This window comes from Myxocyprinus asiaticus, chromosome 5 (genome assembly GCF_019703515.2).
Source record: "Myxocyprinus asiaticus isolate MX2 ecotype Aquarium Trade chromosome 5, UBuf_Myxa_2, whole genome shotgun sequence".
Classification (NCBI taxonomy): Eukaryota; Metazoa; Chordata; class Actinopteri; order Cypriniformes; family Catostomidae; genus Myxocyprinus; species Myxocyprinus asiaticus.
The window spans coordinates 54,944,219-55,016,307 of NC_059348.1; the positions used below are offsets into that span (position 1 = coordinate 54,944,219).

The 72,089-nt window shown below is 37.1% G+C and overlaps 3 protein-coding genes and 1 non-coding gene across 5 annotated transcripts in view; 1 reads left to right on the plus strand and 3 right to left on the minus strand.

Annotated features, from left to right (window-relative positions):
- Window positions 1–1,717: 1,717 nt before the first annotated feature.
- On the minus strand, window positions 1,718–18,159 carry map2k2b (mitogen-activated protein kinase kinase 2b). Of its 2 annotated transcripts, none has more exons than XM_051698672.1 (11): window positions 17,466–18,159; window positions 17,123–17,333; window positions 12,519–12,665; window positions 12,331–12,408; window positions 11,181–11,232; window positions 10,401–10,525; window positions 8,348–8,561; window positions 4,863–4,915; window positions 4,655–4,716; window positions 4,397–4,442; window positions 1,718–2,128 (listed from the first exon to the last, which is right to left on the minus strand). In XM_051698672.1, the coding sequence occupies exons 1-11, from the start codon at window positions 17,552–17,554 to the stop codon at window positions 2,018–2,020; spliced, it is 1,188 nt and encodes a 395-aa protein (XP_051554632.1). In that variant the 5' UTR covers window positions 17,555–18,159; the 3' UTR covers window positions 1,718–2,017. The 2 variants fall into 2 exon arrangements, with proteins under 2 accessions (XP_051554632.1, XP_051554631.1); XM_051698671.1 differs by having other exon boundaries at window positions 4,863–4,993.
- Window positions 18,160–19,952: 1,793 nt separating this feature from the next.
- pias4b (protein inhibitor of activated STAT, 4b) lies at window positions 19,953–36,431 on the minus strand. Its single transcript, XM_051698668.1, has 11 exons — window positions 36,284–36,431; window positions 34,093–34,462; window positions 33,854–33,941; window positions 32,788–32,829; window positions 30,880–30,970; window positions 30,627–30,752; window positions 29,517–29,622; window positions 27,447–27,520; window positions 24,656–24,816; window positions 24,287–24,423; window positions 19,953–20,314 (listed from the first exon to the last, which is right to left on the minus strand). Exons 1-11 carry the CDS (start codon window positions 36,308–36,310, stop codon window positions 20,133–20,135), a joined length of 1,404 nt encoding a protein of 467 aa, XP_051554628.1. The 5' UTR covers window positions 36,311–36,431; the 3' UTR covers window positions 19,953–20,132.
- Window positions 23,686–23,789, minus strand: LOC127441723 (U6 spliceosomal RNA). The gene has a single exon (XR_007897385.1). It is a non-coding gene; the product is annotated as a U6 spliceosomal RNA (small nuclear RNA).
- A 20,668-nt stretch (window positions 36,432–57,099) lies between the features above and the next one.
- Window positions 57,100–72,089, plus strand: part of LOC127441349 (hepatocyte nuclear factor 6-like) — a 30,416-nt gene continuing 15,426 nt past the window's right edge. The window contains exon 1 of the mRNA XM_051698669.1: window positions 57,100–58,129. Coding sequence (XP_051554629.1) covers window positions 57,100–58,129 — 1,030 coding nt within the window. The remainder of the gene's footprint in view (window positions 58,130–72,089) is intronic.

Below are 72,089 nucleotides of genomic sequence, written 5' to 3' on the forward strand. Positions count from 1 at the left end.
AAAAAAAAGGTTCAAAAGTTAGTTTTTTAAAAACATTGCGTTGACGCTTAACACACATTCAGGCTGTTTTTTTTATCATATGGTGGAGACTGTGGTTAATTACTGCAAATATCCCTCTTATACCACAGAATTTTACTTTCAAGTGAAAATAAAATGTTAAAATAAGGCCTACATGAGCTGAGCATTTTCCATCTAAATAAAATAAGCATGTTATTAATTGGAGGTATCTGGTGGTCAGATTTCTTGTTTAATTTGGACATTTATCATCACACACTTGATATTGTGATGAGTTGATCTGATGCTGTTATTGTGAGATATCTATACCTACTGTTGTCTGTACAAAGACACTGCACACCTCACCGGAGCACATATACAATAAGTGCAAAAGTAGTAGGCTATCCAGCTATTTTATGCATTTAGAAAATTTGAATACTGTGCACAAGGTACATACTGCAGAAATAATATGAATAGCACAGTAGTATGCTATTCAATACCTTGCATTACTTTATAGGAACATTATAGATGAGCAAACAACAGAAAAGCAGCATTGATTTTATTTTGATTTTTAGTTCAAGTCTGTCCTGCGTCTTAAATTTCCTCTGAAAACGAAAGGAAGTCTTAAAGCAACAACTGTCTGTAGTTGATGTTTGTAGCAAATGTAAGACTTAACATACAGAGACTGTTGCATGCATGAACTCCACTATACATGATCAAGGACCAAATGATATCCAACATGTGTCTGGATGTGCATGATGGTGAATCTCATGCAGATATGTCCAGGTCACATTTCTGTCCAGTATCAATAATATTTTGCATTAAGAAAATTAAGCCAGTCCAGAAAATGTCCTGGTCATATTTAACCCCAAACCAAAAATAAAATAATAATATGACACATTTTTTTTTTTGCATGAAGAAAACGAAGCCTACATTATGATTTTCCGCATTTTGACATTATTTTCAGGACACTTCTCCCCATTTTGCATTACCGTAACACACTGGAACATTTTCGAGCATTATTTTCATTACCGCAACAGTAATTATTTTTGCTGTATTACAGTAACAAAAAGGAGCTGTCCAATTATTTTTTCAATACAAATGAGCAAAAAACAAAACAAAAAACAGTACCAAGGGAGTACTTCTATGTATACATCCTTTACCATTTAAACAATATATTTATTTTGTGCATTGCAGTAATGAAAATGGGGTGTGAATGTGAATAACTGTCATGAAAATAATGCCAACATGTGGCTTAATTTTCTCATTTTTTTTTATTTGTATTGTTTCTTTTGATTTAGTAGTAAAATAGGACCAGGAAATTTTTCTTGACAGGTTTTGTGAGCATCACCTCATTCATTTTTGTTTTTGTTTTCTGACAATGTAGTGCGGAGGAGGGCGGGGCCGGGCCGGAATGCCGCATGCTTGGACCCCAATCACCCTGATGAGGCGAGTGAGGGATAAAGGCAACCGGAGACGACAGTTTGAGAGAGAGAGCTTCAGGGTGAGCATCATTCCGGCCCGGCCCCGCCCTCCTCCGCGCTACAGACAACTAAGTGCATTTACCTCCAAAAGTCTCATGATGCTTTCCTTTCCACCACAAAGCCATTCTAACAAATTCTACAATAGAGTATAAATATTTTACCATTTAAATAATATACTGTGTCATTATATTTGCATAATGGAAATGAAGATTTGGGGAGAAAAAATGAAGAAACCTCAATGGTGCTAAAATCGGCTTTATTTTCTTATCATTTGTCATTTACTTCTTGAAAAATATCATTTGATTTTGGAGTGAAATATCAGATGTTCTAGACAGGTTTTGTGAGATTCACTCATGTTATGTGAAAGAAGAAGTGTTAAATAATCAGCTGTGCATGTGTTCCTTGAGCACATTCTGTAATGTTGCACGCTCGTGTTCACATTAGACTGCGCATATGCCTTCATAACACAATTTGATCACATATGGTTGCAAATGTTTATATTATGTACTGGGAAGCATGTCAGGTTTCTGGTGTGTGTGTCATTCAGCTGTTCGTGTGGGTGTGCTGGGTTGACTGAGTCCCAGAGTTTTACACAACCATCCAGCGAAGTCCACTTCCTCCACTTCTGAGCGCTTTATAAACGTGTGATTCTGTGAAACAGACCGCATGTGTGCTGTTACTGTGAGAAAGTGAATATGTTTTAAATATCTTTAAAATAATGTGCACTGATGAATTGGTTCACAATATGCATACAGTGCTGTGAAAAAGTATTTGCCCCCATCCTGATTTCTTCTGTTTTTGTGTGTAATCTCATACTAAATTGTTTCAAAGATTCTAACAAAATGTAACATAAAACAAAGGCAATCTGAGTAAACACAAAATACAGTTTTTCAATGATAATGTTATTTATCGAAGCAAAAACGTTATCCAGTACCAACTGGGCCTGTGTGAAAAAGTATTTAGTAACTAAATCCCCAAATCTATGAAACTGCATTCATAATGGGGTTCAGCTGGACTGGACACACCCACCTGATTACTGTCAGCCCTGTTCAATCAAATCAACACCTAAATAGAACTTTTACAGCAGCATGAAGTTGGCTAAAAGGTCTCACCCAGTAGCACACGATGCCAAGGTCGAAAGAAATTCCAGAAATGATGAAGAAAAAGGTGATTGAAATACATCAGTCTGGGAAGGGTTACAAAGCTATTTCAAAGGCTCTGAGACTCCAAAGAACCAGAGTGAGAGCCATTATCTCCAAATGGAGAACAATTGACACAGTAGTGAACCTTCCCAGAAGTGGCCGACCTTCCAAAATTCCTCCAAGAGCACAGCGTCGACTCATTCAGGAAGTCACACAAAAGCCAAGGACAACATCCAAGGAACTGCAGGCCTCTCTCGCATCACTAAAGGTCACTGCTCATGACTCCACTATCAGAAAGACACTGGCCAAAAATGCCATCCATGGAAGAGTGGCGAGGCGAAGATCACTGCTGACCCAGAAGAACATTAAAGCTCATATGAATTTTGCCAAAACACACCTTGATGATCCTCAAACCTTTTGGGAGAATGTTCTGTGGACTGATGAGTCGAAAGTGGAACTGTTTGGAAGACAGGGGTCCCGTTACATCTGGTGTAAATCAAACACACTCATACCTACGGTCAAGCATGGTGGTGGTAGTGTGATGATGTGGGGATGCTTTGCTGCTTCAGGACGACTTGCAATAATTGATGGAAACATGAATTCTGCTCTCTACCAGAAAATCCTAAAGGAGAACGTCCGGTCATCAGTCCGTTGAGTTGAAGCTCAAGCGCAACTGGATTATGCAGCAAGACAATGATCCAAAGTATAGGAGTAAGTCCACCTCTGAATGACTCAAAAGAAGAAAAATTAAAGTTTTGGAGCGGCCTAGACAATGTCCTGACTTGAACCTGATTAAGATGCTGTGGCAGGACCTTAAACGGGCAGTTCATGCTCGTAAACCCTCCAGTGTGTCTGAACTAAAGCAGTTCTGTAATGAAGAGTGGGACAAAATTCCCCCACAGCGTTGTGAAAGACTGATCTCCAGTTATCAGAAGCGTTTGGTTGCAGTTGTTGCTGCTAAAGGTGGCACAACCAGCTATTAAGTTTAAGGGGGCAGTTAGTTTTTCACATGGGTGATATAGGTGTTGGATAACCTTTTTAGCTTACATTTTTTTTTTTTATTTGAAAACTATTTTGTGTTTACTCAGGCTGTCTTTGTTTTATGTTATATCATGTTAAAAATTAAAATAGTAATAGGTCAATTTTAATTTCATGTTGCCTTGAGACTTAAATGGACAGTTCACCCAAAAATTTAAATTCTCTCATCATTTACTCACCCTCATGCCATCCCAGATGTGTATGACTTTCTTTCTTCTGCAGAACACAAATGAAGATTTTTAGAAGAATATTTCAGCTCTGTAGGTCCATACAAAGAAACAGATCAACAGATCAATATTTAAGTCATTTTTTACTATAAATCTCCACATTTACTTTCACATTCTTCTTTTGTTTTAGGCGATTCGCATTCTTTGTGCATATCACACCCTACTGGGCAGGGAGAATTTATACAGTAAAAAAGGACTTAAATATTGATCTATTTCTCACCCACACCTATCATATCACTTCTGATGACATGGATTAAACCACTGGGGTCTTATGGATCACTTTTATGCTGTCTTTGTGTGCTTTTTGGAGCTTCAAAGTTCTGGTCATCATTCACTTGCATTGTATGGACCTACAGAGCTGAAATATTCTTCTAAAAATCTTCATTTGTGTTCAGCAGAAGAAAGAAAGTCATACACATCTGGGATGGCATGAGGGTGAGTAAATGATGAGAGAATTTTCATTTTTGGGCGAACTGTTCCTTTAAAGGTATGTAAACAAATAAGAACTCACCATGAGCATCTTGAGGTCCGCTCTGTCTGCAGGGTTCTTAATGAGACTAAAACCCCAAAAAACATCAACTGGTCATTTATGATCATCAACAACAAAACAAAATATATATATATATACAAATTGTGATTTAGGCACTTAATGCTACATTTCACACAAATACCATAACACAAAGTCTAAAAAATCTAGTATTTCTGAAAATACTCCAGTGTTCCAGCATGTTTCGCACGAACGATTCCCATACTGAGCAACAGCACTCACCATTTGGTCACAAAGTCGTGGAAATCTGCAGTGAAGACGCCATGAGGGAGTTTAGGGGGCGGCTGAGGGTGAAAAGATGCTGAATGTATTTATTTACATCCATGTATTGCTAATTACAGCATCAGTTCTCATATTCACAAAGAGAAACTAAACAGCCGTGGACCAGAATGCAGTGTTTTACACACCCTCATGAAAACTAAATTCTTACCTCATTGACTATATAATCCAGCAGCTCAAATATGGCCATTACTGGACCGTGACCTGTATGAGAACGAGAACCTCTGTAAATCATACTGTGTCCGTACATGGATGTTTCTTCAACTTCGGGAACTTTTAGCACTGTGCATTTCAAGAAATTACAATCAGTTTCACTCTCACTAGTTGATTTAATTTTTCTACTAACAATGTCCAACAGTGTGTGTAGAGGAGATTTATATCATTCAAGTCATTTTTCAAAATAAAATGACTGACCCTTTTGTCTGGCTAAGGCTAATTTCAAAGCTAACATTTTATGTGTCCTAAATACACACAATTAACACCTGTAGGCATTTTTGAAAGATTTTGCTTATAGAGGCAAACAGAAAATAAATGCTTATAACTTTAAGAAAAAAAGTGGGTTTAATTGCATGGATTTATCTGATAGAAAAACCCTTATATATATATATATAAACAAAAAACATTTGAAACAATTCAGAGATGTTAAGTTTTAGACACTGCTGAGAAAACCCTCCAAATATTAATTGTCCAAAGTAGAATTTTCTGTTGTTTTTATTTTTTGACCTGATTTATCATAGGATGCAAATAAGAGTGGTCAGCAAAAAAAACATGACATGTTCTCCAACATGTCATGTGTATCTGCCAACATTTTTGCAATGATACTAGAAAGGAATCAAAAGTTACAGCATTTGGAAAGCTGGCAGACTTCCTTTACTTGAAGTGTTCAAAAACCTCTCCAAGCAATTATTCAGGTGTTTTATTAAACATTAAAACGGAATAACTGAAAACTATGAAAAGCAAACATCTCAGCAATATAAAAACACAAACTTATATCAACTAAGAACCCAATCACATGGGCGCCTCATTCCATCACTCCAAAAAATGTGCATTGAGCACCCTCTTATGCGCAGTCTGTGTATGTGCGCTCTGGCTCTGGTCACGTGGGATCATGCCTCTTTTCATGATCTACCACATCTATGTTTCAGTGAACACTAATATTCACTTTTATGTGGATGACACTATTTTATACTATGCTTCCGTCTTCAAGATAGCTTTCAGAGCATTCAGTAGGCCTTCTCTGATTTGAATCTCGTTTTGAATAGCTCAAAAACAAAAGTAATGTGGTTTGGAAGGAATAAATGAGGTTCAAGCAATATTACTACTAATACTGGAATGAAACTGGAGCCTGTTCCTTCTTACAAGTATCTCAGGATTTGGCTTGATAGTTCTTTGTCCTTCTCTGCTCAGTTTTGATTAGTTTTTTATATCGTAATAGATCTGCTTTTACTACCTCTGCTAAAAAACATCTTGTTCAGACAACTATTTTCTCCTTATTCGACTATGGAGATGCAGTGTACAGGTGTGCACACAAAGGTGCTCTTGAATGTTTGGATGTTTTATATCATGCTGCAATTAGGTTTATTACTAATACCCCCTATTTTTAATTTAAGCAATATGACACGAGCAAGAGTGCGATATGGCCCTATATCAGCACTGCTGTGATTCGGCCGTAGGTGTGTGAGAGGGAGAGAGAGAGATGGAGCATGTGCGATCGCATGTGCGAATAGCTGTCCAAGCAGGGGTATTCCTCCCTATTTCGCGTTAGCCGGTGCACAAGAGTCTTTCACTACAGAAACCGCCATCTCCTCCGCCATTTTGAACAGTACGTCCTCTCCAATGTGGAAACTCTGGTAAGAGGTAAGAGCCTTGAGTTTGTCTTATTAATCAGTCTGTTGTATCTCTCCGCTGTGATAAGCCTTAATGCTGTTTAAAGCCGTTTAAAGCTATTTCCCAGCTTTAGTAGTGTAGTAGTAATCCTAGCGATCACGTAGTGCTGATGAATGAAAACACTGACTGACGCTGACTCACTTCACGTCACCAACTGGCTCATATTACACACAAAAATTGTCTTTTGCCGCCACCTGCTGGCTAAAATATGTAATGTCACAAAATTAAATGTAAAGAGACAGATATAGCTCTTAACACATATGCACTGCTCTTACACTTTAGTTTAGAGCGGCACGAACACAAGCGGAGTGATACACACAGTGAAGCGTCCGATTCATAGAACGTCTCTTGTCCAATCAGATTCAAGGACCGGAACTAACTGTTGTATATTCCACTATAAACTGGTCTTTATTACACACTAGGCGGAACTCCATTGGTATATGTTTATTTACAGAACTTTGTTTTTACTAGTTCTAAATATGATCGTTGTAATCACAAATTTGATTTCTGTAATGAAAATGGAACAGTTTTAATTTATCAGGAAATTTAAAAGCAGTATTTTAGACTTGATCAGATCAGCTATATTCATTGTGAAGTCTGCACACACATTTTGTGCAGCTCAAGCAAGTGGTTATTGAATTTGCATAATTTGCCAAACCCTAATATTCCGCTCACATGTAATATTTATCTTCAAACATCACTTGTCTCATATTTCATCTCATGCACACTCTTTATTGACACTTTTGTCCACCTGGTTAACAAGTACACTAACTTTTGACAAAACTTGTTTGGTGTGGTGGAAATGATGCCACAACTGTGGGACAGTCGCTGTTTTTGACAAATTGCTAGAAATCATTTTCGCACAATAAACATAGTAATGGTTTCTGTTTATGTCACTCTTTGTTTAGATGATTATAGTTTCAAACATGTAATCATTTATATTTTTATAATGGATTTTCATAGTTTAATATTGAAAGTCTGGGTCAAGGCCAAAACTAAGACATTTGAAAAGTACCAAGAATAAACGATGAAGGCCTGGTGAAAAGTTTCCAATTCAGTTTTAATAAAACACCTTCATTTTACAAAAAGAAAAAGTTGCAATCTGTTTGTCTGAATAAAAATCAACCCCTGGGATATGAAAGTGCCCAAAGTTTAAGAAAATATATGGCCGTTTCCTTTTTTCTCCCAATTTGGAATGCCCAATTCCCACTACTTAGTAGGTCCTCGTGGTGGCGCGGTTACTCACCTCAATCCGGGTGGCGGAGGACGAATCTCAGTTGCCTCCGCTTCTGAGACCGTCAATCTGCGCATCTTATCATGTGACTCGTTGTGCATGACACCGCGGAGACTCACAGCATGTGGAGGCTCATGCTACTCTCCGTGATCCACGCACAACTTACCACACGCCCCATTGAGAGGTCGAGAACCACTAATCGTGACCACGAGGAGGTTACCCCATGTGACTCTACCCTCCCTAGCAACCGGGCCAATTTGGTTGCTTAGGAGATCTGGCTGGAGTCACTCAGCACACCCTGGATTTGAACTCGCGACTGTGGTAGTCAGCGTCAATACTCAGAGATACCCAGACCCCCTTTGGGTGTTTCTTGAAGAAGAGCAGAATGTTTTCAGGGGAAATTTATTTTCCGACTAATAAAGATTCACACATATAAAGACATAAAAACAAATAATAAATGTCTCTCACTAGTCACAAAATCACATGTCGCCAGTGGAGGATAAATCATATCTTACCGCTGACGGGACGGCCCGGGGGTCTGGGTCGTGGAGAGGTGCTGTACGTCTCTGACTCGCTGATATCAATCATAGCTCTGCCGAAGATCCCCTCCAGCTCTTTAGCATCAGGTGGTGGGATGGGGTACCGGCCGATGGCTAACTCCACCAGAGACAGACCCATACTCCACACATCAGACTGTACGGAGTAATGAGTGCCCTGCAATCTCTCCGGCTGAGCCGCCAAAAACAAACACACACACACATGCACGTGCACCCACACACAGACACCTTAACTTAAATTCAGTCAAATGTAAGGTATTTAAAAGTCAACAAACACGATTTTTTTTTGCTTTAGAATAACACAATTATTTTCATATTTTTAAATATGGATTTGTATTTATTTTTACATATTTTTATAGTATTTTATCCAATATTGTTTTTTAGATATTTATATTTTTCATATATATATTTTTAAACACGTTTAAAAAAAAATCTTTAGAATATCATGCACTTAGTGTTGTCAAAAGTATCGGTACTTCGGTACCAAGTTGGTACTAAAATAAAAAAGATGTAACGACACCAGTGATTCCACAGTACCGGTAGTACCGAGCACTTAATTCTTAATTCGATACGCGCACACTGTCTGACTGACACACGACCGCTTTCAAATGTTCACACGCTTGATCGTGTGCTCTGTTACTCCTTTTACACTGAAATGCACAACTAATCAATTTAAAATCGTGATATGTCCTAGTGTGATTATTAAAGCACGAAATGCTGCAATCTTAGTCTATATGAGCTGCATGAGCTTTAAATGAATGTCTGAAGCCTATCGCTCATACACTGGAAACTCCACTGACTATGAGAATCATTCGCAATTTATGAGATGACAAAGCAGAGCACTAATCCACTGTGAAGCGCACAGCACATGTAGAATATATAATTAAATCACAGCATTTGCTCTCTTTTATCCAGAGAAGTCAAACTTACGTCAAAAATAAAAGCATGATTCATAATAAAAGCTAGATGCCTGAAACTGAAGTTGCAACAGAAATATATTATAATCGTATAGTAATATGTAATTCTCACTGCTGTAAAAATTATTTTTTTTTTCTCCCCTTTTCTTCCCAATTTGGAATGCCCAATTCCCAATGCGCTCTAAGTCCTCGTGGTGGTGTAGTGACTCGCCTCAATCCGGGTGGCGGAGGACGAATCTCAGTTGCTTCCGCGTCTGAGACCATCAATCCGTGCATCTTATCACGTGTCTTGTTGAGCGCGTTACCGCGGAGACCGAGCACGTGTGGAGGCTTCACGCTATTCTCCGCGGCATCCACGTACAACTCACCACGCGCTCCACCAAGAGCGAGAACCACATTATAGCGACCACAAGAAGGTTACCCCATGTGACTCGCAATTAAACTTGCATGGATTAATTTTTCATCAGGGTTACAGTCAGGAACTTGAATTAAGAAAATAAATAGGGTCGGGGGCCTGGGTAGCTCAGTGGTAAAGACGCTGGCTACTACCCCTGGAGTTCGCTAGTTCGCTAGGTCGAATCCCAGGGCGTGCTGAGTGACTCCAGCCAGGTCTCCTAAGCAACCAAATTGGCCCAGTTGCTAGGGAGGGTAGAGTCACACGGGGTAACCTCCTCGTGGTTGCTATAATGTGATTCGTTCTCGGTGGGGCGCGTGATGAGTTGAGTGTGGATGCCGCGGTGGGTGGTGTGAAGCCTCCACATGCGCTATGTCTCCATGGCAACGCGCTCAACAAGACACATGATAAGATGCACGGGTTGGTGGTCCCAGACGCGGAGGCAACTGAGATTCATCCTCCGCCACCCGGATTGAGGCGAGTCACTACGCGACCACGAGGACTTAAAAGCACCCTGGGATTAGGCATTCCAAATTGGGAGAAAAAGGGGAAAAAAATAAAAGAAAAAAATAAATAGGGTCAATACTGATTTAATGTTGACTTCAATAGATATCTTGAGAGTTTTTAAAAACTAATTGGGAAGTCTTATATATGTCATATAATAAGTAACTTGGTTATAGGAATGTGGATAAACACGTACCGACATGTACGACCGTGTGCCCACAAAAGAGTTGGCCATGGAGTCGATGAGCTGGCCGCTCACTCCAAAGTCACACAGTTTGATCTCCCCACGAGAATTCACCAGAATATTTGAGGGTTTCACATCTGCGGAGAACAGGAAAACTTATGAGATACAATCACACTGCTACCACATATTATTACACAGCTCTCTGGAATACTCAATTCTGATTGCTCAATGGCGCCATCTAGCGGTCTGATATTTCTGAGTAACAACCGCACATCCAGGTGTTAAGTCATTTCAGACCGGATATCCAGGTATTGTGCATCATCTTTCCTACTTCTCAGATCACTGTGTGATCTCTACAAGTAAGCTAATAAAATGATTTCAACTCAAATCAATATTTCATGCACATTTATTTATTTATTTGTCAAGTAGTCTTGTAATAAGCCGGATAATGAGCAGTCAGATTGTCATTACTTACAAAATGAATCACCAACAGAACTCATAATTCAGCTGTTCAGTGATTGCTTCTCACATAATTACATAATTTCAATGCAAATAAATATTTTGTCCATTTACATATTTATTTGGTTAGTTTGCGCTTCTTGTTGGGGTCCTGATCACCCTGTCGTGTTTATTTTGCGATAAACAACAAGCTGACTTTACATTATCCCTTACTCATTTTAGAGTTACTCCATTTTCTTATTTCAAAATTATAATTTATAATTATTATTATTCTGCAAGCAGCTCACAAACTGCTTACAGTTTAGCTCTTTGTAAACCCACGTGTTTCTGTACCTCTGTGAATAATTTGGTGCTTTTCTCGAAGGTAAGCGAGACCCCTTAATACCTGTTGGGAAACAAAATATGTAATTTTTCAGATTTAAAACAAGTGAACAAAATACAACTAGATGCATGAAGTATATGTGAGTGGTGTTTGCCAATGCAAAACTCACCAATACATTTCTAGGGCTTTCTGGGTGGTTGCTAGGTGGCCGTTTAAAGAGTCCTGCACCCTCAAGTCTATATGGGCCTATTTACACTTGGTCACTCAATGCAATCCAATTGTATAAGCTCATTCCATTTACACATGACCGCATAAATGTGTCTCTGCCAAATGGATATAAATCTGATCTTCAATTCCCATGCTATATGCAAATAAATCAGAGTTTACTTCCATGATTATGCTAATTCCGGGCAGCGATTTTAAAAGATGGCTTCCATGTGACTTTGAACAGGGCGCGTGTGTTTCTGTTTGTGCACGCACATTATTTCCCCCCCTTGAGGCTTCTCGTAGGTAAGACGCATCATGCGGGTCAGCTGCTCTCATGTCAGTGTTTAGTTTCAGTTTCATCAGTGTTCTGCATCAAATAAATGAGGAACAAATATGCAAATACTCAGTGGCAGCTGTTATGTTTTGCGTTTTCCCTATGCTGATGCAGCACTGTTTGGGCGAAGCGAAGTTTACATATGTGACTTGAACAGCCAGATGCATTTACACTTGCCCAGTTACATCTGGAATGCATCTCAAACCACCTCCTGAGGATTGCAATCTGTCTCGAATGCATTTACACCTAGTCTTTTCATGATCGGATAGCTAAGTGGCCAAGTGTAAACAGGTCTTTTGATACTCTGGTCTAGTCTCTAGTTACGTCTTGAGATTTTTTTCAGGTGAAAATAATAAGTCTGAACTCTTAGTAAAGTAAGAGCACACCTCTCTCCAACAACACATATGATTTGAGGTTTCATTCATGTCTGTAGCACAAACACTGCAGGACAATTACACAATGACCATTTAATACTAGCCGTTAAATGTTTGTTCAAATCACTAACCCTAAATGTGGGCAACAGTAATGGTGAAGTACACAAGGAACCTTCCGAAGCTGCTGTTTGTAACTGGAATTTGTAGAGCTTTACAGAACATTAGATTAGGCAGATGAACACTCACAGCTATGCTGACTTTCCCCAAGATCTCCTCAGGAATTCTGCATGCCTCTTTCAAGACCTGATCCAAAGAACCTCTGTCCTGTTGACAGACAGACACACACACATTACCGAACACTCTCACTACTCAGAATTAAAGATGATACAATACTTGCATTCCTCTTATTTCATTACATTATACCACAGCCGTACCATGTGCTCCATACAGATGCTGATCTCCCCGTCACTGTAAAACGCCCCGTAGAAACCCACGATATACGGAGAGTTACACTCATGCAGAACCTGCAGCTCTCGGATGATCTGATGTCTGATCGCTGGCTTGATCTCCAGATGAATTAACTATAGAAACAAAGAAAAATCTTCAAAACAAAATATTGACCATAATGTTTTGGACAGTTTGGAGACAACCAATGGGAAATGAGTTTACAGTAATACACTTACAATGGAAGTCTATAGCCGCTTTTCCACTATCAGGCCAAGCAGTTCTCGTCACAAAACCATACCGTGCCGATCCATGCCAGCTGGCGCAGTTAAGGTTTCTTTTTCCAACGTGGTACATAACAGATCCGTCTTTTATTTCACGACGCTGTGAGTGGTAAACATTGGAGCGAGTGCGCCGCGCTATGGAGGATGATCCCATATTCCAGATTTTAGGACTGCTTTTTCCCCAGGTCTTACTCTGCTAACAAACAGCAAAGACACGGACCATGTCGCAAAAAAGAAAAGGAAAGAGAAAAAGGTGTGCAGTTTACCACCGGACATGGACATGCAGAAAGGAAAAAGTTCCCAGTCTTGCTAACAAGGACATTTATTGACAAAATACTATATAAGTATTATATGAAAACAGTATATGAGAATATATAGTTTAAATGTAGTCTACAATACTAATTAAACCATCATGGAGATACGCTAAACGAGTCGCCACGTACTAAAGCCATTCCACCAGCATGGTTGAGTACGGTTAGCTAACCGTGCTGAGAATGGTTTATAATTGTGCCGTGCCGAACCGTGCTCAAATGGAAATGCTACTTAACCGTGCTCAGAATCATTTGGCCCGATGGTGGAAAAGTGGTTTAAAGGCAAAAATGTGAAGCTTGAATCTTCATTAAAGCATTTACATATTTTTCAGTAAAAAAAAGTTTGTTATATGAGCTGTAAAGTGTTGTCATGAGGTGGAGAACATTTTCTAGGTGGATGCGTTATTTTTGTAATTCCTGTAGGCGGAGTTTGCTGCTTGTAAACAATGCTTTACAGATACTGTTACATCCCTTCCAAGTGTCCTTGCATGAATAACAAGCAGTGTTAATTTTCACACTTTTTTATTTTAGTCATCATTTTTGTCTTTTGATGAAAAACTCTTTCAAATGGAGTCAATATTTTATCATGTCACATCCATTCATTTTAGTCATATTTTTAGTCTTGACAAAAATAGTGTATCATTTCACCTGACAAAATTAAAATATTTTAGTTGACAAAAATGTGCAAAGACAAAGATGTAGTATTTATTTATTTTTTATCCCCTTTTCTCCCAATGTGGAATGCCCAATTCCCACTACTTAGTAGGTCCTTGTGGTGGCGCGGTTACTCACCTCAATCCGGGTGGTGGAGGACAAGTCTCAGTTGCCTCCGCTTCTGAGACCGTCAATCCGCGCATCTTATCACGTGACTCGTTGTGCATGACACCGCGGAGACTCACAGCATGTGGAGACTCATGCTACTCTCCACGATCCACGCACAACTTACCACACACCCCATTGAGAGCGAGAACCACTAATCGCGACCACGAGGAGGTTACCCCATGTGACTCTACCCTCCCTAGCAACCGGGCCAATTTGGTTGCTTAGGAGACCTGGCTGGAGTCACTTAGTATGAAATTTTGTGGACGGACGTTGAGCGTGTGTGAAACCAGCAAAAATATAATTGTCAAGCAGCCACATTTTACTGCTGCACTTTATACTCTGTGAGACTTAAGTTAAAAAGAAACTCTCGCCACTAGAATGATATCCATGTCCATTGTGAATATTCAGTGTAGTTGTGTACGAAGCACCGCCCAAATGGAGGTCATTGCCAAACTAAGCAACCTCCGATTGGTCAACGCGGTGAATTCGTCTGTCAAAGTTCACCAAACTTCAACACCACGAGAAATTCTTCGCCACTGGAAGTCATCGCACACAGGTATGTGTGACCGCACCTTAAGGTGGCGCAAAAGGACGATAACCGAATCGAAATCGATTTCTAGAATGATAAAAAAGTCTTTCTTTACTATGAAGGGCATAGACATTGAGGCTCTAAAACGAATAAAATCCCAAAAGCAGTTTATTGCGCAACTAAAATCCCAGTAATATCAAGAAAAATTAAGATTCGGTGTATAACTTATGTGAGAATGCTGTTTGCATTCAACACCATAGTGCCCTCCAAGCTTAATGAGAAACTCCGGGCTCTGGGCTTAAACAGCTCGCTGTGCAGCTGGATCCTGGACTTCCTGTCAAGCAGACGCCAGGTGGTTAGAATAGGCAGCAACATCTCCTCATCACTGACCCTCAACACTGGAGCCCCATAGGGCTGTGTTCTCAGCCCACTCCTGTATTCCTTGTACACACATGACTATGTGGCAACCAATGCCATCATTAAGTTTGCTGATGATATGACGGTGGTAGGTCTGATCACTGACAATGATGAAACAGCCTACAGAGAGGAGGTGCACACTCTGACACACTGGTGTCAGGAGCACAACCTCTCCCTCAACATCAGTAAGACAAAGGAGCTTGTGGTGGACTTCAGAAGAAAAGACAGAGAACACAGTCCCATCACCATCAATGGAGCACCAGTGGAGAGAGTCAGCAGCTTCAAGTTCCTGGGTATCCACATCACTGAGGAACTCACATGGTCCATCCACACTGAAGTCGTTGTGAAGAAGGTTCTTCAGCGCCTCTGCTATGTTGCTCGGAACTGTATCTATGACTTTCACCCACTGTTGCACTTGTGTATATGGTTGTGTGACAATAAAAGTGATTTGATTCGATTTGATAACGCAGGATTTTTAACTATGAACAAGACCGAAATACGCAAGGGGACTCTTATTTTGAAATGACGGAGACTTGCCTCCATTACAATGCTCTATATGTAAGAATATATCAAATTAAGCTTTTTATATCCTATATACTCACCAGATGAGGTTTATAAAAAAAAAAACACAATTTTTGCAGATAATCGATAGTTCAAAAAAAGCAACTCTCGGCACTGATTAATCTGTAGAACCGATATATACAGTTGAAGTCAGAAGTTTACATACACTTAGGTTGAAGTCATTAAAACTAATTTTTTAACCACTCCACAGATTTCACATTAGCAAACTATACATCTGCTTTGTGCATGACATGAGTAATTTTTACAACAATTGTTTACAGACAGATTGTTTCACTTTTAATTGACTATATCACAATTCCAGTGGGTCAGAAGTTTACATACACTAAGTTAACTGTGCCTTTAAGCAGCTTGGAAAATTCCAGAAAATTATGTCAAGCCTTTAGACAATTAGCCAATTAGCTTCTGATAGGAGGTGTACTGAATTGAAGGTGTACCTGTGGATGTATTTCAAGGTCTACCTTCAAACTCAGTGCCTCTTTGCTTGACATCATGGGAAAATCAAAAGAAATCAGCCAAGACCTCAGAAAAAAGATTATGGACCTCCACAAGTCTGGTTCACCCTTGGGAGCAATTTCAAAATGCCTGAAGGTACCACATTCATCTGTACAAACAATAGTACGCAAGTATAAACACCATGGGACCACGTAGCCATCATACCGCTCAGGAAGGAGACGCATTCTGTCTCCTAGAGATGAACGTAGTTTGGTGCGAAAAGTGCAAATCAATCCCAGAACAACAGCAAAGGACCTTGTGAAGATGCAGGAGGAAACAGGTAGAGAAGTATCTATATCCACAGTAAAACGAGTCCTATATCGACATAACCTGAAAGACTGCTCAGCAAGGAAGAAGCCACTGCTCCAAAACTGCCATAAAAAAGCCAGATTACAGTTTGCAAGTGCACATGGGGACAAAGATCTTACTTTTTGGAGAAATGTCCTCTGGTCTGATGAAATAATAATTGAACAGTTTGGCCATAATGACCATCATTATGTTTGGAGGAAAAAGGGTGAAGCTTGCAAGCCGAAGAACATCATCCCAACCGTGAAGCATGGGGGTGGCAGCATCATGTTGTGGGGGTGCTTTGCTGCAGGAGGGACTGGTGCACTTCACAAAATAGATGGCATCATGAGGAAGGAAAATGATGTGGATATATTGAAGCAACATCTCAAGACATCAGCCAGGAAGTTAAAGCTTGATCGCAAATGGGTCTTCCAAATGGACAATGACCCCAAGCATACCTCCAAAGTTGTGGCAAAATGGCTTAAGGACAACAAAGTCAAGGTACTGGAGTGTCCATCACAAAGCCCTGACCTCAATCCGATAGAACATTTGTGGGCAGAACTGAAAAAGCATGTGCGAGCAAGGACAGGGAATGTTTTCACCAGAGATACCAAGCGCAAGTAACCAAGTTTATTTTTTAAGCATGACACTAGTCGAAAGACTGGATTCAACTACACACAGACAGGGTTAGTATTTCTTTCACACCAGTCTCATTCTAACACGCATCATGGTCACGTGTTATGGTTACACTTTCAAATCAGTGTGAAAGATGCATGTTTTTAAGCCGTTTGCTTGACTTCCATTGTAAGTGCATTCCCTTTAACAAGCTTTACAAACAGCTTCATGCTGAATGCATGTTGGAGACTCACCTTCCGGGCCATTATGAGTCCAGAAGGTTTGTGGGACACTTTATGAACCACACCTCCATTTCCTGCGCCCAGTTCACAGATATGTTGGAAGTCATCGTCCTTCAGTTCACCCAGATTGGCTTTCCGTGTGAGGAAAGCCTCCAGACGCTTCTTCTGTTGCTCATCCAAATCCAGCTCCTCCAACTTCTTCTGAAGCGCCTCGAGATTTGCTCTGAGATTTAAGAACCGGAAGCAATCATTTATCAGATGCTTTGCACACTCATTACAGAGAGTATATTGCCAGATAATCGTGATGTAAATAAAATAATCATCAGGCAGGACTGGATGCATCTCTATAGCTTACACTGATGCAGCATCTATGGACGTGGAGGTTGTCTGTGCTTCTCCGGCTCCAGTTATGACTATCGGCTCTGGTCTCTTTTTGGGAGCCATGCTCAATTTAAAAAGCCTGATGAGACCTTTAACCTCTGGTGTAGTGAAATGCAAGCTCAGACTGAGCTTTAGTCAACAATGCATGTAATATAAAGCTTGTCATCAAGCTTAACAAGTTCCTAAATCAGTCTGAATACTTAGTCAGTTTAAAAAACTCTCAAACTACCTGTAGATCCAAACACAATCTGATTAACACGTGCACTATCTAGATCATATACTCATTATGAAAAATCACATTTAAAACCAACTTAGGATCAAAAGTGCATGAAGGTCCCTATTAAGTGACCATAATAACAAGCAGCAGCCTTTCACATAGCTTCAGCTGGATACTAATATAATTATCATTGATATATGACTATATGATATTACTTTAATATTATTTATATAACATATATGTAAGTCACATGGTGTTGTTAGCCATTTAGCACCAGTCTGTGTGTCTGCGGAGCTTTTTAAAGCGTCTGTGAGCTCTCAATGTCTCTCATGTGAACGGACAACGAGTTCGGGAACACGGTGGAGAGCAGAACCGGTCCCGGTGAGCGGGATATCCCGGTAGAAGATGCTCAAGGTGCGGTGTTGATTTTCGACCCAGAAAAACATCCGAAAGCAGATCTCGCGATGACTCTCGCGAGACTCCACACTATCTACTTAAAGGTGCACTCAGTAATTTTTTCCCCATTAAAAAGGATTTTCTCCTAAAGACATGAATTGTACTTTTGAAACATATGTATAAAATCATGAGCACTCACATGAGATGAAGACTCTAGTCATATCAGTAACCATATAAAAGCTTTTTTATTCTACATGGGGCAGGGGCGCCCTCATGGGGGCTGCCATTTTCGAATCACATGACCAGCTGAATACTACTCACTTATCAGTCCCTCCGGGATTAAATCAACCAATCTCCACATTATTTGCGGCATCTGGCAATTGTTATAATTTCTGAAAATTTTCCAAAAAAACAAACAAAAAACAAACAAACAAAAAAAAAAAAAACAACGTAAATCTGAGGAAATCCCATCGCTTTTCTTCATGATTGACAGCGGCAAAATACATGTTTGAAAAGCTTACCGCAGTCGCAACATATCCAAATGCACAGCTGCTATCATCTCCATAGTAACCGTGTAAAAGCGTCTCCGTCTCGTCTCCTTCACGTTGTGCCTTCACTATCAAAATCCTTGTCTAAACTTTCGCGGGACCGCAGATAGCACACATGCCACATACATCACAGCTAGTGTTTAATCTTCACCCTGCATGCTACGAATCTGAAAATAAACGAAAGACATACAATACAGTTTAATGTAGCTAGCACAGAGTTGGATAACCATCTAATGTCCCGCTAAATAAACCATACGTTTATTAATAAGGCACTTGCATAATGACTGTTACTTGTTGTGTTGCCATGGAAACGCATAATTCCGAGTTCCCAGGGCGTGAACAGCTCCGAATAGAATTTCTGAGTTTCCATCCCGTACGACATGGCGTGAACACATCTGTAACTGAAAACTACTGATTTTGAATGATGCTGCATCCACACCACTAGGTGTCACTGTAAGTCCAAGATAACATGAACAAAAAGTTACTGAGTGCACCTTATTTTTTTTATGCCTATAAGCACATTAAATATTATTTTGTCCTGTGTTAAAAATTTGTGAGTCATTTTTTAATTTAATCTGCACTGTTTATTTTTTTTTAAATTTTAATTCATGTTTTTCCCTTATATTTCTATTATTTGTGTACTCCATTAGCACTATTGTAATTTATATTAGTTTTATAACTCATTATGCATTCTCACTCTTATAAAAAAACTCTTTAATATTATATATATATATACATGTGTGAACTTCTTCATCATTTTGAGTCACGTGGTCCCACAGACAAATTCTGAGCTTTATGTACTGAAATAAAAAGGAAAACATTTAGATGATTATATTAGCCAAATGTTCGCACATGTTGAGAGTTAAATATCTCAAAAATGGATTGGTAGAAACGTAATTATATCATTAGAAAGCATTGACTTTCCTTCTTTGCTAAATTGTAATATAAAATATTTAATATTAAAATGTATTTCTGGGTCAAAGTGACTCAAACTGATGGACCAGGTTACTGATGTTTCTTATTTTCTGTGTTTCTCACTTTCCCCATGTATGCTGAATGTAGACACATTTTTTTTATTTTTTATTTGATTTACTCACAACTGGGGGAAAACTCTCATAATGAGCTTTGGTTTATTTGTTGAGCAATTTAAGCATTTGCTCCAAAAAAATAAAAAAAATAAACGTGCAGATGGATCACGACTCTGTATGTCTTAACTCGGTATGTAACTCTGAAAAACATGACGAAATGCAACATGAAGTGCACAGGACAGCAGAAGATGGCTACCTTAAAATAAAACTTTATTGCCGCCACAATTAACAGTTAACAAAATACAAAACAGAACTTTCGTTTGCCATTCAGCCTTAAAACCTAACAAAAAAAATGCATGATGGAATGTGACTAAACTAATGTTTGAAAAAAATGTTTAATGATTATTTAAAAAACAGATATACATCATATATCATCTTAAAAAAACTGCTACTCATTTAATAGTTTTGGTCTTGCTTTTGCGTCGAGAAGTTTTAACCACACTGGATTTTCTGAAATGCACACTCTTTTCCTCTAAATGTGTTGAAATCATCTCCTCTTTTTCGAAATCTTCGTCGTCAGAGGAACACTGAGTCAAATCCACAACACTGCTGTCCGGCTGTGATGGATTCCTCTCTACGATGGAAAAAAAAATCATATCAGATCATATTCATCCCTTTCTGTCAAGACTTAAAGGAATATTCTGGGTTTAACACAAGTGAAGCTCAATGGACAGCATTTGTGGCGTAATGTCGACTAGCACAAAAATGTATTTTGACTCGTTACTCCATTTCTTGAAAGAAAAATCTGGGTTACACTGAGGCACTTACAACGGAAGTCATTGGGGCAAATCTGTAAACGTTATCCATGCAAACATGATTTTAGTGCAATAAAATGGCTTACAGGGTTTGTTGTCATGACTACAGTTGTATAATTGTCTATAACTTTCCACAGATGCGGTTAGTAAGTGATTTTATGACAGTAAAATCATGTTAACACACATATTGTTTATGTCTTGTGTCTATACTTTTGAAACAGTGAGTATTTTAATGTTTACAGATTGACCCCCATTGACTTCCATTGTAAGTGTCTCACTGGAACACACAATTTTTAAATAAAACATTTCCATGCAATTCAGTTACATTATTTCAACCAATAGTTATTTGTCTGAATGTATTTGATCTAGCCTTGTTGAATGAATTTAAAATGAAATTTGTTATATCCACAATATGTCGAAAGTCATCATTTTAATTGTTGAGGCAATGTAACTTTCACCCTTCTTAGCTTTTCGACCAATCATTTGTTCATGAGTCATGAGCTCATCGTCTCAAATAGGTGACATCATCTTGCAAAAGAGATTTAAACAGAGTGACACACCGATGGAGATGCACTCTTAGCAAACACTTCATGACACAACTCAAAGGAGCAACAAACACAACACAACCAGAGCAAATACCACAATAAATAGTAAATATTACAACATTAATTCAGTTTTTACTCATGCTGCATTACATGCTAGGAAACAGCAAATGTGCACCTAGTTTGACCAGCAAAAATTGTCCCAAAACAAATGGATTAATTAAACTTAAATTTGACTAATTTAAATGGGTTGCATGCTATGAAATTAAGTTCAGGAATTGTGTTGCATCAGATCATTTAAATTAAGTACATGGAACTAGCTGCAAAGATCCTTTTTTAAGTGTTGTTTTTAAAATAAAGGAGGGACGAGTCTAAATTAGTTTTGTGGTCATCAACATTATGCTGTCCATTGAGCTTAACCAGAAATATATATATATAATAAGAGCACCAGTCCTTAGAAAATACTGTATATGGAAATATATTTATAACGCAATATAATATCTATGTTCATGCATGGCTTTCACTGATATAAGTCACATACTTGTACATATACAGTGGTGTGAAAAAGTGATTGCCCCCTAAACCTAATAACTGGTTGGGCCACCCTTAGCAGCAACAACTGCAATCAAGCGTTTGCGATAACTTGCAATGAGTCTTTTACAGCGCTGTGGAGGAATTTTGGCCCACTCATCTTTGCAGAATTGTTGTAATTCAGCCACGTTTGAGGGTTTTCGAGCATGAACTGCCTTTTTAAGGTCATGCCACAGCATCTCAATAGGATTCAGGTCAGGACTTTGACTAGGCCACTCCAAAGTCTTCATTTTGTTTTTCTTCAGCCATTCAGAGATGGACTTGCTGGTGTGTTTTGGATCATTGTCCTGCTGCAGAACCCAAGTTCGCTTCAGCTTGAGGTCACGAACAGATGGCCGGACATTCTCCTTCAGGATTTTTTGGTAGACAGCAGAATTCATGGTTCCATTTATCACAGCAAGTCTTCCAGGTCCTGAAGCAGCAAAACAGCCCCAGACCATCACACTACCACCACCATATTTTACTGTTGGTATGATGTTCTTTTTCTGAAATGCGGTGTTACTTTTACGCCAGATGTAATGGGACACACACCTTCCAAAAAGTTCAACTTTTGTCTCGTCAGTCCACAGAGTATTTTCCCAAAAGTCTTGGGGATCATCAAGATGTTTTCTGGCAAAAATGAGACGAGCTTTAATGTTCTTTTTGCTCAGCAGTGGTTTTCGTCTTGGAACTCTGCCATGCAGGCCATTTTTGCCCAGTCTCTTTCTTATGGTGGAGTCATGAACACTGACCTTAACTGAGGCAAGTGAGGCCTGCAGTTCTTTGGATGTTGTTGTGGGGTCTTTTGTGACCTCTTGGATGAGTCGTCGCTGCGCTCTTGGGGTAATTTTGGTCGGCCGGCCACTCCTGGGAAGATTCACCACTGTTCCATGTTTTCGCCATTTGTGGATAATGGCTCTCACTGTGGTTCTCTGGAGTCCCAAAGCTTTAGAAATGGCTTTATAACCTTTTCCAGACTGATAGATCTCAATTACTTTCTTTCTCATTTGTTCCTGAATCTCTTTGGATCTCGGCATGATGTCTAACTTTTGAAGATCTTTTGGTCTACTTCACTTTGTCAGGCAGGTCCTATTTAAGTGATTTCTTGATTGAGAACAGGTGTGGCAGTAATCAGGCCTGGGTGTGGCTAGAGAAATTGAACTCAGGTGTGATAAACCACAGTTAAGTTATGTTTTAACAGGTGGGGCAATCACTTTTTCACACAGGGCCATGTAGGTTTGGATTTTGTTTTCCCTTAATAATAACAACCTTCATTTAAAAACTGCATTTTGTGTTTATTTGTGTTATCTTTGACTAATATTTAAACTTGTTTGATGATCTTAAACATTTAAGTGTGACAAACATGCAAAAAAATAAGAAATCAGGAAGGGGGCAAACACTTTTTCACACCACTGTACATTTAAAAAAAAAAAAAATTTTTTATGCGTGTTCATTTATGGCCTTATATAACATTTCTGTATGGGGAATATATAGAGTTTTTTATTTTATTTTAATTTTTATCCCCTTTTCTCCCAATTTGGAATGCCCAATTCCCACTACTTAGTAGGTCCTCATGGTGGCGCGGTTACTCACCTCAATCCGGGTGGCGGAGGACAAGTCTCAGTTGCCTCCGCTTCTGAGACCGTCAATCCGCGCATCTTATCACGTGACTCGTTGTGCATGACACCGTGGAGACTCACAGCATGTGGAGGCTCATGCTACTCTCCGCAATCCACACACAACTTACCACACGCCCCATTGAGAGCGAGAACCACTAATCGTGACCACGAGGAGGTTACCCCATGTGACTAATAATTAATAATTAATAATTTTCTTTATTTAGCACACATTATACATTTGCACATATACAGTGAAATTCTTTTTTTCTTTTTCACATATCCCAGCTAGGCTGGGGTCAGAGTGCAGGGTCAGCCATGATACGGCGCCCCTGGAGCAGATAGGGTCAAGGGCCTTGCTCAGGGGCCCAACAGTGGCATCTTGGTGGAGCTGGGGCTTGAACTCCCAACCTTCTGATCAGTAACCCAGAGCCTTAACCACTGAGCTACCACTGCCCCCCAAAAAATATGGAGCGCTTCATGGATTTGCGTGTCATCCTTTCGCAGGGGCCATGCTAATCTTCTCTGTATCGATCCAATTTTAGTATATGTGCTGCCTTAGACTCTACCCTCCCTAGCAACCGGGCCAATTTGGTTGCTTAGGAGACCTGGCTGGAGTCACTCAGCACACCCTGGATTCGAACTCGAGACTCCAGGTGTGGTAGTCAGCGTCAATACTCGCTGAGATACCCAGATATTGAGCCACCAAATATATAGGGTTTTAACATCATACTGTTTACAGGCTAAAACCTTAAAGAAAATGCTTTTAAGAAAAAGTTTTAACTTTATGATTAAAAGGAAAAGTTACAATTAAAAATATAATCAATTCAAATCATTTTTTTTTTAAATTAATTTGGTGCATCACGACTGTCGTTACCCATGTTGAATTTGTGCTGTCATAAATAAAAAAACGCAAATGATATTAACAGAGGAAAGTCATACAGAATTAGAGGTAAGGGTAAAATAATAAAAGTGAATCACTCATGGTGGTTTGGATCTACTGTAGTGGAAAGCATGCATTAGAAGCTGAAGAAGCCTAAAGAGATGAACTACATGATCTTACTGTGATGGACAGGATAAAGGACAGATTTGCTGTTTTTGTCACTTTTGTCTTGTCTCACAGCTCTCCAGCTGCTATCAGACAGAAACTGAATCTCTTCTTCATCTTCACCGGCGCTCTCGAGAACTTCACACAGTAAACTTCAAAAGAGAACAAACAAACAACAACAAAAGTGTTGTTCAACAACAGAAATGTTCAGCCTGTTTTACACAAATGTTCTTCTTTTTCTCATCATAAATACTAAAAGCTGGAATTCGCTGAAACATAAGTCAGGGAATTAATTGGTCGTCTATTCTTCTAAATACTGCACGGAAAATAATAATCGAACTGCAGGGTGAAAACAAACGTTGTGTGCTATGTGTGAGTGTTTACCTGTCAATACAGAGCGCATCGAAGGGGGCGTGATTATGACACACAGGGCACGTCCACCTGGGCTTCCTCTCGTTCATTTGAAGATAGAAGAATGCATCAAAGCACTGCAGGTGGGCACAGCCTCTTGCTCGACACGGAACGGACATACGCAGTTTTGCAAGCTTACAAACACATGCACACAGACAGATATACAGACTGACAGATACAGAGATTCACTGTTGGTCTGAAACCGCACTGTTATATCGGTTTATAGGTCAGTTCGACAATCACTCTTCATGCACTTTCATAAACATCAACTACTTCCCACAACAATACATCTAAACTATCTAAAGCTAAAGATCTTAAGGAAAATTGTCTCTGAAATTCAAAAAACGTTTAAATATATTGTGCACTAAATTATGAATGGGAACTGGGGCCTTTAAGGCCTTTGCACACCAAAGGCGACTCGATAATGTGAAACGAATCGAAGACGAAAGGCCATTTCAGATAAAAAGCGACCCGGATGATCACTGTTAACATAACCATGCATGTTACGAATTAAACGTGACAACATCTAAACACAAATCCCATCTTCTTATTTTTCCTCCCAATTTGGAATGGCCAATTCCCAATGCGCTCTAAGTCCTCGTGGTAGCGTAGTGACTCGCCTCAATCCGGGTGGCGGAGGACGAATCCCAGTTGCCTCCGCGTCTGAGACCGTCAATCCGCGCATCTTATCATGTGTCTTGTTGAGCGCGTTACCGCGGAGACGTAGCGCATTTGGAGGCTTCAAGCTATTCTCTGCGGCATCCACGCACAACTCACCACGCGCCCCACCAAGAGCGAGAACCACATTATAGCGACCACGAGGAGGTTACCCCATGTGACTCTACCCTCCCTAGCAACCGGGCCAATTTGGTTGCTTAGGAGACCTGACTGGAGTCACTCAGCACGCCCTGGATTCGAACTAGCGAACTAGCGAACTCCAGGGGTGGTAGTCAGCATCAATACTCGCTGAGATACCCAGGCCCCCAAAAATTTGTTTATTAAAAAAGGTGATACAAAGGAAAATATGCTGCAATATGTTATATTAGAGATATAAGAGAACTCACATTAGATGAAATGCAAAAGCCAAAAATTCAGCAATATGGAATACATTATAAAGACAAAATCCTTGTAAGATCATAGACGGGTTTTTTTAACCTCCGGAGACCCAAGCGTGACTGATGTGTGCAAAAAAAAATTCTAGAGCAAATAGTTTTCCTAAAAATCGATGTCCTCAGCAGGGGCCTGGGTAGCTCAGTGGTAAAATACGCTGGCTACTACCCCTGGAGTTCGCTAGTCGCTAGTTCGAATCCCAGGGCGTGCTGAGTGACTCCAGGTCTCGTAAGCAACCAAATTGGCCCGGTTGCTAGGGAGGGTAGAGTCACATGGGGTAACCTCCTCGTGGTCGCTATAATGTGGTTCTCGCTCTCGGTGGGGCGCGTGGTGAGTTGAGTGTGGATGCCGTGGTGGATGGCGTGAAGCCTTCACACGCGCTATGTCTCCATGGCAACGTGCTCAACAAGCCACGTGATAAGATGCGCGGGTTGACCGTCTCAGACGCGGAGGCAACTGAGATTCGTCCTCCACCACCCGGACTGAGGCGAATCACTAAGCGACCACGAGGACTTAGAGCACATTGGGAATTGGGCATTCCAAATTGGGAGAAAAAGTCCGAAAAATCCGAAAAATTACAAAAAAATCGATGTCCTCATATGTGGACCGCAGGACTAAGTTGATTGAAGCGTAATAACCCACAGATGTGTTACATGATTGAAAATATTCAAAATAACTAACATGTTTTATTAACTTGAGGGAATGCGGTGCCAGTGTCCACATATGTGGACTTCATGTTTATCAGCATGCTGATGCGCGAAAAATGAACGGATTTTTTAAAGCGGCATATCAAACGAAACTAGAGACGCTACTCTTTACAACCAAACAGGTTTCAGTGAAAAAACTTAGAGGTTTATTACCAGAGGCACTTTTGTTGGTGCTGCGCCCATAGAAACACTTCACGGAAATCACCGTCATGTTGTTGTGTCACGTGACGTGGTGCGCCAGAAATTTAACCCTAAAATGACAGTGTAGTGTGTTTTGAACAGTATTTAGTCAGTTTAAATTAATTTAAATTCTGCATTGCATATAGTGAAGCCAAAACACACCGTCCACACATATGGACGTGGGGGGGGGGGGATTGCACAAGGTTAAAGGGGATGCAAGGCAGTGATGCAGCCATATCATTTACATGTTAAGAGAACCCATATGAGAATTTCTTTCTTCAGTTTTTAAGGCATTTGATGCAAATGAAACACACATCCTCACTGCTGGTTCAGGATTGGTGCTGCAACTGGTGCACTGGTTTTGGTCATTGCAGCAGCTTCCGAGACGCTCATATTTTATTGGTCAGGGCATTTCATCACCAGGGGGAAGAATAAAAATCAACACAATCGCCATAAAAATCTCCACAATCTCTTTGTTGGCGTGCGGATGTTCGCTCCAGGTGTTAATTGGCTTCATAGGAATCCATTGTTTCGACTCAAAATGTTAATCGCTGCGAAATTCACGTTAGGTGTGCAAAGGCCATTAAACTAAAATTACCAAAACATGAAAATAGTCCACAGTCTTATGACTTAAGCCTTCTGAAGCCATGCAATAGCTTTGTGCAATAGACTGAAAATTCAGCATTTTTTTCATCCAAATAGGTTTGGAACGACATGAAGAAGAGTAAATAACGACACAACTGTTATTTTAGTGTGGGAATTCTTACCGGACATAAAAGTGATATTTGTAGCCCTGTTGTAGCGATTTCATTTTCTGGATCAGAGCGCAGTTTCTCAAAAACTATTAAGTCAAATGAAGTGACAGCATTAAAATGAATAAAAGTATTCTTAAAACATGTTAAAAAAAATACAATAATTTTAATTAAATAAAAAGCAAAACATTCAAAAAAGTAAACATTCACACACACATACACATCAACCAAATGCTAATTTAAAAAAATATGTCAAATGTTAAATGATTTTTTTTTAAATGTGGTTGCTTGGAGCCTGTCTAATTTATTTTCAACACATAGAATGTTCCAGATCTTTAAGTGAATATTGGCTAAAACCTGCATTAGCTGATCTCTTATGTGTTAGACAGCAATATTTCAGAAGGTCAGAATTAGAAGATCGCAAACACTGATTTGGAACATATTTGTTCCTCAAAATAGTGTAAGATAATAGATAAATAACAGGTGTTAATTTAAATGACAAATATTCCTTTATTCCACTGCCTCCAGAAAAAAAGAAAAGAATTAGTCCATGAAATAGATTTCCTAAGTTAATTGTTTCTGATAATCCAGTGCACTTACTGTATACTATAATACAAATATAATGTAATATAATATAATGAAATAAAATATAATATAATTATAATATAATATAGATATAATGTAATATAATAAAATATAATATAATTATAATAAAATAAAATATAATATAAATAAATAATATAAATATAATGTAATATAATAATATAATTATAATAAAAAATATAAATATAATTATAATTATAATAAAATAATATAAAATAAAATAGAAATATTATGTAACAATAAAATAATTATAATATAATAAAATAATATATAATATAAATATAATTTAATAAAATAAAATAATTATAATATAATAAAATAAAATATAAATATAATGTAATATAATAAAATATAATTATAATATAATAAAATAAAATATAATTATAATATAATAAATTAATATATAATATAATATAAATATAATGTAATAATAAAATAAAATATAATTATAATATAATAAAATAAAATATAATACAATACAATATAATAAAATATAATTATACTATAATAAAGTAAAATATAATACAATACAATATAATAAAATATAATTATACTATAATAAAATAAAATATAATGTAATATAATAAAATATAATGTAATATAATAAAATATAATGTAATATAATAAAATATAATATAAATACAATACAATATAATTATAATAAAATAAAATAAAATAAAATATAATATAATTATAATATAATATAAATAAATAATATAAATATAAATGTAATATAATAATATAATATAATTATAATAAAAAATATAAATATAATTATAATTATAATAAAATAATATAAAATAAAATATAAATATAATGTAATATAATAAAATAATTATAATATAATAAAATAATATATAATATAAATATAATTTAATAATAAAATAAATATAATTATAATATAATAAAATAAAATATAAATATAATGTAATAATAAAATATAATAATATAATAAAATAATATATAATATATTATAAATATAATGTAATAATAAAATAAAATATAATTACAATATAATTAAATAAAATATAATAAAATACAATATAATATAATAAAATACAATTATACTATAATAAAATAAAATATAATACAATACAATATAATATAATAAAATATAATTATACTATAATAAAATAAAATATAATGTAATATAATAAAATATAATATAATGTAATATAATAAAATATAATGTAATATAATAAAATATAAAATATTTTAAAATATAAAATAAAATAAAATATAATATAATATAAATACAATACAATATAATAAAATATAATGTAATATAATAAAATATAAAATATTTTAAAATATAAAATAAAATAAAATATAATATAATATAATATAATAAAATAAAATATAGTATAATAAAATATAATATAATATAACCAGCATAACCAGCTGGTCTTGTGTTATACCAGTTGGCAGTTTTTTCAGAAGAGGTTTCTAAACAGATAATAAATACAAGTAAAATGTGCTCACCTCGCTGTCTGCAGAGCTGCAGTTGCTCCACCACTGAACTGCGCAGCTGCATCAACAACTCCTGAGAGGAAACCATCCTCACCAGATACACAGCAGCACTGTAACACTACACACATATATATACACACACACACACACACACACACACACAGACACACAGACACACAGACACACAGACACACAGACACACAGACACACACACAGACACACACACACAGAGACCGAGCTCAGTCACAACTATTAAACTGGACAAATCTCACGAAACCTGTCAAGAAATGTCCAGGCCAAATAATCAGATGTTATTTTGCATTAAAAAAAAATGAAACCTATTGATACATTATTTTCATGACACATTTTTTCCCACATTAAACATAGTACATTTAATGTTAAATAAAACAATTTTAATAAATAAAAAACAAATAAATTAGAATAATTTCATTTAACGTTAATGGGATTCATAATCCTATTAAACGGACTAAAATATTATCAAAACTGAAAATAATGTCACACGTCTACTTTTAGTGCTAAATATAGGCTTCAATTCCTTTATGCAAAATAATAATATAATTACCTTGTTTGTATAGCATATTTTAGCAATATAGCACAAAGTGTGTCACTAAACATGAAATCAAAACACATTCAAAACGCTCAATTGTTTTTTTAAGATTTATGCATTTAAATTTCATAGCAAAATTCCCTCAAATTGAGTTGTTTAATTTAAAAAAAATATATATTATTAATACAATGTAACATATTTAGTTCATTTTGTTAAATATTAAGAATATTAAAAATAGGCTAAAATCTATATTTTTTCGAGTGTTTATAAAACAGCGCATTCACATACTGATAAATGCAAGTTTATTAAAAACAAGGTTTTTATCGAGATTTTAAAAAACAGACATTATTCCTTTTTTTTAGGGGGTGGTGAAATATGACGTGGACATGTTTTTGTGTAATCTCAGAAAATATAATTGAGAGGTAATGACTAAGTATGTCAATTCAAATGTCTTGAGATAATCTACAGTAGAGAGGACAGAGAAAAATGAACATGTTTTAAAAGATTCCTCATTAATATATTTGTGTGGGATTATTTCTATGAGACATACTTACCTTGCAGATGTTTCCCCATACCACCGAGAGCTGATTTGTGAATGAGAGGTACAAACAAGGTGTGATGTCGATTGGACGACACGGACGAGAAGGTTCAGTCCCCACTCTATTGCATGAATACGAACACTGTAACAACAGAGCCTAAATAAGACCTAAATAACATTTCAAGAGCACTGACAGAATTAAAATGCAACTAAGATGAAATAGAAGTTGGCATATTATGGACAAATAAAGCTTTGATGCCGCAAGACACCTGTACAGGACAGTTAGTGTTATTAACGGAAACGCCAATATTTGGCGGATACTGATCTTCTTCCACGCCGATGCTCTCAGTGTAGCAAATCCTGAAAGACACATCAAAAGTGTGTAAAAGCTTTCAGAGTTCACACTGGTTTATAGAGTAACAGACAAATGTTTGGACATACTAGACTGCTTTCTCGTGATGCTTCAATGTTTGAATTTAGCTTTAAATGTATGAGTTGGAGCACATAGTGAAGAATAATCAGCCAACACGGTTGAAATGAAGCTGCTTGAGATTTTCATTAGTTTAACATTTTTAGTCACTATATAATTATCTATATACTTCCATTTGTGTTATAGTTTTGACGACTTTACTATTATTCTTAAATTTGGAATATAGTAATAATAAGAATTGAGTACCGTAGGTGTGTCCAAACTTTTGACTGCTATTGAATACGTGCAACTTATTTAAAGGGATAGGTCACCCATCATTTTTTTTCCCTCCCCTTTTTCTCCCCAATTTGGAATGGCCAATTCCCAATGCACTCTAAGTCCTCGTGGTGGCGTAGTGACTCGCCTCAATCCGGGTGGCGGAGGACGAACCTCAGTTGCCTCCGCATCTGAGACCGTCAATCTGAGCATCTTATCACGTGGCTTGCTGAGCGCGTTACCGTGGAGACGTAGCGCGTGTGGAGGCTTCACGATATTCTCTGCGGCATCCACGCACAACCACCCAGAGCGAACCACATTATAGCGACCACGAGGAGGCTACTCCATGTGACTCTACCCTCCCTAGCAACCGGGCCAATTTGGTTGCTTAGGAGACCTGGCTGGAGTCACTCAGCACGCCCTGGATTCGAACTCACGACACCAGGGGTGATAGTCAGCGTCTTTCCTCACTGAGCTACCCAGGCCACCATCATTTACTCACCCTCATGCCATCTAAAATTCTTATGACATTCTTTCTTCTGCAGAACACAAACGAAGATATTTTTAATGGATGCATGAGGTGTTTTTGTCCACACAATGCAAGTCAATGGGGTCCAACACTTTCAAGCTCCAGAAAGCACATAAAGGCAGCATAAAAGTAATCTATACGAATCCAGTGGTTTCATCCATGTCTCCTGAAGCAATATGATCAGTTTTGTGTAAGAAACAGACCAAAATTTAAGTCCTTATTCACTATAAATCTTGACATCCACAGTCTCTTTGGGGCATTCATGAGAGAAGCTCATTCACATACTTCCTTGCTCTTGTCGCTTGTGCAGGGTGCTTAACACTGTGTTGCCCGGTCCACGGTTTTCACACCAAGTTCGGCTACTTTGAAAACATAAAAGTCGTGTTAAAATGATAGTCACTGGTTGACTGTTTTTTAGGACACTTTTAAAATGTCAAGTTGACACCAAAAGATGATAAACACTAGAAAATTAAAATGCAATGTCTTATTGATGTAAAACGTTAATGGGATTGAGGACCTGGCAACCGCGTGCAGCGTCAAAGCATCAGCGTCTTGAAGCCTGCACTGAGTTCCAATCGGGCCGGATATCATTAATAGCGAATAAGGACTTAAATTTTGGTCTGTTTCTTAACCAAAGCGGCCGTATTCCTTCAGGAGACATGGATTAAACCACTCGAATCATATGGGTTACATTAATGCTGCTTTTTTCTTTTTGGACCCCATTGACTTACATTGTTTGGACAAAAACGGCTCATACATCCTTCAAAAAATCTTAATTTGTGTTCCGCAGAAGAAAGAAAGTCATGCAAGTTTGAGACGGCATAAGGGTGAGTAAACGATGAGAGAATTATAATTTTTGGGTGAACTGTTCCTTTATTTTCTCTCCTCCAGACACACAAACCGAGGTGCACACACACATTAGGTGATCCCAGAAGCATTCTGACACCCATAGTAAAATTTCACCTGAGAACCACCTGAATGCACATCAGGCCAGACTGTGATTTCCTGAGATAAGGAAGGATTATTAAGGATTAAGTCAATAAAAACTCTTAAAGGAACAGTTCACCCAAAAATGAAAATTCTCTCATCATTTACTCACCCTCATGCCATCCCAGATGTGTATGACTTTCTTTCTTCTGCAGAACACAAATGAAGATTTTTATAAGAATATTTCAGCTCCGTAGGTCCTCACAATGCAAGTGAATGGTGACCAGAACTTTGAAGGTCCAAAAAGCAAATAAAGTCAGCATAAAAGTAATCTATGACAGGTCTAGGTAAGAAACAGTTCAATATTTAAATCTTTTTTTACTATAAATCTCCACTTTTACTTTCACTTCCACACTCTTATTTTGTTTTTGGTGATTCACATTCTTCGTACATATCGCCATCTACTGGGCAGGGAGGAGAATTTATAGTAAAAAAAGGACTTAAATATTGATCTGTTTCTCACCCACACCTATCATATCACTTCTGAAGACATGGATTAAACCACTGGAGTCATATGGATTACTTTTATGCTGACTTAAGTGATTTTTGGAGCTTCAAAGTTCTGGTCATCATTCACTTGCATTGTATGGACCTACAGAGCTGAAATATTCTTCTAAAAATCTTCATGGTGAGAGAGTTTTCATTGTTGGGTGAACTGTTCCTTTAAATGCTCAAAGGAAAAATTAAAAGAGCTCTGCAATGTGGTAACTTATGATCAAATACAATACGGACTATACAGTGGCCTCATAAACTTATTTTTGTAGAATATTTAGCTTGGAAAGAGTGTGTGAGCTATCTTTCTTTAAAATAAATGCCACTTGCTTGATATTTTGTATCTAACGCAATGCCATTCAGACATTTTAAAGTGTGACTTAACAGATACGCATTAAGAACGGCACATATGTTTAAGTTGCCATTTCCCACTATACCAACATCCCGCTTCACAAACACTAACACTAAGTCTCTGTACAGATGGAAATCACTGCAATGGTCGATTATAACTCATTATTGATCTATGAATGAAGACTGGAGAGAAACTCACTGGCAGCTCTTCTGGATCTGCACCTGTTGACTTGCACTGAGATGCAATTTGAAATTAGAGGTCTGTATGATTCCTCCATATGTGGGCACTGAAAAAATGAGAAGACAAGAAGAGGACTTATAATTTTCATAATGAAGATCCACATCATCATATGTGATAAAATGTAACCAAAACACTACCAGTAAAGCAAACCAACATTATGATTAGATGGAGCATGGCGTTTCATGTTTGCGTCGTACCTAGTGGTGTAGGGGGCAGAATGGTGTCCAGTGTTTGGTAGAAGGGCAGTTTCATCATCTGCTGTTCTGAAGAGATGGGTACCAGTGTTTCAGGCTTGCCAGAAGAGACATCCTCTGGCATGGAGATCATTTCTACAGGACTGGGTGTGCTGGGTGTAATTTGACTGGGCTTTGAGCTCTGCCGGGCATCTTTTGAAACCTGACGGAGTTTGTGGAGTTCTCTGACAGCTAACAGCATCTCAGGAGAGCACTCATTCTGCAGCACATCCGTCACTCTCTTTAGAAGATCCTTCTTCAGCCCACTTTTACTCTTGCCCATCTGAGAGAGCAGAGAGCGAAGTTCTGTCACCCGTAAGGCCTCCAGCATTACCTGCGGGACAGGTGAGGTACTGCACATGTGAACATTACTTTACAACACAGTTTTTAAATGATAAATTAGGATGAATTTATGGTGAGTACCAGAGTAACTTCTTTAGACCCTTAAACGCATACCTCAGTATTCCTCAACCTTTCAATTACAAATGAGTACTATATTCATACAAATGACAATCACATTGATTTTCTGTGTGACAGTGTGAATTATCAGTATTCCATATGCGTGTACACATACAGTACATTTTATACATGCTATTTGTTACTTAAGGTGGTGCTGTTGTGTCAGTGACTGAAGCAGCATGGAAGTAAACTATAGCAAGTTTAACACATGAAAACTGTCATTTGGGTGTACTGCGTTGTGCGTTTATTTAGACTCAAAATGTGCCCGAGATAATACATATGTGTAGATTACGTGTTTGGGGTAGCTCAATATGTGTTTAACAGCCAGTTGCGTCTCATGAAATTGTGGCATCTTCTCTTTGATATGTGAAAAATAAAACATAAAAATATATCAGAACATATTCTCTTCTATTCATTTCTAATTGTCTTGAAAATTCTTTGAAAATTTTACACTCTCCAGGCGTTTTGTAGATCCATTTGTGAATGATATAAGACTCGAGTATGTAATAACGTTCGGTGAAATACCCATGCATTTAAGAGTGTAGCTCCTCGTGGTCGTGATTAGTGGTTCTCGCTCTCAATGGGGCGTGTGGTAAGTTGTGCGTGGATCGCGGAGAGTAGCATGAGCCTCCACATGCTGTGAGTCTCCGCAGTGTCATGCACAACGAGTCACGTGATAAGATGCGCGGACTGCCGGTCTCGGAAGCGGAGGCAACTGAGACTTGTCCTCCGCCACCCAGATTGAGGTGAGTAACCGCGCCACCACGAGGACCTACTAAGTAGTGGGAATTGGGCATTCTGAATTGGGAGAAAAGGGGATAAAAAAAATAAATAAAAAAAGAGTGTAGTTGTACAAAACTGTATTAAAAATACAGTGGCACACACTGACAAATATACAGTACACACACACTTAATCCTATAGCGGGGTAAGTTGTCACAGTGAAAACCTGCTGTTTATTGACACTTTTTTGAGAAAAACTTTTATGAATTATGAAATATCTATAAATTTAAAAGACATTCCAAAACATATTAGTATTTATAATAAACAATTATGGTGTGTGTGTGTGCGTGTGCGTGTGTAGGGGTTATAAATATATAAAATATAACATTGTTGGCCAACAACAATCAGAATTAATCAATTTGATAAAATAACATATTGAATATTAGGCTACATACAATATATTTACTCTTGTCCTAAGAACAAACTTGATACCTTTTAGTTAAAAATATACCTTCATTATATATTTGACTCCTGAATGTATGCCAGTGTGGTTTTATTGTGTTCACCGAAAAGATTAGTTAATAGGATTCAAAAAATAAATAAATAAATAAATAATTAAAAAAAATAATAATATATATTTATATAATTTAAGACAGTTTTGCATATATTAGGTGACTGAAACCTGCTAAAGAAAATAAATATATAAATAATAATAATAATAATAATAATATTATATATATTATATATATATATATATATATATATATATATATATATATATATATATATATGCAATTGGAGTTTTGACTGTAGCTGTAACTTCTTCATGTGACAACTAGCCCAGGTCTAACCTGTTTAACTCATTTATATCTATTATTTTATTATTTTGTCAATGCACCTGTAAAATGAACGTGACCACGTTTGTTGCGGTACATCTTTCATCTTACAAATAAGGCCGAAAATGAAATTACTTACCGTGGCTTCCAGAACATCTGTGGACATAATCACGCAGAACCAGCGAATATCCCTGAAGATTTTTAGCGTGAAGTTCCCGAAAAATACCTAAAACATCGAGAGCAGCGGCAGAAACGACGATCATACGTCACCAAACAAAGCGAGTCAGAGTCACGTGACCAGAGGTGTTAACTGAGAGCTGAAGTAAATATACGCGTCATTTAAGATGTTTGTGATATTATCTGTGTGTTTCAGCGCGTCATATGTGAATAAATGTCCTCCAGTGTTTTTACACAATGTTATATCTGCTGCGACTGATAACTTTTAATACTGCCGCTGTCATGATCTGTATCGGATAGAGGTTGAGCTCAGTGGCTCTGTGCAAAATAAAATACTAGCGAACTGCTTACTGCGAAGTACATACTGCGTGCTGCGTACTACAAAAATAGTGACTGAAACCATATCCAGTATGCAACGATAAACGTCTCAAACAGTAGCGTGCTGCGTCTTTTTGCGCACTGCATGTTTAATTCAACCAATGGCGAGTAACCATATTGTAAATAAGCAATGTTATTTTGCATTTTAATGTGATTTTATGTTTAAAAAAAATAAATAAAAAAAAGTATTTTGACAGTCCGATCAAATAATGAGTAAAAAACATTATTGTCTGATACAGTACACTCAAAAAAAAAATAAAAATAAAAAAAAATAATAACAAATAAATAATAATAATAAAAATAAGATTTATGCATTTAAATTTATGCAACAAAATTCCATCAAATTAAATTAAATAATCTTTAATGAAATAATATAAAATTAAATATTTTAAGTTTAACATTTATGAATTAAAACAATTTTGTAAGACATTACACAACTCAGTTATGAAATTGAAATGCATAAATCTTAATAAATAAATAAATAAATAGATAAATAAATAGGCTAAAATAGTTTTTGAATGTATTCCATGCAGTGTGCTCTGGCTGTACTGAACATTTTGGAAAATAAATAAATAATTACAAGTGGTCATCCAAGTTCTTTGCATACAGACAATTCGGATACTGTGCAAAATACATATACTGCATTCTGCATTGCCAACATAGCCAGTGTATTACATGACAACACCACTACACTCTAAAAAGCTTGCCTATAATTTTGAATTCTGAATTTTGAATGAATGTTCAGAAAGCTACTTCTGCATATGACAAAGAAATGCATTCATGTGAGTTATTTTTGCAGTGGAGAGGATGTCAAAGAGGCGTCCTTCATTTGATATTTAAAAATGGTAATTTATCCAGTGAAGGCAGATAAATAGAATAGAATAGAATAGAATAGAATAGTATCTTTATTGCCATATTACAATTTATTTTGATCACATTAATAATGCAGTGTTGTTATTCAGAATGGGGGCTATACATGTGCTTTGACATTTTGATGGAAAATTTCTGCTTTATAACACGATCAGAGATACTATGTTAAAGAATCGTGGACAAATACATCCAGCTATAATTGTTTACATTATGCGAGCTAATGCCATAGCTATAACTTAGATGTTCTTCCATAGAGATAATGAACATTATGTTGAAGCAAAATGATTACACACCAGCTTTTGTCCTATGTGCTGTATTTTCTGAGTTTCACTGTCTTTGGGGGTTGTTTGGTGTGTTTGTTTAAATCCAGCAGAGGGAGTTGAAAGTCTTTTTGAAAAACACCACCCAGCTCTCAGCCAGTGCTGCCAGGGGTCGTTTCCATGACTCCCAGAGTCTCTTGGGACAGCCCGGTATCTATGGAGATGACTCTGTCCTGTGCACTGGCCAGAGAAGGTGACCTTAGGAGGTGACCCTTGACCTTAGGGTCACCCATGGGGTCAAGGGGTCAATAGTGGCCAGTGGGCTTGGACAGTACTCACACTGATTGGCTGTCCTTTCAACTGGCTAAACTTTCATCTAAATGATTAGAATATTGACCAGTATACTAAGTATTTAAATTAAGATGTTATTTCCTAACATTTCTGAGCTTAAAAACAAAACAAAAAGAAAAACAAAAAGTGAATAATTCTTACTTTTTCAAAAACTAATGTTTGTTCATGTATTCATGTATTTAATTAACCTGTTTTGGAAAGGTTGTCAGAGTAAATTTGCTGTAATGCCAAAAGGCACACAACAATAAAAATAACAAAACTAATATTTGAATTGTAAAGTGTTTTTGCACCATATTAGTTGTTGTACTGCCTTTAACATATGCTGATTTAAATAAATAAATAAATAAAAACTGTATACCAGCAATCAGAATCTAACGAGAATCATCGAGAATAATAAGGATAAAAAAAACCTCAAAGTAAAACATCTGGATGCATTACGGCAATGCAAATTTCAGAGGAAAACGTGCTTAATTGTTATAAAAATAGACCGCATGTTCTTTGTGTAAATCAGTTTTCTTTTGATTTTGGGGGAAATGTTTTTTGTGAGATTTACCCAACATGTCATTTTGTTTTGTGATTGCAAATGTTAGATTGCTAAATAATACACTGAATATCTGCATTTCAAAAAAGCAGCATCAGAGTTCACCTCTGGGGGGGGGGGGTGTATATGTCATCATGGATGGTAAAAGGCACGTGATCAAAGGCTTCTTCCTCCCAATAATTTATGCCCTGCAGCAGATGGCTTGTCAATATCAATATATTAATTTAAAAGCAGTAGCAGGATGACGATCAAGCCGGCCATGTGCTGGAGTCCTGAGGGGGTGGGCTGATGAGTACAAGGGCAAAGAAAGGAGAGATATTTCCAAATATTACAGTGAAAGAAATAAAGAACATCCTGCAGTTAAAATAAAAATAAAAAGGGGTATCAAGGGAGAGCTTACGGTATGATTAAACAGAATATTAGAAATGCTGACAAGAGTAAAACATCTATTGTAAAAAACACAGCTTATTTTAAACCGAAGCAACTTTAATAGAACACAACAATCTGGTTCCAGAAGTAAAAATCCCAGTCGTTTTCTACAAAAACCAAATCGATTTTTAACAATATCATAAAACTTTCAAGACAGACCTACCATGAGCACTGAGACTGATAAGTGATGATATTTGCTTCTAAGCCACAATTCAGACTGATTTCAACTTTAATAAAAATGTGTGTAGAAGACGTACCATTCCTGCTAATCTTCCCACAAGCCTAAAGAGAGATCCACCAATCAGAGTTGTTGTTACCATAAAAATGAAAATCACGGCCAAAGAGCTCAGCAGCGACCGCCCACTCCTGTGAATCACTTCCAAAAACTTAATCGAGATGTTCACTCCCTACACTCTTAAACCGCTCACAGTTTTTAATGTATCAGAATACTTTTCGATAAACTACAGTATTGTTTGTATAACGAAAATCAATGACTATGCATCATTAGTTTTACATTGTACTGTCATTTCTGATTCAATTGCATCATTCTCAATACTTCATTAGGAGCAGTTCATTCACTAAAAAAAACCCGAACTTTTTATTGAAGAATATTTTTAAATGTCTATGGACAAATAAATGGGAAAAACACTTCCGTAACAAGGCTGCTTAAGAAGTGACCAGATGTTTTCTTTTCTTTTGTTTTTTTCCCTGAAATGGCTGGTTTGTAGACTTTTCTCCATTGGTATTGTTCTGCATTTGGTAGAATCCGGATTTCCATTATGGATCTGTTTGCGAAAACGTTGTTATCTTAGAGACACTGATTTTACTGTTAAATTTTAGCACTTTTTTAAGACTAGATATTGAGCATGTGAGATTTATTGGCAAGTGCTCTGTTATTTAAAAAGGGGGTAAGCACCACCTGAACTCTCTTGACCTCTTACTAAGCTTCTTCCTTTGAACACTAATAAAACATTTCCGATGTGTGACAGATCATAAACATGACGCCCAGCTCAATAGTGGCGTGCTGGGTAACATCTCTCCTGGAGAATCTAACACGAACGTTTCACCTTTGACCTTACTCTCTTCTAACCCTGACCTCTGAGTTACTGAACCCCTGAGTGAAAGAGGGTGAAAGTGACCGGATAACCAAATGGGTCACCTTTCAGCCTGTGAAGTGATTGATTCAAGTGAAGAGTCTCTTTAGATTTTATTGAGTCAATCTTCTTTTGCTCTCTTTAAATGCGCTAATGTCTGTTAGTAGAGGAGAGGTTAAGAGAAAAAGATGAACAAATGAATGGACTGATGAATGGATGGATGGACGGATAGACAGACGGACAGACGGACGGATGGACAAATGGATAGATGGATGGACAAATATAAGACGGTTGGATGGATTGATGAATGGATGGACAAATGGATGGATGAATGGAAGGATGGACAGATCGATGGACAAATGGATGGATTGATGAATGGATGGACAAATGAATGGATGAATTGAAGGATGGATGGAAGGATGGACAAATGGATGGATGAATGGTAGGATGGACAGATAGATGGACAACTGGATGGATGGATGGACAAATGGATGAATTAATGAAAGGATGGATGACAGATGGACAATTGGATGGATGGATGGATGAACAGATGGATGGATGGATGAACAGATGGATGGATGAATGGACAAATGGATGGATGGATGATGAACGGACGGATGGATGGAATAAATGGATAGATAAATGGAGGACACATGGATGGATGAATGATTTAATGATGGATGGATGAACAAATGGATAGACAATTGGATGGATGGATGGATGGATGGATGGATGGATGAATGGATGGATGGATGGATGGACAAATGGATGGATGGATGGTTGGATGGAATAAATGGATGGACAAATGGATGGACACAGATGGATGGATGGATGACAGATGGAAGGATGGATTTAAGAATGGATGGATGAACAAAAGGATGGAAAAGTGGACAGACAGACGGATGGATGGATAGAAGGATGGATTTAAGGATGGATGGATGAACAGATGTATGGATGAATGGACAAATGGATGGATGGATGATGAACGGATGGATGGATGGAATAAATGGATAGACAAATGGTTGGACACATGGATGGATGGATGAATGGATTTAATGATGGATGAACAAATGGATAGACAATTGGATGGATGGATGAATGGATGGATGGACAGATGTTGGATGGACAAATGGATGGACACATGGATAGATGGATGGATGGATGGACAGATGGATTTAAGGATGGATTTAAGAATGGATGGATGAACAAAAGGGTGGAAAAGTGGACGGACAGACAGACGGATGGATGGATAGAAGGATGGATTTAAGGATGGATGGATGAACAAATGGATAGACAAGTGGATGGATGGATGAACGGATGGATGGGTGACGGATGGATGAATGGACAAATTCATGAATGATGGATGGACGGACAGATGGTTGGACAATGGCAAACCACATACTTCCCGGATTACAAGTGCATGGCTGCGTAAACAGAGAGTGCGGGTGCTAGATTGGCCTGACTGCAGTCCTGAACGGTCTCCAGTTGAGAATGTGTGGCACATTATAAAGCGCACGATACAGCAATGAAGGCCCCGTACAATTGCACAACCAAAGACCTGAATAATGGATGAATGGGGGAAAATTCCACTTGCTAAAATTAACAAATAATTTAAAACAAATAATGTAATTAGAAGAAATGGTGATGTAACACAGTGGTAAAAACTCAGCTGTCCTGACTTTTTGTGAGCACATTGCAATCATCTGATTTGAACTGTGTATTTAAAAATTAAAAATAAAATAACTGATAAGGTAAAACACCAAATAATGTGTTGTAGTGCTTTTAAATATAGCACAGGGTAAATAGAATCTACAAGTTACTAATTTTTCTATTAGCATTTTCTATAGTGTCCCAACTTTTTTGGGAATTAGTGGTCGGAAAATTATGTATTCTCTGAAAGTCTTAATATCATCTGCAATTTAAAAGTAGAAGTACATTTAATTTGTTTTAAGGATGTTTCGGTATTTAAACTAGAAAACAAGTCAAAAATACTGATTAAGATTTTTTTTTTCCAGTGTTCCTAAATGCCTTCACAACATTCAGGCTACAGAACAACCACACAAAATATGCAATTTCCATTAGACCAGAGGTCCATTTTAGAGTAACCTGACCTTTAAAGGTCTTCATCGTGTATTTGCGACAAGATTTACAGGGATTTCACACATCTCATCTCGGAAAAGGACACCTCTCAAAGAGTGAAAACAAAGCTTAATAATAGAGCACATTTTTACCACCTAAGTCAAGGATATGGATCAATACTAATAACAATGGCTTTTACTCTGTTCAGTGCACAGCACTGTCAGCCGAGCTCAGTAGTAAGGGCTCTCCAATCAGTTTCTTAACTATCATCCACCGCATGTTTTTATGGAGTCTGAATGCACACATTGCACTTGTGCCGCAGGCTGCGACAAAAACTGATGAAGAATACCAATGGATTTGAGCAAACTGTTTGTAAGCAGCAAACACTTTTGGAGAATACTGTGAATCTTCGATGTGGGACAATGCATTCAAAATAACTGAATATTTTGTAGTTTTAATGTGTTTTTATTCAGAGGAATACTGTTTGGTGCCTGAGACAACATTACAAATAAAACATTTGTTTTTAAACTAAGGCTTACTCTACATGAGCAGCTTGCTGATTATTAGTGGTGGGTACTAAAGCAAGCATCACTATTACTACTGCTGGTTAGGGATTTGAAACAAACCTCTAACACAAAGTATTAAACTTTGGTGTGTAACTCATGCTGCAGTGTTTATGCTACAGACATGAATGAATCCTCAAATCATCATCTTGTTGAGGAGAGGTGTGCTGTTACTTTACTAAGTGATCAGATTTACTTGCCAGATGTCAAAATAATCCCATAGACTTATATTGAAAGAGGAAGTCAAGTCATATCAAGAAGCAGAATATCACAGAGTGTTGAGGACTCTTTTGACTTTGAAGAGGAAATAACCAACTAGCAACCACTCAGAACATCCTAGCAAACTCATTGCAACGTACTAGAAACCACCCAGAACACCCTAGCAACCGCAGAGCAACACACTAGAAACCACCCAGAATACCCTAGCAACCACATAAAAACACTCTAGAAACCACCCAGAACATCCTAGCAACCGCAAAGCAACACACTAGAAACCACCCAGAATATCCTAGGAACCACACAGCAATGGACTAGAAACCACCCAGAATACCCTAGCAACCGCATAGCAATGCACTAGAAACCACTCAGAACACCCTAGCAACCACATAGCAATGCACTAGGAACCACATAGCAATGCACTAGAAACCACCCAGAACACACTAGCAACTGAATAGCAATGCACTAGAAACAACTCAGAACATCCTAGCATCCGCATGGCGATACACTAGAAACCACTCAGAACACCCTAGCAACCGCATCAAAACTAAAAATCACCCAGAACACCATATCAACTGCATAGGAACTAGAAACCACCCAGAACACCCTAGCAACCACATAGCAACACACTAGAAGCCATCCAGAACACCCAAGCAACTGCATAGCAACACTCTAGAAACCACCCACAACATCCTAGCAACTGCATAGCAACACAATAGAAACCATACAGAATACCCTAGCAACCACATAGCAACACTCTGGAAACCACCCAGAACATCCTAGCAAGTGCATAGCAGCACACTAGAATAATAATTATAATTATAATTTAATAATAATTGTATTTATTTATCACACATTATATGTTTGCACATATACAGTGAAATTCTTTTTTTTTTTTTTTTCACATATCTCAGCTAAACTGGGGTCAGAGTGCTATGAGTGATATGGTGCCCCTGGAGCAGATGGGGTCAAGGGCCTTGCTCAGGGGCCCAGCAGTGGCTTATTTATGTATACATTTTGGATGGTTTATACATATTTGTATTTCTTTTATTTGTTTATTTTTTTCCTTCAGCTGTACTTGTCATTATGATTGTATTCATACACTCTTTGATCTTATTGAACATTTATATAGAAAAAAACACCCACACCCTCCACAGTATTAGCACATTTTAGCACAATGTATGGACATTTCAGACAGTCCCTTACCCACCAAAGGCAAATTTTCAGACTTAAATCAATGTTAAATTGGCGATCTGGAACGATTTCACCATGACACCATCTGACCAGCTTAAATACGGGACAAATTGCACGTCATTTTATCTTTAAATATGGGATGATCCCGTATTTTACGGGACGGGTAGCAACCCTATGCCCAGAACACCTTAGCAACCACACAGCAACAAGAAACTACCCAGAACACTCTAACAACCACATAGCAACACACTAGAAACCACCCAGAACACCATAGCAACCGCATAGCAACTAGAAACCACCCAGAACACCCTAGCAACCACATAGCAACACACTAGAAGTCACCCAGAACACCCTAGTAACTGCATAGTAATGTACTAGAAACAACTCAAAACACCCTAGCAACCACATAGCAACTAGAAACCATCCAGAATACCCTAGCAACCACATAGCAACTAGAAACCATCCAGAACACCATAGCAACCGCATAGCAACTAGAAACCACCCAGAACACCCTAGCAACCACATAGCAACACACCAGAAGTCACCCAGAACACCCTAGTAACTGCATAGTAATGTACTAGAAACAACTCAAAACACCCTAGCAACCACATAGCAACTAGAAACCATCCAGAATACCCTAGCAACCACATAGCAACTAGGAACCACCCAGAACACCCTAGCAAATACATGCTAAAAACCACTCAAAACACCTAAGCAACAAATCAGCAACACAGAGAACAACACAGCAGCGCACTAGAAACTACTCAGAACACCTTAGCGTTGTTGCAGCACCAAACTGTTTTCAGAAAATGTAAAAACCTAGTTTCCTAAGGTAAAATGTTCTTTGTAAAGCACAGTGTACAAAACACATCTGTGTGTCTCTTCTGTTGGATACAGCCGGAAAACCAGACTGTTCTCACATTCCTTCCAATTCCAAGGGTTATTTGTCATCTCTAGAGTAAAGGGTTTTTAAAAGTCAACCTGCAGCCCTTTCCTCTCTCTCTCTCTCTCTCTCTCTTTCAATCCCCCTGACGCTCCACAGCTCCAATCAATACAGTATTGATCAACTCTCTCTATCGTTGGCCAACCAGACTAATCACCCAAACACACACTCAACACCCTCACTTTTATACTGTAAAACAAAATAACACACACATGCACCCTCATTCACACACATTTCATAAGGCATATATTTATTCCATTTAATTCACATGAGTTGTTGTAATATTCTCATAAGAATTAAACATTAAATTGATTGGATTGCATTAAGACATAACATCGATGTGGATGCTATCCCGTTTTTGAAAAGAAATTGCCTGTTTCTGTATTGTCCAGCAGCATCTCTGTTCTCTGAATAAATGACGTGCTTTCCTCACACTGTATCTCCAGCGTTTTCCATTCTCCTTTGTTCCCTCACAAAATCAATATGGCTATGGGGTGAAAAACGATGCTGCCATATTTCTCCTCTGGTTATGATTGGAGATTTGAAAAGATCCAGGTGCTGGCGAGATGCAACTGGGGCATGTTTTGTGCCAAGCATTGGGACCGTTAAATTTGGCTTCATTTTTATTACTGTAAGAATCTTCTGCTGTAAAGCATATGCAGTATTCATGTTATGCAGTATCAAACAATGTAATTTTGTGAAATTAATCTGCTTGTGTAGTATTGTGTAATATTTCAATATGGGGATAGCAGACTTTCAGAAAAACGCTCTGGTCAAACTCAGGCACTTAAACTTTAATAATTGTAACTTAACTATTGACCCAATGGCAAGACAATGAACAGAATGGAAATAAAGAGCTAAAGTAAGCCATTGCTTAGAGAGGGATTGAGAGTTACTTTAACTGAGGGTGACAATTTGGATATTTTTTAACCATCTTTGGACATTTTGATAATGTTATACAGATTTATGTAATCTTATCAAACAGGATACAGTGTGACAGACCAATAATTGGCACATAAAATGACAGAAATTATTTAAAATACACCCCCATGCCCAATTACGTAATTTATGAGAAAAAACAAAAATGATTTTCCTCTTTAAAAATTGTGACATTTTATCCAATATATTATGAAAATGCACTGCATCGTAGGAACAACCCATAAAGTTTTTATGGCATGATACCCCTATTCACTGGTAATGTTCTCCTCCAAACTCTCAAATCTCATTTGCACTTGTGTTTGATTCAGAAATGGTGTCTTTAGATCAGCAGTGGCATAGCCAGAAAACAGACGTTTGGGTGTGCCAAGAGAAAACTGGGTGTGCAAGAACTAAAGCACAATTAAGTGAAATGTAATAAGATGACCATTAACAACCATTGCATCCATTTCTTGGATTTTACTATAATTTTTTATAGCTCAGTGTTGTTTAAATGACTTTAAATCAAAGTAAGAGGCTTCATAATTCATCATATTTTTTCTCTCTTTTTTTCTCCCCAATTTGGAATGCCCAATTCCCAATGAGCTCTAAGTCCTCGTGGTGGCGTAGTGACTCGCCTCAATCCAGGTGGTGGAGGACGAATCTCAGTTGCCTCCACGTCTGAGACCGTCAATCCGTGCATTTTATCACATGGCTTGTTGAGCGCGTTACCGTGGAGACGTAGCGCGTATGGAGGCTTCACGTTCTTCTCCACGGCATCCACGCACAACTCACCATGCGCCCCACCGAGAGCGAGAACCACATTATAGCGACCACGAGGAGGTTACCCCATGTGACTCTACCCTCCCTAGCAACCGGGCCAATTTGGTTGCTTAGGAGACCTGGCTGGAGTCACTCAGCACGCCCTGGATTCAAACTCGTGACTCCAGGTGTGATAGTCAGTGTCTTTACTCACTGAGCTACCCAGTCCCCTCATAATTCATCATTACAAAATTTTTGGGGAATGATTCATCATTATTTTTCAAAATAAATGGTGGTACAATTAGCACAATACAGAGAAATTGACAAAATACACCAGGTTTCAGTTACATTAATTGGTTTAAAAACTCAGTTGTGGATAAGAAATAAATCAGTAATGCATTGTGTTGAACTGTAAGAAGATTCAAACCTTCTTTGTATTTATGGAGTACAGGAAGTTTTGGTTCATGATAGAAAATAATAATACTGTACGATAATTATTAAGCCAATATAAATAAAGGATAACACCATGTCTGATATGATGCAAACAGATGGTAAGCAGACCTCTGATTATGCGTAATAGATTTGCATATCATCAGGGGAAGCAGTACAGTATAGCCTATATCTTTTCAAGCATATCCTCCAAATATTCCACAATATGCATAATATAACAACAATGAACTTGTTTTGCTTTTAATGACACATGCAATTCTGAATAATGAGGCATAAATCCGAACTCAGTAGCACAAACTTTCTAAATGTAAAGTGTGCGCTTTGCAAAGTGTTGGGTTTTGGAACAACACGAGGGAAATGCAATGATGAACTATCCCTTTAAATATTTATTTATTTTATTATTATATTTATTTACAATGTAATGATGAAGGGCATGTTTTTAGCTACTAAAGAGACACTTCTCCTCAATTCAGCACTCATTTTCTGAGATAATTCCTCCACCAATGCCATTTTAATTGATTCACCTCACCCACAGGTGCCAAATATTTCACTAGATCCCACTCTCCTCTGCCATCTTTTCTCCACCGATGTTTGATGAGAGCTTCTGATTGGTCCATGCAACTCCACAGGCCGGTCATTCATGTTTTATCAGCTGATATTAGAAGATCAATTAATCCCTGTGGTGAACGGCAGCAGTGATTGTATTCTGGGTGTGATTATGTCTAGCTTGCTTCTGTCAAGACGAGATAAGACTAGCACATCACTCCTCACACTGACCGGCCCGACCTGATCAAATCACCCTAGAGCCCTCAGTGGACACTGGGTGACCCCTCGAGTGGCCTACAGCAAGTGGAAGAGATGTTAGCATTCACCTGGACACAGCGATGTCTCACAGAGGTCACTGGACAGCAAAAATCTCTGAGCTCTCAGCTTGGAAGAGATGATGAAGCTAAAGGACTAAAAGATGAGTTAGATGTGAGTTAGAAAAACTTGTGAAAGGTTTACAGTTCATAGAGAGGGGTGTAAACATTTTCTCTGACAATGGATTGATTGCGTTTTTTTAATTAATGATGCAGTGCATCAGGAAATCATTTTCAGGAGACTTAATGGAGCTTTGTGTCAGATGCTTCTTCTGAAATCCCTTAGCAGAAATTAAAATGAGACAGTTGTTGACATCCTGGGAGAGTATAGAGCTATAAACCGCTTGTGGATTGCATTGCTCAGACCATGTGATTTTGGAAGAATTTGATGAGAAATGCTTGAGATCTCTGACTTTGTATTGTAGACTTTGGTATCTTGGCAAAATCTCTTCTGAAACTCTCGGGGAGACACACGCAAGATTGGTGGGGTCCAGTGACGTGCACAGACCTTAGCAGGGGCAGGGGTGGAAGGACATGGACAGAGTGTGGCCTTAAAACAGAAACTGGCCCAATAGTTGCACTCTCCGTTTAAAAGGGCACCTTTAGATTTGTGAACGAAAGGGGCAGGGTCTTGCACCCCTGCAGCCCCTGTTCTGTGCACGTCAGTGCTGGGGTCTATTTAAACATCTTAAAGCTGGATATTTTCACCAAATGTCTCCATTTGCTCTCCACTTAGTTTGTTTAACTTCTGTCTATAGGAGAAATGATTGCGTTATTAAAGAAATATAATTTGTTTTATTTTGTTCTTTCCTTTAGGAATTTACACCCTTAAATTGGGGATCTGGATTCTGTGGAGTTTCACAACTGAAAATAAGTCAAGAAGGGTGTTTCAGATAAGAAATTAAGACATATAAATAACTATTATTAAATTCCATAATCAATGCATTGCAATTGCATTGTCAGATTGATTCAACATGATGCATAAATTTATTTTTGCACCCCAAAAGATGTCAAACGAATTCCAGTTCTCCCAATCCTGAATTTATGGTTACATTCTTGATTGCAAAACACATTGCTTCTTTCACTCATTTCAGCAGCACATGCAAAAATATGCTGCTCTATTTGAGCACCAGTCAAACTGGGACACAGCTTCTCATTTCATTGTTTCCATAGAGAGTCCAGATATTTTTGTCTTCATTAATTCACTCTCTGCCCCATCACTGAGAGGAATGCAGAAAATCCAGCTCCTCTGTTGGAGAATTTGGCATTCAGTGCTACAGTAGAGCAGAGCACGTATTGTTGTGTGTAGAATAGAGATCAGACAGTGTGCTATGAAAGAGCTGACTGCAAGAAAGATCAATATCTGTTCTCAATATGCTTTGCACAGCCATAACACAATGTACTGTATGTGTGTGTGTGTGTGTGTTTGGGCATTTTCGTGTGTATTTATTTGCATACAAGTAGTTTTGTACTATGCATGTGTGGCTATATACTGTAAATAACATAAAAAATGATTTTAATAATTCTAGTGGTTACATAGCTATCAAGTGTGATTCAAGATATATATAATATATCCATATATATGTAGATATGTATGATATATGTCTATGCAAATATATTGCTTTTAATAAACTTTTTTGACATTTTGAAAAATTCTCCCTCTCTCTCTCTCTCTCTCTCTCTCTCTCTCTCTCTCTCAATCTCTCTCTCTCTAGAATTGATCAACTATTCCTTCTCAATCCATCTTCCAATCTGTTTCTTAGCAACCAGCAGTCAATGAATTTAAGGGCTGAGATGTTTTATTATTTATTCATTTTACAAAAGATGCTGCTACCTGCACGTGTTGGAATTTATATATTAATTATCAGAGGAACATTCTTGCACTAGTAAACAGCAGCTGTAGGAGTTTTCCCAGAGCAAATCTGTTTGATAACACGCTATATAATCTGCAGGGGAAAAGGATTTAGCAACTTTAGGAACACATGTTTGTCAGATGTCACACTACTGAAGAAGATATCTAAACTGAGCTATGCAGCCTTTGATTGCATCCATGCATATAACAAAACAGATTATAAATGTCCATACCAAGTCTTTAATGACTTCTGATTCGGTGTAAAACATGAAGTATACAGTATTCATTCAAATGCATAATAGTGAAGTATTTTAATGCAGCCTATATGACTGACAGGTGAATCCTGCAGGATTTAATGCATTGCTCTTATTGATTGCTGTCATGTTTGAATTTATGAATTTATCCACATCCAGAATCTTCTTTAGGTATGAAGCTACAACATCATGCTGTCTTCATAGTGCTAACATTTCTTGTTTGATAACAATGGAATTAAGCACATGATGTCTACTAATGACAACACGGAAATTATATTATTAGCTACTATAAATTATTATAATAATAAATCAATAATTATTTAGCAATTAATATTCTTAATTTGGAAAATAAATAAATAAATAAATAAATAAATAAAAAATCCGAAATTGTCCGGAACACACGTCACGTCGAGCAAAGGTCGTTGGATAAATAAATATTTTATACTAACTAAATATTTTGTTTAAAAATATAGTCAATAACAACCGTTAATAAACAAATAAGCAATATTAATAATAATAATAATAATATTATTAATAATAATATTAATAATAATAATAATAATAATAATAATAATACAATAATTATTATAAAATGTATAATAGTATTATTAATATTAATATTATCGATTGCAAAATACTAATTTAATTTTCACCATTAATGGTGAGTAATTATAGGCCGGCTTGAACTCCTCTTCTCTCAAAAATTATTCCAGTGGCAATTTTATTATTATAAAATTCTTTATCAAATATTTACAAATGCATGCACATTTTGTAGGTTTAGGAAAACAAATAAGACGTATTTAAGACAGATTTCACACTATATAAATTCATTTTTAATTTAAGCAATATTGCTACAAAACAAATTAATAAACTTCTTAACAAAATGTGTCTGTAAATACGTTTTACATTTGATGATTCCCCATAATTCTTTTCTTCCCTGTTCAAGTGCCAGTCTTATGACATGAATTGAAATCACTCTCATTAAAAAACAAAAAACAAAACAATGTATAGAATTTATTTTAGCGTTAAATCAGATTGTTCATGACTCAAAGAGGAGTGATAAATGTCCCATCAGCTGCTCGTGTGTTTGTAGTAAAAGCTCTGAACATGCTGTGCGTTTGTCTAGTGTGCAGCACTGCGGAATACACGTGCATTCACGTCGATGACGCTTCAAATAAGCCCCCAAATATTGTGTATTTCCATTGACCTAAAGACTATTGATTTCCGATGGTATAGATAACCTAGAGCGCAGTTCAATATCACTCACACTTTCACACGGAACATCTACAACAAAAAACAAAACATTGCACATCTGCAAACCTGCAAATGGTTCAAGCAATGTCTGACCAAGGGTCCGAAAGTGATGAAGTTTTTATAAAAAGACAGCTCGTCCCAGACAGTTCATGTCCAAGTGTGAAACATCGACTGAATGAGTTGAAATTACGCGAATTATTTAAGATATCAGAAACTGAGCCGAAAGAGTAATTCCCCAGAGATGAACATTCGGACAGGCAATAATTCATCATGTGTCTTTTCCCGCAATTTAAGAATTCAAACTTTTTTCATATTTTCAAACTCAAATAATGCAGTTCCAATATCTTTCAATATGACAATGACAAAACGTGTTAAACTGTCATTTAAATGACGTCTGATAACAGCAACATTTGTTATTATTCATAATAAATCGATATTATAAAAAATAAAGAAAGAAATAAAATCGATAAAATAGTAATTAAATAAAGATAAATAATAATGATAATAATAATAATAATTAAACAACGAACATAGCTGAAATATTAAACACTTTTCAGATGTCAAAAGATTGTGAAAGTCGTTTTGTGTTAGGCGCAGTCGTGTTGATGAGACTAATAGTCTTTTATAATCGAATAATCCACACATTTCTCATCAAACAAAGCTTTTATTAAAACAATATTTAAAAATGGAGAATTCAAACAATTTTCAGAGTTATAAGCAGCAGGAGAGCATCGATGTTGAAAACAAACGTTTGTTGTTGTTTCACTTTATTTAATAAAACGGACATTTAAGAAAATTAAGACATAAAACACAATTATAAAATGTCTCGTGACGATCCAGACACGAGAGGGAATCACAAATCACTGTAAATGTAGAGGCACGTTTTTCAAAGAAAACAAAATTGAGAATTACTGGTTATTGACGTTTTCTTGCATTTAGACCCAACACACAATATGTACATTCATGCATATATATATATATATATATATATATATATATATATATATATATATATATATATATAAGATAAGCTATATATATCTACAGCTGTTGTATTACTCCTTGCCACTATAATTTCGCCGACTATCTCAACTTTACCTTAAATAGATAGCCCTATAGTGCAGAAAGAAGTCTACTGAAAAGAAACATCTAAAAAGCAATGAAAATGCAAATGCAATTAATAATAATAATAATACAACATAAACAAAGAACTGATCAGGATAGGCACAACATGACCTCACAAAATGAGTCAGAGAGTTACGACATCTGAAAATGACAATGCACATTATGTCCATAATATCCGAATGTTTTTTTGTAGGCCTGAAGAAAGTTGGGGTGATATCACCACTTAAATTGTCCTTTTTCAGAAACTGTAAATGCATGCACTTGTTGTCGCAATAGCTAAGCAAGCCACAGAAGAAGCCACGGGAGGTGCACAATGAGCACGACAGTCTACTAAACACATGATAAACGAACAATATGTTGCCTGTTTAAGAGCTACCACATCAGCATTTAAATACACACACTTTTAAAGTTTGAACCACTCATGATGATAAAGGCCTCTGTTTAAGGTTCTGAAATTCATTCCGGTTATTTTTTCTTGGCAAGCAAACTTCATTAAACATAGGTGTGGATTTACTATTTTTGATTCCATGCATTTGACATAAAACAGTGCATAAAAGAACAGTTGCACGCCTCTTGCAAACCCTCACTCTACTCTGAAACTGAAGGTGAATTAAAGGCGCGCTCGTGCACATCCATCACGCCAGTGGTCAGGCAGCCGATACTGAAGCTCCCGAGCCGCTGTGCCGCCTGGAGTTAACCGATTCACTGTTGGCTCGAGAACCGTAATTTATTTCCGATACAAGTGCTCATCAATAGCGGGACATTAAAGCGAGAAGACACAGAGCTCATTTGTGTAACTTTGTCTAAGACAGCTCTAAAGTGTGGTCATTACTTCTCCAGGCCTACACCCTCTCTGAAATATTTAAAAGTGTTTTAAAAACTGCAAGAAGTTAAAGGAGGCAATATTAATTAAACAAAAATAATAAGTGTTAATAATAACACAATTGATTGCAAAAATTTTTTTTGTATATATATTTGTTATATTTCTTCAAATGATTAGTAGGCTAAATATTTTATTATGTTATTTAATTATAATGATCCCTTGTGCGTCATTAAAAAAAAGTTAGTTGAAGTGCCATATTAATGTATGTGTATATATTATATATGAATATTATTTTCCACTTTCACTGATTTAGATTTTTTAACCAACATCAGTCCTGATCATAACTACCAAATATTCATTCATTTTCAGGATTTTAACCCTTTAAATGCCAGCTTGTTTATATAATGCCACTGTTGTTTTTTTATGAAAAAAAAAAAAAAAAAAAAAAAACAAACACAAAAAATGAATTATTTTCCATATACTAAATGCTAAGGGGATTTAAAAAAAAATAAAAAAATTGGGGATCATCACAGTCTGGGATATGTCAATGATTAGCAACAACATTGATTTTGATGCATTATTATTTTTTGTGCAGTGTCAGATTAAAAACATAAACACACTCAGGACCTTAGAGGACAAAAATGTTCGCGTCAAAAAACTGCCATAAAAATATTATATATTAATATTATTTTCCACTTTCAATGAGTTATTTTTTTAAACAAACATCAGTCCTGATCATAACTACCAAATATTCATTCATTTTCAAGATTTGAACCCTTTAAATGCCAGTTTGTTTACATAATGCCACTGTTGTTTTTTTTTTACACACACACACTTCTTAATACACACACACAAAACACACTTTGACATCCATACCAACACACACACACAATTTTATCTGCATCATTTATTCAATTGGCCTGCAGTGCTCTATAATACAGCAAACAGAAAATAGGGGAAAAGCATGTATTTGCTCCATAGGCTAAACATGAGAAAAATGGCGCCATCTGGTGGAAAATATTAAACATTTAATTTTGAAGCCAGGGCTCCGGAATGAAAGCATAATATCATAGAATTCATGATTTTATGCTTTAATGGCACTGGGATCAAATATTACATTTTGTCCTGAAGGTCCTGAGTGGAAGTATTTTGTGTACACAGTGTATTATAGACGTATTATAGGAACTGAGGCTGAAATATCAAAATTCCCCCCAAAAATACACACCTTTGGCAAAATGTATGCCGTTGCCATTAACAGACAAAATGATCGAAAAAATGAAAATGAAAAAGACAAAAATGTCCCGAAGGTCGCACAAGGGTTAAATATAAAAATAATTAAAATATAATAATTTTAATACTAAAATATGCATAATGTTTAAATTTTAAGTACTAGATGCAGAACAAATATTAGCACACTGAAAAACATTACAGCTTGATATCTCACCAAAAGAACTAAAATAGAGTTTAAATAAATAACAACAACACCAATTATTATTATTATTATTATTATTAGCCTGTTATTAAAATAGTGCGAAAAGCCTTTCCACCTCAAAACAGCTATGTTTCTGATAAGTTAGGTAAGGCTGTAGCCTATATATATATATATGTATATATTCACAATTTGAACGATTTCATCCTATCTTTACACAAAATGTTACCTATAAGATACGTGTTGTTTAAGCTCGACCGAAGACTCTCCAAACCTGCTCCTTCTTGCGTCGCGTTCCGTCTCTTTCTCAGACTGCACCAAAACTTTCTGACCTACGCGGACCTCCTCACCCCGGGTCAAAAACCATAATTAATCAGTGTCAGTCAATATATTGATCAGATTTATCAATGACCACCCAAAAGGAACTGCATGCTTTTCGTGCCAGCGCACCAGGAAAGCTCAACACTGTTACTCGACACGTCCACATCTCCAGAGTTCTGCTGCTCTTTAGTTAGAAACAGTGGAAAGCATCATTCATTGAGCCAAATAAGCTTGATTTGTTTTCTCTTTTTACTGTCAGAAAATAGCGCCTTAATACCCTAACTGAGCAAGCCAAAGGAGACAGTGCAGGTTCACACATACAGCCTTTTCCAGAAAACGTGAACACAATCTTTTGCAAAATACTGGTAAATGTTTATTTGGCAATTTCCCTTAATGAGAAGTTGTTTCAGAAATGTCCATATTGATGGTATGTGTGAACAGCACATGTGGTACATTTACCAGTAGGTAAACCAATCATTTTCCTGTAATTTTCCTGGTTGCATGTGTGAAAGGGGCTAATGGCTTTCCCCCTACATTTTTAAAATCTTTTTATACCCTATACTTCATGGTGAATTGTGTCGAAATAGACACCATTTTTATATAAAGTCAATAGAAAATACAAATATAAACATCTGTTTGGCTATGCATTCACTGACTGAGCACTTGACTTTTTGCTTTCCTTTTAATTCATTTTAATGCATTTTAAATCAAACTTTGATTTTTGTTTCTTGTTCTTCAGTGATTTAAAATGAACTTATGTATATTTTATTTATCTTAATCATTTCTATGTTAAGCACTTTCAATTACCATTGTGCATAACATGTGCTATATAAAGAAACTTGCCTTGCTGAAATAGAACATTAAAATCTATTAAGGAAAATAATTGCATATGGTATATTTCAGAATAACAATAAAAACAATATTCATATAAGAGGTAAATATGCACTATTATTTATGGGCCTACTAGAGATAAACTATGCTATTTATTTGTTGCAAAAACATAATGACGAAAGACAAATTTAGTCATAGATATTAATCTTTCCATTGTTAATTAGTGCAAAAATAATTGCATTCATTTCATAATAATAATATAACCAGCAATATTCACAGAAGGAGCAGGCTATTTAAGGTTAAACTCGTAAACATATAAATCCATATGCCATTGCAGAAATTTAAAAACACATATCTAGTTACAGATATTAATCTTTTCGTAGTTAATTATCAAAATAATTGCATATATATTTAATAATGGTAATATAGCAAACTATATTCTCAGGAGCAGACATACAAGCCTATATCTGTAGTGAAAACCATATAAATCAAAATATTTGGTGTGTTGTATTTTAGGGGATTCATTTAGCTGTTTTCAGTCTAAGAGATGCATTATTATCCGGCGTCGACTCTTGCACATTGCATACACACCAGTGCATGAAATAGGTGAGACTTCAGCACCATGGCCAGCGCGCGTCATGTGCGTCAGATGCGCGCTCTCGTTCAAAGACAGATGCGCGTCCAGGCTCTCAGTAGAAGCGCTGTTGTACAGCGAATGAGCCACACAAGCGCACTGAGCAGTCTGTGTGAACAGGCGTGATTTAACACAGGACAAAGGCTTCGGTGCATCATGTTGGACTGACTGCAGACTCTTCCAAATCGATGGATTGTTTTTGAAATCGTTTTTTTGAAAAAATAAATTAATTAATAAATATATAAGGTCTTTTCTGGAGGTTTAAGCGCAGAAGAAGGTGTGTGTGTGTGTGTGTGTGTGTGAGAGAGAGAGAGAGAGAGGGCGGTGGGAGGCGAAATTCACGTTCAACTATGGAACTCACAATGGAAAACATTGGAAACATGCACGGCGTGTCGCACTCGCAAGCGGGGGACTTGATGAATTCCTCGCATGGTAGACCAGCGTCGGCGTCGCACCGGAACTTGGTATCGCACGGGCGCTCGGCGATGGTCTCCAGCATGGCTTCGATTCTGGAGGGCGCCGGAGATTACCGGAGCGACCCCACGCTGTCTGGTCACCTGCACCCCGCCATGACCATGTGCGAGTCGGGCATGAGTCTGTCCAACACGTACACCACCCTCACACCGCTCCAACACCTGCCACCCATCTCCACGGTCTCCGAAAAGTTCCACCATCCCCACCCGCACTCGCATCACCACGCCGCGCACCAGCGCCTCACCACCGGCAACGTCAGCGGCAGTTTTACATTCATGCGGGATGACCGCGGCCTGACCTCCATGGGCAACTTATACGGCCACTACCCCAAAGAGATGTCCGGGATGGGCCAGCCGCTCTCCCCGCTCTCCAACGGCCTCGGATCTCTGCACAATTCCCAGCAAGCGCTGTCAGCGTACGGGCCGGGTGCGCACCTCCCCAACGACAAGATGCTCTCCCCGGGAGGCTTCGAGTCCCATGCGGCGATGCTGTCGAGGAGCGAGGAGCATCTCGCTCGGAGTTTAGGAGGCCACGGGCACGGTATGATCTCCAATCTGAACGGCATGCACCCTCACAGCCACCTGCACTCGCAGACAAACGGATCCATGCTGAGCGACAGAGAGCGGCACGGCGCCGGGCCCGGACAGAGCGGCGGTTCGGGGCAGGTGGAAGAGATCAACACTAAAGAGGTGGCCCAAAGGATCACGGCCGAGCTGAAACGGTACAGCATACCTCAAGCCATTTTCGCCCAGAGGATCTTGTGTCGGTCCCAGGGAACTCTATCTGACCTCCTGCGTAACCCGAAGCCCTGGAGTAAACTTAAGTCTGGCCGGGAGACATTCAGGAGGATGTGGAAATGGTTGCAAGAGCCCGAATTCCAGAGGATGTCTGCGTTAAGGCTTGCAGGTAAGTCAGTATTGTCCTCAGATCTTTAGCGAATGTACTCTGGTGTGCATAGTGGCATATCTGCTCTCCATATCACAATAATCATTGTCACTCTGCAGCTACAAAATTAACGAAAGTTAGCGAAGAAGATAAAAGCCTACATATTCGCAATCCAAATCTCTGATTATACAATTAGCTATTATTAAATAAACAATTCATCGGATATGCTTTCAGAATCATGCACTGATGAGCACCGATTACTGTGCATGAAGTTTAAACTGTTTGTAAGCCCATGAGAGGAAAAACAACTTTGAGACACAAAAACACATGTACGTTTTATTTTTGCACACATTTGTAAAGAAAATGTCACATTTAATTTCTGCATGGCGTTTCTTTAACAAAGCGAGGTGTTTTTCGGCCACTAAAAAAAATTGGGGCTTCTTTAATTGTCGCCATAACTGGAATATTTCGGGTTCAATACAGGTTAAGCCCAATCGACAGCATTTGTGGCATAATGTTGATTACCATAAACGTTCATTTAGACTCGACAATAAATAAATAAATAAATAAATAAACAATCTGTGTTCCAGTGAGACACTTACAATGGAAGTCAATGGGGCCAGTTTTTGGAGTGTTTAAAGGCAGAAATGTGAAGATTATAATTTTATAAAAGCACTTGCATTAATTCTTCTGTAAAAACTCATGCACTGTAAATCCGTCGTTTTAGGGTTCTTGATGTACATCGTCATGGCAACGAAGTAGTCAAATTGGATTGCTATAGCCTACCTTTACATAGAAAACATTAGTAAGTGATTTTATGACAGTAAAATCATGTTAACACACATATTGTTTATGTCTTGTGTCTATACTTTTGAAACAGTGAGTATTTTAATGTTTACAGATTATTGACCCCATTGACTTCCATTGTAAGTGTCTCACTGGAACACACATTTAAAGAAAAGGAGGGACGAAATTAGTTTTTATTTTATTTTTTTTTATTATTTTTTTTTAAGTCAACAGTTAATGGAAGCCATAAAAGGTTTAAGCAATTGTTACAAGCCAATAAATAAATAAATAAATAAATAAATAAAAATAAAAATCCTACCTGGTGCGATTTAGTGAGTTGAGCATTTGGAAAACAACAGGCATTTGTTAAACAAAAATAAAGCCTACACAATTGCATATTTAAATATAATTAAATAGGGCCTAAAAAAATGCTCTAAGACAACATGGACATGTAGTGTAAGCGTTTTGTACCTTGCTGTTTTGATGTCGGCTAAATGGACCGTTGTTTGGACCATTGTGTGACGTGGATTAAGGTTCCGTACACCTGTGCTTTCAAAACACGATTCATATGGAGCCTAAAAGTGTTCTGCAATGGCTACAGAGTACAAACTCCCTAATACTATGCGATTTAGTGCCATTTTCTTCAGAGTGGCTCCGTGGTTTTAAAGAGTGTGGATGTGTTGTGGACTGGATGACCATCAAACATTTCAGGAACGATTTGCTGTCAGAGGCTGATAAGGGGATAGAGCGACGACAGATGGGAATCAGTGCGCGCAGGTTTCCTCGCAAATGGTCACATTTGTGTTTTGCCTCATCCTCTGGGTGCATTTGATACCCCGCTACCTCTGTAGGGTTCAGAGTGCCGGAGTGAGCGCGCGTAAGGGAGCGTGACCTCCACCTGATCGATAGCGCAGATTTCCAGCGTCCCTTTTAAATGGAGCGCACCGATCAATGCTCGATCCGACACTGAGAGGCAGCTAACCACACTGACGTTTAATTTGACTCGCTTTGTTTTAACACCCTCATTATGCTCTTATTTCCATGCATGTGTGACGCGGGCAGCATTTGCATGCGTTCGATGTTGAAAAATGGGATTTTACGCATTCATTAGGGAGGCGAATGGAGTCATTGATTATAGAGGTACGTTGATTAAAATGTTCCAAGCAAAAATGGAACAAATATTTGGTCAATTGAAAATCATCATCACCATATAGTGAATACGGCCAGTTTAAAGCCTACTTAAAGAAGCTACTTCAGCATTATCAGACCCGTACAATTATTTTCATTGGTGTAACCCAATACAGTCAGATTAATGCAGTCTTAAATAATAGGGAGAATTCAGGTAAAATGGGTCACTCTTTAATATTTTAATTTCAGTGTAAAAAATGGCCTAATTTACCTCACTTCACCCTCTACCGATGTGATTGTTCCTACTGTAAAATAATAATAAATTAGTCTATTCAGTGACAGTATTACTATTGGACCGAATACCAAATTGTACAAACTATAAATGAGGTAACTATGTTATTGTGGTGGAAACAATGGTATTAAAGGGAACAAAATGAGCCTATTTCAAATTATGAATGCCAGTGAGTTTGTCACTGTCAGATGCAATTACAAAGTAATTCGTTTCTGCAATCTAATTACTTTTTAGCACACAATGCCTTATAATGCATTGCATTTCAAAAGTCTTGTAATCAGATTAAAGTTACTGACTTTTGATTAAGTTAATTACTTTTAAGTAGATTATTTTGGTTACACATATTTCTAAAATAACATTTATGTTTATATTCATTTATATTAATATGCACATCTGTCTGCATTTCTGTGACAGGAAATATATTTGGAATCCGTTGAACAGAAAAAAGAAGCTTTTCTGTGTTTTAGAAAGTGGCTTAGAAAGTAACTTAAAAGTAATAAGTAATGTGATTACTTTTCCCAATGAAGTCAGTAATTAGTCATTTGTAGTGAATTACTTTTTTGATTAACTTACTGGTATTTTTGGGGATGATAAACACAATTATTGGTGATTTTGAGGAAAAAGTTGATAAAAAGCACAATAAGAGCCCACAATGCTTATTAAGGATGTAAAAAAGCCATAAAAATGAATAGGACTGGCCTCCGTGGGCAAACAATGTAGGTAAAGTATGTACAGTAAATGGTAGTGTGTTTATATCCAAAATATCTACAATGCATTCACAAACCCTTCCAAAAATCCACCTGCACAGACACACGGGTTAAAAAAAGGAGAGGATGTTGTGGAAAATACAGGCAAAATGAAAGCAAAAACAAAGCCATCCTGCGGTGAAATATCCCCCTCTATTCATCACATTGATATTCCAAATTTATTAGTATACTAATCAATAGGATTTCTCCTTTTAGCCTTTGGGGGTTGTGTGGCTTCAGGCCCCTGAGACATTAAAAGAGCCTGTGTGTGTGGTGAGAGAGGGCAGTATTAGTGACCTGCGAGAGGACACATGTCCAATCTGTGTGCATTTGAATGTTTAATGGATCACTTGGCAACTGTGATTAATTGCTCCTCAGCACAATTAAGACATGCTCTCTCTCTCTCTCTCTCTCGCTCGCTCTCTCTCTGAAGTTATTCTGACTAACAGACTAAAAGTCAGTGTTCAGATGAACATCAGATTTTGTCATCTATCACTCTAGTAAAATTCGATTTTTTTTGTATTTCTCACTCTGTCGACTCTGTCGTCATTTGATTTTCTTAGTCCTGACCACCTAAACCACCCATATCGAAGAAAAATCACAAATGAGATCTTTTTAACATCTCAGTTTTTCTCTTAGACAGCAGTGAGATTCAACGGTGAGCTCATTGAGACTTTGAAGTCTCCTGATGTTTCCCCTGAGAGTAATCTCACATGTGTCTCCTCTATAGAGTTTCAGAGGAGATCTCAACAGTGTCTCAAACTGTGAAACTCAGATTTGCAAAGATACAAAAGCCTGTAATCAGTAGTCTCATGTGAACTCAAAAATGTCTTATTAAATTCTCCCAAGATCAAATGATCAGAGCTATGCAATCTAAATGAAAGGAATATTCCGGGTTCAATTCAAGTTGAGCTGAATCGACAGCATTTGTGTCATAATGTTGATTACCTCAAGAATTAATTTCAACTCGTCCCTCCTTTTTCTTTTAAAAAAAGCACAAATCGAGGTCAGAAAAATATGAAGCTTATCATTTTATAAAAGCACTTGCATTAATTCTTCTGTTAAACTTGTGTGTGATTTGAGCTGTAAAGTTGTTTAAATCCAATGTTTTTGCTGGATTTCAGGGTTTACTGCATTACAAAGTTACACAATTGTCTATAACTTTCCACAGATGTGGTTAGTAAGTGATTTCATCACAGTAAAATCATGTTAACACACATATTGTTTATGTCTTGTGTCTATACTTTTGAACGTTTACAGATTGACCCCATTGTGTCTCACTGGAACACACATTTAAAGAAAAGAAGGGACGAGTCGAAGTAAATTACGCCACAAATGATGTCGATTGAGATGAACTTGTATTGAACACGGAATATTCCTTCATTTCATAGCTTTATATTCTTGTATGTCATTGCAGTATTTCAGCTGAAAATCACAACTGCTCCAGGAGAATTTGTGATCGGCTCTGTAGGTTCTGGAAGGCTTTTGTCTCTTGTTAATGTTCAGTACAGGTGTCAGTGTGTCAGTACAGTCCTGCAGCAGTCTCTCTACGTTCTTCTGCTGTATTATTGTCATCTGTTGAGGTCAGTGATGTGAAACTAGAGGAGATGAGAGGTGAGTTTCAGCCATTTTGACAGTCTACTATAGCCAACGACATACAACTCTCCGTTCACTCAGATGCTTCTAGTACCTTCATTGCTAATTAAAACACATATTAAATTGCTAATCATCCTATTGTTTGATTTAAATGCTAGTACTGTATTTAGACATCAGCTAAATATTTCTGATAAAGAAGAAACTGCGAGACTAACTCACAATAAATTATATATTATTTAATGTTTGTGTGCCAAGGAAGTCAGTACCTTACATGTTAACCACATGTTATAGGTATTGTTCAGTGAAAAAAATACAGTTCTGTCATCATTTACTCACCCTCATGTTGTTCCAAACCCGTATGTCTTTCTCTCCACTGTCAAAACAAAAGGTGTTTAGCAGAACGCCCAAGCTGCTCTTTTCCATACAATGAAAAGTAGACTGCGAATCATGCACTGTAGAAGACTTAAAATATAGGACATGATGAGAAATTTTATTGTGCTTTTGAGGTGCTTTTGTGCTTTTTGGAGCTCGTCAGTGCCTGTTCTTATTTGACCATTGCTTTAAGCAAGAGAAACTTAAAATAAAGAGGAATTAGGAGAAGAGAAATGATGATTAGAAACAAACAAAATATGTCAGCCAATCATCAAATCTCTACCTGGTTTTACATTATTAATGATTATTCTTTGAGACGTTTGCATTGGATCAAGTTTCAGTTCTAACTTCAATAATATATATATATATATAGAGAGAGAGAGAGATACACTTTGTTCCATAAAAACTGATTGTAATACACTCAAAAATACTAATAAAAAATTATTGTAAGATTTATGCATTTTAATTTCATAACAAAATTCCATTTTTTTAATTTATTTAAATTTGTTACAAATTACACAATTCAATATGATGTAATTTTGTTATGAAATTGAAATGCATAAATCTTAAAAATAGGCAAAAAATGTTTTTGAATGCAGTAATTTGAGAATAATGGTTGCAAACATTAATGCCCATCTGTATTAAAGCATTACATCCATACCAGTGTTTCCTACACAATTCTCCTGTTGTAGCAGGGGAATATGAATGTTTTGGCGTTTTCTTCTCATTCAAATAAAAATATTAAATAATAAAAATTAAGATTTGAGTCGGACATGACTGAAAATATAAAGTCTTGCGGTTAAGCGAATCCAGTGTTAGTTCAGTAACTGATTCAGTGAGTTCATTCACTGAATGAGTCGTCACGCTGATTCAGACTGATTTGGTGAGTTGTTTGGAGTGATTCATTTTTAGTGAATCAGACTGTGCTAGTCACGTGCTGTACAGTATGTTTGCATTTGAGTGCAGCAAGCAAACACAACGCAAAAGAAAGACCGTTATTTCATGGTACACACTCTTTTTATATCATAACATTAAATTCAGCCTCCTGGCTCTCAACTCAAGTAAAATAGCCTTTCATTTATTTTGCCGTGGTGTTTAACCTCCGGAGACCCGAGTGTGACTGCGTTGTGCATTTTCCATTTCCCTTTTTGATTTTTAACTAGTAGCCCCTAATAAACAAGCCAAAAAATAAAACACAATTTGTAGAGCAAATAGTTATACTAAAAACTGATGTTCACATATGTGGACAGCGGGACTAAGTTGTGAAGTTTTTAGTAATTTCAAGCCATAGAAAGGAGTGAATGCACTCAGCTGCATAGAGAGCTATAGGATGCACACTTGCTCCCTAATTAGTGATTGACTTAACCTCCAGTGTGCTGTCTTTCTTCACTGGTCTCAGAACAGTTTGAAATGCACCATGTTTTCATCCTATAAAGCCTCTGAAAGCAACATATTCCAGTTTTCGGATACGTCCATTGATTCTCAATTTTTAAGAATTTTTATGGAAAGTTAGTCCTATTGTCCACGTACGTGGACATTGCATTTAACAGACTGCCGTTTCGCGATAAATCAATGCAATTTTTAAAATGGCATATTGGATGAAACTAGAGATTCTACTCTTGAGACTCAAACAGGTTTTAATGTGAAAACTTAAGCTGGTTTTTTACCAGATGTAGTTATGTTGCAGTTTCTCCGAAAGACAAACTCGGCTGAGATCGGCACCACGTTGTTTTGTCACATGACCCGGTGCGCTGAATGTTTAACCCTTTGATGACAGCCTAGAGTCTCCTGAACTGAGATCAGCTGTTTTAAAAAAAATTAAAAATAATAATAAGCAAAGCCTATAGTAAAGCCAAAACATAATGTCCACTCACGTGGACACGGGTTCTCATGAGGTTAAGATTCATTACTGCGTGTTCATTATTTGATTAATACTAAACAGTTTCCAATCATAAACAGATGAGATTGGTTAAGGTATTTTATACGCTACAGGTTCGGATAATAAAACTGACTTTACAATTGCAAAGATATCTATGCGCTGGAGGTTTCTGTAAATCCATCTCGAGCTGTGAAAGCAGCACTTCAGTATAAGCCTCTAATAGGGCTTCTTTCGGACACCAAGAGGGAATTTTGTCCAAATAAGAGGCTGTGAAATGTGTGGACGGTCCTGTTAAGCTCTGAGCTTATGTAACGTGTACGAGAGATACACTGCAAGAGATTCTAAAAGACACTCGTGTGTAATCCACGGAAAACTGAACTGAGACATACTACAGACATCTAAATACTGTATGCAGAATTCTATGAAGTCTGTATACATAAAAGGTATTTATAATGCCTTTCAATACATATTTTGGTGCATTTTATATTTTCATAATTTTAACCACACTTATGTATATTATGCCACACACTTATTCATAGTCCTATTATTATTAGATATTGTATTGTACCTATTATACAGTATTTAATGCAGTATAAAACATGCATAGCCATGACAAAACACAAGAAAGTCTGTGTTGATCATGTGTTTTTATGCATTATTAAAAGGTGAAACCGTGAACAGGTAAGCACTATAATGTGTCTTAACAGTTGTTGCAATTTTTATGAGAACACAATTGATATACTGTATTAATATGGCATTCAGAATCCTTTTAAAGGCTTCACATTAAGTGTTATCAAATCTATGTTTGAATTACAGCTCACACTGCTGTTTTCATATGTGTGTTTAACATGAATTAAGAGTGTCTCATGACGACTCTAATACTCAAAACTCGTCTGAAAGAAAGACGTATAGTTAAGACACATCTACGTTGAATAAAATGATCTGGGCTGAATTTCTTAATTGTCTCTTTTTAGTGCATGTTGACATCAAACATATGAAGCATAAAGGGGATTCCCAAAGTAGCCTACTGTAGCCATAAAATGATGGTTTAATTATGGAAATTGTAAACAAAGAGCATAAGAGTATGATATATGGTTGTTTCTTCAACTTTAGGCACTTTTTTAATCAAGGGATTGATTTTTATTAAAACAAACATATTTCAACTTTTTTTTTTTAATATGAAGGTCTCATTTTCCCAGGCTGTTATGATTTATTTTTGGTACTTTGAAAATGTCTTTTATAGATTTGACTGTGTTAGCCTACAGACCCAGACTTTCAATATTAAACTATAAAAATAAATACTAAAAATACTAATTATTACATGGTTAAAACTATGATCATTTAAAGAAAGAGTGAAATAAACATAAACTGTTCCAATATTTATTGTGGAAACATTATTTCTATAATTTTGTTAATTAATTAATTATTATTTTTAATATGTCTGTCCCACAGTTGAGGTGTCATTTCCAGCACACCGAACAATTTTCCCCCTAATAAAGTTTTTTCAAAAGTTAGTGTACTTGTTAACCAAATGGACAAAAGTGTCAGTGAAGAGCATGAGACAATTCATAGAAAATTCACTTGTGAGCAGAATATTGTTCCTGGGCATCATTTCCAATCAAGCTGTAATTTTGCTAAATTATGAAATATTATTTAACTGTGCGCATTTAAGACATATTAAATGCTATCTAAGAAATTAGCCTTAGCAAGACAATTAAGTCGGTCATTTTATTTAAAAGAAAAACATTTAAAAAAATTCAGTGTCATTTCCAGCACATACAGTAATTCTATTAAACAGAATACAGAATTTAAGATGTGCTGGAAATGACAGAAATCTCCTGTGTTTACAGTGTTGAACACTGTTAGTAGACAAATGTAAAAAATTAGTGAGAGTGTGAAAAAGATGTTTTAGGGAGACTTTAATCTACAGTGCTAAAAGTGACCAAAGTTGAAGAAACACTCTTATATAGCATATAATGCATATATTTGTTTTAGTGTTGTACAGTATAAAGATTGCACATCAGGGAATATTAGCACTGTGGAAAGATGGCAGTTCAAATAATAACTCAGATATGCTTTCAGATGCTGCAAATAAACTGTATGTGCATTGCAGCGAGTGGATCACTTGGGATGAACTCATGTGACCTAGAAAATCTTTCGTCGCCTATTTGTGTTGAGGGCAGCCGAGGTGTTTTCACTCAGAGACGATGTTCCACTAAAACTGTTCAGTCACATTGTGTGTACTTCCTCTTATATTAAAAAGACACTGAGAATGTGAAGGGTTTATCTCTTTACTACTGAGTCATGTTGAGACAGCAGGTGCAGGGTTGTTTTACCAGAGTAAGCAGTCTCATACGGTCGGATTCTCTCTCTCTCTCAATTCTGCCAAGCTTTCACTAAAGATGTGGACCATGTGTTTACATGGGTCAGAAAAAAAAAAAAAAATATATATATATATTGTTTTAAAATACAGTGTTATAATTGTTGCATTTTTTTTAAAATTACATGCTGTGGTGTTTACATGAAGATATATCACAATAATCACAAATGGAACTGTTACTGGCCAGATTTCATTTAAGATATTTTATAGTGCCGGTGTTTAATCTCACCCTCCATTTTTTCCATATTCTTGCAAAAACTGTTCATTTGGGTAAACGTGCATTTCAAATGCAGAAAATTTGCAGCAAATCAAATAATTAGATTGCATTTATGTTCACCAACGGTGCATTATTAATATTTGTAGTGTCCAAAACAGCTGGTGTCAGAGCCATAATGTCATGTCTAATGATATAGAATAAATTAAAGTGAGCCTTATACAACTAATAGACACAACCAAGCAAATCTTTAATGACTACAATGCCTAAAAGTGGATAAAAATGACGAAAAATGATATTTTTACTAATTAATTTATGTCTTAAAGGGATCATGACATACTCTTTATTTTTTAATTTTATTATCTTCCCTGTTGTCCACTGTTAATGTTAGTAAAGTTTTTTTTTTGTTGCACCAAAACAGTTATAATTTAGTAATATAGGATCATTCTCTTGCCCTCTGTCTGAAACGCTTGATCTTGCCCGAAGCGCCTCCTTTAAACCTCAATGTTAACGCCCACTGTTCTGATTGGCTAACATCATGCAGCCCCTCAAATACGGCCATATTTCAAACTCAGCTCCACAACATTATAAAACTAAATTTCAGGGTTTACACATAATGCACATCGAACACATTGCATCTGAATAGGTTAAACTGTTCACTCAAGTACAGCAGCACCATAACTATCAAACAGTCTTGACATATGAAATATTCATGAATTAAACTGTTTACTCACGGTATTGCTATCATGTCCAATAGTGTTTTTAACTGCCCCATTCTTCAATAACAGTTCCTTCGCAAAGCTTGAATTATGTTGTGACTGATTCACAAGCAATCCACGCTGATGAGCAGAAAAAAAAAATGCATTTAGTGTACATAGTCCAAAGCACGATGAACAAGACGCACACACATACATTATCATCGTGCACATTGCCGGAAACGCATCAAAGCGGTCAAAGACATCCATCTAGTGCATGTTAACATACACTAACAATTAAAAACAGCAAGAGAACAGAGCAGCCGAATGAAACAGAATGGGGTCTTCTTTTCAGTGTTGTAACTTAACATTGCGTATTTTAAAAGCATTGAATTCGGACATGCCTTGTTGCATTCCTGCCTTCGTGTACTGCCAGAGAATGCAGCATTTTTTAGGTTAAAGTGTTTGCTCATCTTGCTACTTTAGCAAAGATTGGTACTTGGCACATTACCTTCAAAATGAGCAACAGTTCATGTTGCCACATGATATATGCAAGATTTAAAGTAGCAATTCATTGTAGCCGTAAGTGACAGGCCATTAGCAGCAGGGCAACAACAAATGTCTTTAAACAACGACACGAGTCTCTCACACGTCCATGACAGCATCTATAAATGTATAAACATGAATCTAATTACAGTGTTTCAGTGGCGCTTGTAAAAGTACACGCAGCTCGGTCTTTAAAACAGATTATAAAAGTTCGCAGATGGTGAGGACTCACAATAAGGCCATGTTCGGAATAGACTACTAGTGTACTGCTTACTGCATACTTCACAGTATACATTATACTTCCTTCTTTTTTTAAGCATGTGAAACAGTTTTGAAATGATCTGCATCGACCAAAAACTGTGTAACAGAAGTGTTCAATTCTTTGCGTCTGTGTAAAGTGTACCAACAGTTGTCAGTGAATTTTGAGTAAATTAAGGTAGTATGCTATTGCGAACCAAGCTTGCATGTTGATTAATTTTACATAGCAACACATGACCACATTTGCTAGTCTAATCCAACAGCTCATCTCAATTAATCTCTTGATCTCTGGACTGAAATGTTGCAGTAAACGTCAGCAGATATTGAGAAGTGCTGGCTGAGACAGAATCACAGTCCGTTGTGCCATAGAAGTGTGTTAAAGCCGGCGGGTCTGTGTTTTGCATTCACATATGTTTGCCTGCCGCTGCACGTATGATCGATCAATATTCCAGCCTACCACCCCCCTCGACTCTCCATCCTTTCTCTCTACAACACATCACAAAAAAATTACCCTCCATCCATTACGACTGCCACGGTGCTATTGAATCAGAACGTTCACAGCAGCAGAAATTCAGTGTCCCTGATGAACGGACAGACGTCGCATGAAGGCATGCTGAATGCAAGATGGCTGATGAGGTGAACTGATTCTTACTGGAGAAACAAAATGAGTCTGGATGATATTTAAATGTAATAACATCACTAGGTTTGATAATCATGAATCAAACCGCACTGTACATTGCATTAAATGACAATGAAAGGCTTAAAGGAATATTCAGGGTTCAATTCAAGTTAAGCTCAGTCGACAGCATTTGTGGCATAATGTTGATTACCTTAAAAATGTATTTTGACTCGTCCCTCCTTTTCTTCAAAAAAGCACAATTCTGTGTTCCAGTGAGACACTTACAATGGAAGTCAATGGGGTCAATGTTTGGAGGTTTAAAGGCAGAAATGTGAAGCTTATAATTTTATAAAAGCACTTACATTAATTCTTCTGTTAAAACTCGTGTATTATTTGAGCTGTAAAGTTGTTTAAATCGTAATCTTTACTGTCATTTTAGGGTTTTAGTGTTTAAGGTGTTACGTCGTCATGGCAACGAAGTTGTAAATTGGCTATTACGTTACACAGATGCGGTTAGTAAATGATTTTTTCACACTAAAATCATGTTAACACACATATTGTTTATGTCTTGTGTCTATACTTTTGAAACAGTGAGTATTTTAATGTTTACGGATTGACCCCATTGACTTCCATTGTAAGTGCATGTCAACTGAGCTTAACTTGAATTGAACGGAAGTAAAATGGGTTGCAGATGCGTCTCATGTTGACTTTAATGGATGAACTAATAAGGTGCCAACTGTTAATATTTGTACAAACCAAGCACATTTCTTTAATAAAAGCATCCCAAAATATTCACATACGAATATAATGCAATACACGTTCAAATAAGGCTTATAGAGCGCAACAGTCTGATTCCAGAAGTAAAAATCCCTTTTAATTTCTCCATAGGCGAATTGATTTTTATCATTAACTTATAAACCTTTAAAGACAGACCTACCGTGAGCTCTGAGGTTGTGAATCGATGGTAGATGCTTCTGTTGAAGCCACCAGGCCATGTTATTTTAACTGAATAAAAAATCATGTTTATTAGCAGGATTCCTGGTGAAGATCCTGAAGAGAAAAATCCACCAATCAGAGAACTGCGGCGACTCCCACTGACTCCCAGTTCCATTTTTATATATGTGAATATATTGCAAGAAACTTCCATTCTTCTAATCAACAACTTTATATCAATAGTTTTATATTTTTCTATAGTTTTTAATCCGGTGACGTTATGCACAATGCTTCATGGAACTGTAGCTCATTAAGGACAAAGTCTTGCACCTTTGTCTTTTTGTACGATTTTCAAATACCTTTTCGTCTAAATCTAAACATGTAATGATATGATTCACCTCAGACCTGGTTGATTTGGTTCATGGCCTTCAACTCTTTTATGAAGGATTTTATAAAATCCCAATGGAAAAAATGAACGGGAAAAACACTTCCGGAACCAATACGGCTAAAAAAGTGTGTGTGCGCACTGTTGCGCTCTATTATGACACTCAAAAGTGTACATGATGAACAAAAACCAGCTTTTGAGTGGCGTGTGAGGGCTGCTATACATTCATATCACACTGACTAAAGCTCACACATACTCAACCGTAGCCTATTCCATACTTCAAAAGAATCCAAAACAAAACCCTTTTCACATTTCTCTCCTCAAAAGAGTGTGGAAATAGCGGTTAGCGTGTTTTAGAGGTGCACAAAAGTGAGAAACATAAAATCTTAAAATATGGAACAGATAATATCTGACAAAAGAAGACGCAGAGGTGATCCATCCATTGATTGAGGGTGGGAGAGATTTGACTTTGCGAGGAGGATGGAGGCGAGTTGCTGAAATGATCGATTGAAGCTTTAATAATTGATAAGCCAGCGGGGAGGGGAGACGTGTAGCCCGTGTAACAGAGTCAGTTCTTGGTAAGCAAAGTAAAACGTGCAATGAATACACACAGAAGACGTCAACATTGCATCGGCGAACAGCAGAGCGGTTAAAGACGACAGAAAAGAAAACTAGAGCAAGAACTGCATTGATCCCAAGACGTGTCATCTCAGACGTGCCATGTTTGACTGATTAGCATTTGTCCATGTCAGCAAATACATGTGATATGTGGAGGCTGAAGTGATGCTTTGTGTTCGCACAAATTATGCAGGTCATAATTTATCCTGCACACATCTGATGCTGTGCAACTCGATTCAGAAACGAATTTATACCTGGAAAATAAACAGAACGTTTGAAGATTTGGAACATTTAAAACAATGAAATGTAAAATGTATCAGAAATATTTAAGATCATGCACTAGAGTCACTAATCAAATGTGAGTAAATTAGAGGCTTCGATCATGTGAGCTTCTTTGTACAGAGGTTCATATTTTCCATTGAAACACTCTAGATGCTGGAGAACATGATCATCAGGTTTTGTTCATGTCAGCTCGAGTGCATGCCGTCATTACAGCAAAAGAGATACATACCAAATACTAAGACTTTTTTTTAA

What these genes read in the sequence shown, in the direction of transcription:
- pias4b (XM_051698668.1), bottom strand. Translation starts at nt 36,310, where the DNA reads ATGTCCACAGATGTTCTGGAAGCCACG. An exon ending in TCTGCCCCCTACACCACTAG is followed by an intron (nt 33,942 to 34,092) that starts GTACGACGCAAA and finishes TCATTTTTTCAG; the next exon opens with TGCCCACATATGGAGGAATC. An exon ending in CAGATCCAGAAGAGCTGCCA is followed by an intron (nt 32,830 to 33,853) that starts GTGAGTTTCTCT and finishes TCCTTATCTCAG; the next exon opens with GAAATCACAGTCTGGCCTGA.
- map2k2b (XM_051698671.1), bottom strand. Translation starts at nt 17,554, where the DNA reads ATGGCTCCCAAAAAGAGACCAGAGCCGATAGTCATAACTGGAGCCGGA. An exon ending in CACGACTTTGTGACCAAATG is followed by an intron (nt 4,443 to 4,654) that starts GTGAGTGCTGTT and finishes TTGGGGTTTTAG; the next exon opens with TCTCATTAAGAACCCTGCAG. An exon ending in CGGACCTCAAGATGCTCATG is followed by an intron (nt 2,129 to 4,396) that starts GTGAGTTCTTAT and finishes TCTGTTTCACAG; the next exon opens with AATCACACGTTTATAAAGCG.